The 72,089-nt window shown below is 33.8% G+C and overlaps 3 protein-coding genes and 1 pseudogene across 3 annotated transcripts; 3 read left to right on the top strand and 1 right to left on the bottom strand.

Moving 5' to 3' along the window:
* Window positions 1–27,950: 27,950 nt before the first annotated feature.
* Window positions 27,951–30,958, top strand: LOC145096148 (uncharacterized). The gene is made up of 6 exons (XM_079033915.1): window positions 27,951–28,056; window positions 28,153–28,522; window positions 28,703–28,784; window positions 28,831–29,632; window positions 29,741–30,820; window positions 30,867–30,958. Exons 1-6 carry the CDS (start codon window positions 27,951–27,953, stop codon window positions 30,956–30,958), a joined length of 2,532 nt encoding a protein of 843 aa, XP_078890041.1.
* Window positions 30,959–31,184: 226 nt separating this feature from the next.
* LOC145096147 (ATP-dependent DNA helicase RRM3-like) lies at window positions 31,185–34,643 on the top strand. Its single transcript, XM_079033914.1, has 4 exons — window positions 31,185–32,048; window positions 32,352–32,530; window positions 34,482–34,557; window positions 34,635–34,643. Exons 1-4 carry the CDS (start codon window positions 31,185–31,187, stop codon window positions 34,641–34,643), a joined length of 1,128 nt encoding a protein of 375 aa, XP_078890040.1.
* A 5,491-nt stretch (window positions 34,644–40,134) lies between these two features.
* Window positions 40,135–42,010, top strand: LOC145096145 (F-box protein At5g03100-like). The gene is made up of 5 exons (XM_079033913.1): window positions 40,135–40,228; window positions 40,278–40,770; window positions 40,891–41,025; window positions 41,179–41,644; window positions 41,996–42,010. Exons 1-5 carry the CDS (start codon window positions 40,135–40,137, stop codon window positions 42,008–42,010), a joined length of 1,203 nt encoding a protein of 400 aa, XP_078890039.1.
* Window positions 42,011–65,566: 23,556 nt separating this feature from the next.
* On the bottom strand, window positions 65,567–70,748 carry LOC145096144 (putative 1-phosphatidylinositol-3-phosphate 5-kinase FAB1D; annotated as a pseudogene).
* Between the last annotated feature and the right edge of the window lie 1,341 nt (window positions 70,749–72,089).

The raw sequence follows: 72,089 nt of genomic DNA, 5'->3' as shown, positions 1-72,089 counted from the left end.
CAGACTTGGTCGCGGGATCGCGACTGGACTCGACGAGTCCAGATATGGACTCGGCGAGTCGATGCTGTTCAGCGGAAACCCTAGCCGTTTGGCTTTGGAACGTATATAAGGCACTTATAGGCCGTCATTGTCCATCTTTAGTCGACTGAGAAGAACCCTAAACGGCTGTGGGCATCTAGAGCAAGATTGAAGGGTATTAGGGCTTTGAAGAAATTGTCGTGCAAGGAGGAGAAGAGTTTTGGCTAAAGGAACAGCAAGGGATTCGAGTTCTGCGGTTTGGGGACATAGAGAGTGCGTTATTCAGGTAATATTTCGGATTCTTTCTGTATTGTTGATGTGTGCATGTATTTAGGGTTTATGGAACCCATTTGGTGATTAGATGAATTAGTACATTGTTACCCAAACGACTATAACCCTGTATTAGGACCTTTAGAGGTCCAGAAGGTCCCATGCTTGTGTATTTCGGGACAAAACTTATCTCAGGAAGCAGTTTGATCGACTGCATGGCATGGACTCGCCGAGTTCGATGAACAGACTCGGCGAGTAGCTTGGAGATTGACTGGAACTCGTCGAGCTGTTCTTCAGACTCGGCGAGTGGAGTCGGGGTGGCCCCGAGATTCTTCCACGAGGATCTCGTCGAGCCAAGAGGGATACTCGACGAGTAGAAAGGGAACATCAGGGGAAGTTGGGGAGGACGTTTAGACTCGCCGAGTCGCCATGGCACTCGCCGAGTCCGGTCGAGTTGACCGTTGACCGTTGACCAGAGTTGACCTAAGTCTAACTTCTTAGGGATAGTCACACTTAGAATATATAAGTGTTAATGAGGGATATGTGATGTTATAGGGAGGTTGTAGCTCGTCGGATTGTGCACGAGTGATTTCAGGATTTGCTAGCTTTCAGCATTCACGAGGTGAGTCTTCTCACTATACTGTACCCGGAAGGGTTTGACTGTGTGACCGGAAGGTCGGATATGATATGTGATATGTATGCTATATGTGGTAAGTTATTTGTTATATGTGTGATATGTATGTCATGGGCCGGAAGGCGATTATATTATGGGCCGGAAGGCAATATGTTATGGGCCGGAAGGCGATATGTTGTGTGATGGACCGGAAGGTCGGCGTGGGTAGGACCGGAAGGTTTACCCAGCAGGGACGGAAGTCCCCTGAGACACATGGACCGGAAGGTCAAGGCCTGGAAAGGCGTATGTGCGTAAGTTGTATATTGGGGAACTCACTAAGCATTTATGCTTACAGTTGTTATGTATGTGTTTCAGGTACTAGCGAGGACCGTGGGAAGGCGCCGGCGTGATCGATACACACTGAAGGATGTTTTTATGATCTTGGGATTTAGACAATTTGTATTTGACATGACACCTAAATTATTTATGCCTTGTTTTGAATGGAAATACTTTATTTTTAAAATGAAAAATTTGTTTGAAAATTTGCGTTGTTACACTCCTTTATGGCAGGTACGACTCCAAGATCACCGATGAAGTTCTTTAGCCATATTGCCTCCTTCAACGCTTCGCTCGCTGCAATGTACTCTGATTCGCATGTTGAATCAGCTACGGTTTCATGTTTGGAACTCTTCCATGTCGTTGCTCCTCCATTTAGGGTAAAGACCCAGCCCGACTGCGAACGGTAGTTGTCCCTGTCGGTCTGAAAACAGGCGTCACTATACCCTCGCACCTTCAAGTCATCACTCCCTCCGAGGACTAAGAACCATTCCTTCGTCCTACGAAGGTACTTAAGGATATTCTTCATTGCAATCCAATGTGCTCTGCCAGGGTTCCCTTGATATCTGCTAACCATGCTCAAAGCGAAGGCTACATCAGGGTGAGTACAAGTCATAGCGTACATGATTGAGCCAACTACGGAAGCGTATGGTACTCGGCTCATTTCTGCTATCTCAACTTCGGTACTCGGACTTTGAGTCTTACTCAACTTGGCATTACTTTGTAGCGTTAATTCTCCCTTCTTCGAGTTTTCCATACTAAATCGTTTTAGTACTTTATCCAAGTAAGTATTCTGACTAAGTCCAATTAGTCTCTTACTTCTATCTCTTACTATCCTTATTCCCAAAATGTAAGAAGCCTCTCCGAGGTCCTTCATAGCGAAGCACTTCCCAAGCCAGGACTTAACCTCCTGCAAAGTCGGGATGTCGTTTCCTATGAGTAATATGTCATCGACATATAGAACTAGGAAGCTTACTATACTCCCACTGGCTTTGACATATACACATGATTCATCTTCGCTTCGTACAAATCCAAACTCTTTGACTTTCTCATCGAAGCAAAGATTCCATCTGTGAGACGCTTGCTTAAGTCCATAAATGGACTTCTCAAGCTTACACACTCTATTCGGATGCTTCGGATCCACAAACCCCTCTGGCTGAGCCATGTAAACATCCTCAGCCAACTTTCCATTAAGGAAAGCGGTCTTGACATCCATTTGCCAAATCTCATAATCATGAAATGCGGCAATTGCTAGCATCACTCTAATAGATTTTATCTTTGCAACTGGTGAGAATGTCTCATCATAGTCAACTCTGGGAGTTTGAGTAAAGCCCTTCGCAACCAATCGTGCTTTATATGTGTGTACTTTTCCATCCATGTTGGTCTTCTTCTTGAAGATCCATTTGCACCCAACGGTCTTACGTCCGGGCACATAATCAACCAAATTCCAAACTTGGTTGTCATACATGGATTGGATCTCGCTATCCATTGCCTCTTTCCATTTCGCAGACTCCGGGCCTGCCATGGCTTCCTTATAGCTATTAGGTTCATCAAGATTTATTAGTGTACCATCACTAATATACGTGTCCCCTTCGGTAGTAATATGAAAACCATAAAACTGGGGATGAACTCTAACTCTATCGGAACGTCTAAGAGGTAAGGACTCATCAATTGGTTCAACCGGAGTTTCCTCCTTGGGTTGAGTGCCAGCGGTAGAGGTTCCTTCATCTATCGATTCTTGAATCTCTTCAAGCTCGATTTGCCTCCCACTGTCTCCTTGGCCTATGAGTTCTCGCTCTCGGAAAACTCTTCTCCTCGCAACGAAGACAACATTGTCCTTCGGTCTATAGAAGAGATATCCAAAGGATGTATGCGGGTAGCCGATGAAAATACATCGCTCACTTCGAGGTTCGAGCTTGTCGTGAGTATCTCGTCTTACGAAAGCCTCGCAAACCCAAACCTTGATATGTGCCAACGAGGGAGCTTTCCCTATCCACATCTCGTGAGGTGTTTTGGCAACCTTCTTAGTAGGGACTCGGTTAAGGATATGGGCGGCAGTCTCTAAGGCATACCCCCAAAAAGAGATAGGTAGTGAAGCACGACTCATCATAGAGCGAACCATATCCAATAAGGTTCGATTACGCCTTTCTGCCACACCATTCAATTGCGGTGTCCTAGGAGGCATCAATTGCGAAACTATTCAACACTCCTTGAGATAATCGTGGAATTCAAGACTTAGGTACTCTCCTCCTCGATCGGATCGAAGCATCTTGATTTTCCTGCCCAATTGATTCTCCACTTCATTCTTGAACTCTTTGAACTTTTCAAAGGTTTCTGACTTTTGTTTGATTAAATAGGTATACCCATATCTACTATAATCATCGGTAAAAGTCACGTAGAAGTGGTTCCCATCCTTCGTGGTTGATCTAAACGGTCCACATACATCGGTATGTATTAGGTCCAATAGACCCTCACCCCTTTCATATGTACTCGTGAAGGGTGACTTAGACATCTTTCCAAGTAAACAAGACTCGCATGTGTCATCTTCCCTAAGGTCGAATGACTCCAACACTCCATCCTTTTGGAGTTGGGCTATGCGTTTCTTGTTGACATGTCCAAGACGACAATGCCACAAGGATGCTTTATCCATACTCGTGGAAGAATCTATATTCAAAACATCATTTCCTAAGTTATCAACAATCATAACAGTTTCATATATTCCATTACATGGTATAGCTTCAAAGTAAAAGACACCATTTAGATAAGCCAAAATAGAACCATTCTCATTATTAAAAGAAAATCTAAATCCTTGTCTATATAAACCATGAAATGAAATGATGTTTCTAGCCATTTCTGGCGAATAGCAACAATTGTTCAAATCTAAACACAAATTATTCCTAAGCACTAAAGAATACACTCCAATCTTGGTCACAGGCGATGATCTTCTGTTCCCCATGATTAGATTGATCCTTCCTTGCTCCACATCCCTACTTCTTCTTAGTCCCTGCACATTAGAACAAATGTGGTAACCACAACCGGTATCAAGAACCCAAGAAATAGCATGATTAGAATCGTTAGATTTAATTGTGTATATACCTGCGAAAGATGGCTTGATCTTTCCTTCTTTAATTGCTTGTAGGTACTCTGGGCAGCTTCTCTTCCAATGTCCTATCTTGTGGCAGTGGTGGCACTCTTCCTCCTTCGGGTTAGGGCAGGGCTTAGCGGGATCAACTTTGGTCCCACTAGAAGAGGCACCATCTCGGGCTTTAACCTTGCGATAGTTCTTAGATGAAGCCTTCCTCTTCTTTCCCTTTCCTTGACCAATAGCCAAGACAGGAGCAGTGGGTGGATTGGGAGTTGGTGCAACAGACTTGTCTATGAAGTTGCTCTCAGCGACCCTCAAGAGACCTTGGAGTTTTCTTAGGGTGACCTCTTCTTTGTTCATGTGGTAGGTCATCCTAAATTGGTTGTACATCGGAGGCAAAGAGTGAAGCACCATATCGATCGCCAAGTCTTCCCCAAAGTCAACATTTAACTTGCGAAGGTGGTCGACATACCTTTGCATCTTTTGCAGGTGCACGGTAAGATTTTCTCCATGACCCATCTTAGCGGAAATCATGTTGGTGAAAATCTCATAACGCTCTTGTCTCGCGTTTTGGTGGTATCTCTCCAATAGGTCTTGATGCATCTCGTACGGGTACATGTCCTCGTAGGACTTTTGGAATTGGGAGTTCATGGTGGCAATCATGATGCAATGTACCTTCGTTGCATCTCGCTCATGAGTTTCAAAAGCGGTGATTTCAGCCGGAGTAGCAATTTCGGGGTTGATCTTCTCAAGCTTCTCATTGAGGACATACTCCTTATCCTCATAGCGAGCAATGGTGCGAATGTATCTTATCCATTCGCTAAAGTTCGTTCCATCGAAGGTGACCTTTTGGCAAAGGCTCATCAACGTGAAAGAACTAGCAGCAACGTTGTTTGCGTTCGACATCTACAAATAGAAAGGAAAAAGATAGATTAGAATAAGAATCCCTAATTATCACCCAATAAGAAAATTAGGGCTAGGATCCAACAATAACATTTACATACTAGAAAAGGGATGCCGTAATCTAACATGCAAATAAATTGAAGGTAAGTGAATGATGATTCACTAATTCTCCCTCACAAAACTTAAACTATTAGTCCTAAGTGTATTGAGAATTCCTAGGTTTGGATGAGATTCATTGAAACTATTCAATGGCATGTTTAAATCTCGATATGCCCCCTCTTGTTTGTGACTGGGATACCGAGGATCACAAAGCGGGTGTGAATTACCATGAAAATTCACATGGTGCCTTCATTGTAACAATCACCTATTCGATGTGCCGGTAAACCACACACGCTCCATCGAACTATGATAAACAATGAATCACCCTTTGCCACCTTTGCTTAGAACCAATTAGTGTGCCGGTAAACCACACACGCTCCACTAACTTCTTAGCAAGGGTGCAAAGTGTAATTTCATGGGATTGCATCAATTCACTTTTCCTAAAGTAACTAAGATTGGGAAATTTTAAAATATGTGTAGTTACTTTGTATTACTTATTATACTTTTAATGAGAGGATGAGGTTGCCCTATCCTACCCGTTCGGCTAACGACCCTCCACCAATCAAGCAAGTGGTGGGTGTGAGTGTACACCCATTAAGCGCCATTTTATAGGCCGCAAACTTATACCCACCTTATAGATCGGCTTCGTGAATGAGGCCTACTAACGGTAAGACTAGCATTTAGTTATACATACATATATATATATATATATATATATATATATATATATATATAATTCTAGTAATATCATATTAGTATAGGGTAGTGTTTTAAACCTTTTAAAATCTAGGGTTGGAAATTTAAGTTGTCTAAATTAAAACTTTTAATCACAAAATAAAAATTTCAAAACTTGAGGACAAGTTTTAAACATTTAAAACATGGAGCATCAAATAACAAATAATTCCAGTTCGACCCTGTCATGTTCCAGGCAGCAATTACCGCCGCCGTGACTGCAGCTATGGCACAAGTAAACTCTGGAGGAGCTGGAGGTGGAACCGACCCACAAAGACAATATGGAAGTCAGGGACAACAGAAAGAGTGTTCCTACAAGGATTTCATGACTGCGAAACCCAAGTCCTTCGATGGAAATGGAGGTGTCATCGCCCTGACACGGTGGTTCGAGAAGAGGAACAATGGTATTACTGAAGATGTGTATACAAAGAAGAGGAAGAATTGTGGGGTTTTTGAAAAGAGAGATGCTAGGGTTTTTAGAGAAAGGGAAGAAAGACGCTAGATATAGGGAAAAGTGGGCGAGATTCGAGAGATATTTGCAGATATAGGGGAAATCGAGATTCAACATTGAACGTGACACCTTGCTCCTGAGTATCACTTAACGAAAGAAAGAGAACGGAAGTGAGAGGATTTGGAAGGAAAGAAGAGAAGTTTGGGTGCTCCCTAGTTTTTTTTTTGAAGAGAAGAGATGAAGAGCATTCCTTGACTATTTTTACAAAATAAGATAACGTTTAATTGTGCATTGACCGAGCATTCCTTGACTATTTTTACAAAATAAGATTTCCATGCATAAGTTCGTTGTACATATTGCATAAAGTCTTGGACCTTTTAAAATTTAGTCTTTGACCAAATATGCATATTAAGGTATTATATATATATATATATATATATATATATATATATATATATATATATATATATATATATATATATACTATCTTATTATACAAACCTTACTATTTCTAAAAATAGATTTAAGACGTCCAAACCTTTCAGCTGAATGTACAAACATTTATCAACAAATTACAAAATACAATGCATTAAGTACAAATGTAAAATTAATATTGAAACATTCAAACCTACATCCTTATCTTACCCAATATAGATAATTTAAATTTAAAAAAAATCATATTCTTTGACTAGAATGACTCAACATGGTACAATCCTTAAAACATAATATACAACAAGTTTATGCAATCAGATCTTATCCGTGAATCAGTCAGCAAATCTTAAACCAACCTTTTCTCAATTTCAGCTTTTGAATTGGTCAAAATCAAATGAATCGGTTAGATCAAATCTGACTTCTTGAATGAGTTGAATTGGGCATTATTGTTTCAAATGAATCTTATTGCGCTTGTTATTAAGGCGTTATTGTTTTAACCTGGCTCATTCCTTATCTCGCTGTTTCCCTATATCTCGGCAGATTATCTTCATTGTTCATATAAAATTGAAGACACATCCAAATCAGTGCCTCTCCATCAGTGATTATCACCTAAACCTCCACCGTCCAACAATAAGAAGTCATTTTTGCGTTTGGTTCATCAGGTCTGTTTATTTACCGATTTTGTATTTTTTTGTTTAGGGCAAACTAATTTCTGAAAGAAAGTTAATCGCACCCGTCGCTTGGCGCGGGTAAACGAATAGTATATATATATATATATATATATATATTTACTATCTTATAAAAGAAATCTAACTATTTCTAAAAATAGATTGATTATAATAATAATATTTTTTTTAAGACGTCCAAATGATGAAGCTGATAGTACAAGTAACCATTAATAAAATAATATTAAATTTTAACCACGTTTTGAATTCAAATATTTCTCATCAAATCTCCTTATATTTCTCAGCAATTTGATATGGTTCCCTCAAATCCCGGATTCATTCAAATTTTGAACCCTTTTAGATATCCTTAAATTTAGCATGTTGATTCAAATATCTCTCCCATCGCATATACGTCTTTGTTCCCTTCCCTGCTATAAAGCCCACCGTCCAGGAACAGAAAATGACTTCATCTCTCGTTTTCCACTATCCCCAACCACCGGTTCTATGACATCGCTTTCTAACGTATTTCCTTCCAAAAACGACTTCACCACAGGAACCCTAAATTACTTTTGGAAGCTCTCCCTCTTCTCATTCTCTATATTTTTTCTCTCAACTGACATTTAGAGTTTTGATTTGTCATATGTGACACGGTCCACCGCGGCCATGGCATTTTTTGATCATTTTTACACCGTCGCTTCCAGTCAAACCCAACCATTCCCAAATGTCGGCCTGATCGATACACACTTTTGTCGTTTTCATGGTTATGCCTTCAACCACCCAGCACCATGGTTTCCAACATATTCAGGTATATTTCTAGACTATACATTTATGTACAATCTTTATTGCAATTTTGAAATATTTTAAATAGATACTTAGTTTTTGACCGACTTCGATTTTCTAAACATCGAGGTTCAATTTTATGGAAAGATCTATGTTTGATCTTTTTCATTTTCATGTTTATTGTATCATTTTCCGAATTGAGGATGTTATTACGAAGCTCAAAATCTAGAAGAAAAAATGAGCAATGGGTGACATTCATATTAAAAATAAGGGAGATAATCATTGCCAAAAGAAAAGTGTTCACTAAAATAAATATATTTGACGTCTGCGGAAAGAAAGCTAATCATCTATTGAAACTAATCGACGATAGTGAAAAAAAACTAGCCGTCATATCCAAATTTATAGCATAAAAGTCCAAAGTTAGTAATAAAATCATAAAGAAGACAAACCTTAAGTTTTTTTTACATAATATTGTTTCTGCTAGGGACACAAAAATATTAGTGAAGCCTAACGAAAATTTAAAAGGTGATGAAGTTTATACATCAAATGTGGTGTATAAAAAAGTGTTGCACGATTAATAATATAATTAGTCATGTGTTATTACAAATTTTCATATTTTGTGTATTCTTATAATTCTTTATTTTTGTTTGAATGGCTTAAACATTTCATATTTTATGTCGTCTTGACCAGTTTGTTTTTATCGGTTATTTGATGTATCATGTAACAAATAACACCATAATTTAATTATTTTGTCTTCGACATGTACTTTCTTTTGTAACATAAAATTTTTATAGAGGAAACATATCACCCAAAGAATTTACACGCCCCGCCGCTTTGCGCGGGTACACTGCTAGTATGTATGTATATATATATATATATATATATATATATATATATACGTATGTATATATATATATATACACACACACACACTAGTGGTAGACCCGCGCAAAGTGGCGGCGGCGAATTATTTGTTTCGACGATATGTTTTTCTTTTACAAAAATTTTATGATCCATTTTTTGAATTAAAGTATTTAGTTTTACTTATTTTGTTTGTTTTAAGCTAAGTTAATTAAAAGAAAAAAGAAAATATAAAAAGTTGGTGGGAATTTAACCCGCGTTTGAACATCTTTTTTCGATACAAAAAATTGAATTTGTAAATTTCTCTTTTAATATTCTTATTTTCACAGCTTATCCTTACAAATGATGCAAATGGAGTCCCTCTTTACAACCATAGTTAAAAACAAATAGAAAATAATGAGTTACAACATTAGCATCATATCTTGTGGTCAAGAATGCTACCTGGAACTCGAGCATTAGATCCCTATCAAATTTATCATAAAATCTGAATGTTCAGAATCTTCACATCTACATGAAAATATATAAACTTTGGAGTGGGGTGGAAGTTAGAAAGAGAGGGTTGTGGATAAATTTACTAAGCTTTTTAACTATCCCCATGCCCTGGAATATCTTTAAATGTATTATCTCTATTCACCTCTTGCATTAGAAACTCATGTTTTCAATCTATCAAAAGGCATTGATCCTGCACAAAAAAAAAAAACAGAGGATAAAAGAATAAAAACTAATATTAGAAAAAAAAAACTGAATGTATTAACAATTTAACGGATATCAAAATCAAATCTACTTGTAAACATGTAGGATACCTATCTTCCTTAAAGAAACCCATTTCGCTGAAAAATCACAAAGATAAATAAATAAATAAATTTTGGTCTTCAAATATAGATATCAAAATCAAAAAATGGAAATAAAATCAAACAAACTGTGTTCTTGATATTGCTTTGAACCTGCATAATACAACTACATTTGTATCTTCATACACACAAACTTGAATATATGCAGCACAATCTGTAACATGGTTGAAAAAACCATAAACCACCATAAAAAATATAATCTTACAAAACAAATAGGGACGAAATGCTAATTGTGTTACAAAAAACCATATATTATAACAATTTACCATATTATGTAGTTATGTGCATCAATTTACACATGTAATATTTACAAATCTAATATTCAAACACACAAGGTCATAAAGAATTCTTACCAAAGACCAACCATCAACATCAAGCCATTCTGACGGCCTATGTGCACAGTCCATAGTAACCTTGTACCAATATTTTCAAATTTTAGATATAGCAAACTATTACATAAAATAGACGATAGTAATTTAATATGTGACTCCAAAAAATTATCATTAAAGTAATAATAATCAAAATCTATGAAATTTAATTGTATAATCACTAAAAAACCAACAAAAATGATAATAAAGTGGCTTACCACAATCAAATTGCCAATGTCAAACATGGGGTCTTTGGAATATTATCATTGAGGACGAAAACATATATACTGAACATGTGTCTAGAATGCAGGAAACCTGCAAAATTATTATTTAAATCAAAATCCAGATGGAGAGAGGCCAATGTTGAGCTTACAACCAACTCCTTTCAATATATAAAATCGATTTGGTAAGAAATAGCAGTTCGATCCGGTGAGATCAAAATTAGAATTTATAAGAAAGGAAAAAAGGCTTACATATAGAGGAACACAAAACAAAAATCATACCCGAAATTGTGTTATAGAGAAACGTAAAACAAAAACCTATAAATCTGAAAAAATAACAGAGGATTAACGTGTTTTGCAGCCATGAATGATTATCACAAACAGAAAGATGAAATAAATTTTATAGATCGTTCCGGATCTTCTTAAGTATGGCCGAAATTGAGAGAGGGGGAGAGAACAAAAGCAAACCTCGATGATGACGATGAAAAGGAGAAGCAATGGAGTGATTAGATACAGGAACGATGTTATGCTTGTGTTTTGATGTTAGGGCTTAGTGATGTTATGGAGAAAACGTTTGAAGCAGTGGTGGCCAGTAGATCAACATGAGTAGGATCTGGAGAAGAAAGCTCTGACGATGGCGGTGGTTGGATGGCTTTCGAATGCATCTCGATGGGTTTTTGAGGACGATTAGAGAGCAATGTCTTTTTTCCTGTACAATCACTTAGTTTACATCCTTTGATCATGGATCCTGAAAAATAAAATTGTATGTGATTGGGGAAGGGTTGAGGAGATCATGAAATAGAAAAAGAAGCAATAATCATTAACTGCGTTTTCACCGAATTTTAGAGTCGAGATATAGCAATAAGGGCTAAAAAATGGGGATTTTAAAATTAAATCCGAGATATTGGGATTCAATAAGCAAGATTCGTTCAAAGATCAAATAAGTTGGTCAATTTTTTTTTAAATCTAAAGTAAGATATGCATTGATTGTATATTTCGTTTAAAGATTTGGACGATTTCAAATTTATTATTATTTTATTGATGGTTACTTGTACTATTAGCTTAATAGTTTGGACGTCTTAAAAAATAATATTATTATATTCAATCTATTTATAGACATAGTGAGATTTCTTTTATAAGATAGTAAATATATATATATATATATATATATATATATATATATATATATATATTGGACGTCTTAAAAAAATAATATTATTATATTCAATCTATTTATAGAAATAGTGAGATTTCTTTTATAAGATAGTAAAGATATATATATATATATATATATATATATATATATATATATATATATATATATATATATATATATATATATATATATATATATATATAGGGTTAGGTTCAATAGAGAACCATAATTAACCAAGGAACCAATGAACCAATCTTTTTTTCAACTTTTAGAACTTATTTTTTATCAAAAAAAAAAAAACTAAAAATACCGAAATTCATAACTTTTTATACTTTTTCCAATGATATAAAATTCGAATTTTTTTTTTACGTCAAATTCACAATGTGAATCTTCGAAAATTCACAACGTGAATCCGAAAAATATTTTTCACATTCACAATGTTAATATATGAATTTAGATATTTTTAGATTTTTTTTTGGATAAAGAATAAGCTCTAGAAATTGAAAAAAAGATTTGGTTCTTTGAAGAACCCATAATTATGGTTCTCTATTGAACTTTTTCCTATATATATATATATATATATATATGTATATATATATATATATATATATATATATATATATATATATATATGTCACACCCCGAAACCGATGGCGGAAACGTTTCGGGGCGGAGGACGTCATGTATAGCATTACAACCAATGAATAACTGCAATCATAGCAACACAACCATTACAATGAATATTTGAATAAAAATGTTTACATCTATTTGAAACTCAGTTTGAAATACATCCAATAGTTTTGCAAAATAAAAACTTAAAAACTCTAAATGCTTCAGTTCCTCGAAAATTCAGCAACTACCTGTCTACTGATTTCCTGAGAATACAAGCAGATTGAAAAATATCAGCATAAAGCTGGTGAGTTCATAAGCAGTAATTTGTAATGAAAACTTATTGATGAGCGAGCCGAAATGATTGTGTAATTTCAAGAAAATCCGATATTTTCTTTAGTGAAAAACATAGTGTGATCGATTTCATATACAACCATGAATGTTCGTTTCTGAAAATCGTATAGATATGCAAAATACTACTTCATGTGACTAGCTAAAGCTAATCATGAAGTATACGTATTTAAATGTAAAACCGTAGCATAAATGATTCGGTTTTTGAAAACCCTAGCTCGGCCAGTATGCATAGCGTGTTTAGTTTTATTTGGTATAAATAAAACTACTGAAGAAAACCAGGTTGGTAAACTATCGATGATTTATACATAATGTGAGTCGTATAACCATGCTTGATATGACTAGAGACCTTTCCAGCGTTCTTCAGGCGTTGACGTTAAATGACATTTGTACATCTTAGGCGTGCCCGCCAAACTATAGCTAACAGTCCAGATGTGGGATTGTCAGTCCCGAATAGATCTATTCACAAACCTCACGCTCTCCCTCCAGGAAACTCTGGTTATACAGTGGTAGGATTTATCCCTGTACACCTAAGGGTACAGTAATGAAGTAGCGCCTCACAGTATCGTACAATCTAGTTTACAAGTAAAGCAGTAGTGTTTTACCGTAATGGAAATCCGAGTGTATACCACGTATAATGATAAATTACAGTTATGAAAAATCATGATAAAACAATGATATAAATTGTAAATGGTTTATGTTCCAGTGCATATGTTTAGTAGAGAAGTTCCTATGCTTGATAAGTTTTTAGAGAAATCGCAAACTATACCGATTATAGTTTGCATGTATAACGTAACGAATAACATGTCCGGAAAACTATGCAATTTTATGAAAACGTCCCTTATGCTCAACATAGTGCAAAAGGGAAATAAAGTATGAAATTTGCATAAGTTTTATGTATATTCCTGAAAACATTTATGTTTAGCTTATAAGAAAAACATTTACGTTTAGCTTGTATTCCCCCCTTGAAAACCTTAAAAATACGGAAAAATGTAGGGGTATGAACTCACAGTTGGTGCGTGAAATCGTTGACTGAAATGAAGATCCTCGAGTTGTTGCACGTGACACTTAACGAAATCCGAGACTTGCTTGAATCGAAGAAATGAGTTTTCAGCCTTAGAACACGAGTTTACGGTTTTAGAACACGGGTTTACGGTTTCTGAAATGAGTTTATGGTTTCAGCAAGTGGCTGAGTTTACGGTCTTTGAAGCTCGGACCCTAAACTCGGAAACGAGGTTTTGAATGCAGATTTCGATGCGAGAAGTGATTCCAGACGCTCCAAAGTGCTCCAAAAGGTGTTATTCGACGTTTCCAAGAGTCTAAAAGCGTTCTTGTGAGTTTACGGTTGATGAATCTTAGAGAGGGGAAGAGAGAATGCAGCTAGAAATGTCCCAATGAAGTCGGAGGCATCATATTTATAGGGGTGAGGTGAGGGGTCCACTCGTCACTGACTGTAAACAGGTTTATGGTCATAAACGAGTTTACGGCCGTAAACGCGTTTACGGTCGTAATCCCATTTAGACCAAAAATGTTGATTTTTCGAGATATTCGGGGTTTCGCGCGATTTTTGGTTCCGACTCGTAAATAATTTAATTAAATATAACTAGATTATTTTTATTAAACCAAAATTTTGTCGGAAAAGTTAACGGATCTGAAATTTCATTAACGGAAATGCATAACAGAAAACGAAAAAAGTTTCGGGTTGTCACAATATATATACTAGGTTAATCTTGAGGGCCGTGATAATCACGGCCCAAGAAATGCAATTAGGTATCTCCTTTGATAAAGTACAATGCTATGTAATACAAAAGCAAATAAAAGAGAGCATAAATAATTTTTTTTACTAACCGGACTGCCTTGAATTGTTAAACATAATCATCTATTAATCAAACTTTTTATATCCTTAAATCTTATATCCCATTCAGACTTTTGAATCTCTTTAAATCTCATATCCCATTCCTAGGTATTGTAATGTGGCTCTATTATGTCTTTCTGTATTGTACACGATGCAATACAGACAGATGAATGTCCTTTATGATAATTACCCACCGGATGAAAGCATATTTGACCTTAATAACTACTATTTTACTTGGTAGTGTATTGATCTCGAATATGATAACCACCTTCGAAGCAAATCCACATATGAATCCTGCTAGCAAACTTCAGTTCATTCTTATTTTCCCCTTCAAGAACAACATCAATATTATACATCCTCCATGGAGTGTGTGAAATTATTTAAAAAAAATAAGACTAATATAATCTTATATATTAAAGCTTAACTTTTCACATTTTTTTTTCATGAACTACAAATGGAAACTCTATGTATCCTTATGCCTTGTATTGAAACCACAATTACTTGCTTGCAAGATTACAAAATAAAGGTAAATTTGTTTATACGCATTTCTCAACAACCATCCACGAATATAATTTTGTATCAAATGGCAACTAAGGCTTCACGTTTAACATATACATCCTTCATATATAGTATGCATATAACATATGCATTCGTATATATGTAGTTGTTCCCATAACAATTTTTATTATACAACTATTGTTATTTGAAAAGTTCATTAAAGTTCTTACATATATTACCTGCATAACTTTGGCTAGTGATGTGAAAGTCTCTATTCTTGTACTTTGGAAAGTTTCCAAACTATTTATCTAGAAAAGCAAGATTGTCGCAAACTGAATGATGAAAAATAATTAGAAATAGTTTTTTCATAGTCATATAGTATTGATCATGGTTGTCTAATATGGTATCTAAATGTCAACTCAAAACCAATTGGCTACAAGTAATACAGAATCATATAGAAATGAGTAACACTCTTGATAAGAAGTAAAGAAACAATAATAAGAGAAATCCCCTCCTGCTACACCTTCTGGTGATTCCAAGTATAAGACATTTGCCTTTGCCAAAAAAAATGGAATTCCTAAATCATGACCTAATTTGCTCATTTTGATACACATTGATAGTATTAATTCAAGTTTAAAACGGTATTTTATATTATGGGGAAAGCATAGTTTTGGCAGACCATTGACAATAATCATGAGATTCAATATGTATATCGTTGCCATTATCATGGGTATTAATCAATGTTTAAAATTTCATGTTTTAGTAATGCTCAACATTATATACATAGTTACCTTTACTCCAGCTATACTCATATGTATAGTCATTTGTCGCTCTAAAAAAGTTAGTAATTTATAATTAAAACACCACCACTTGGTTTAAAAGGACCATGCTGAAGAAAAGTCCCTTGGAAAAAAGTCCATCCTCCAACGTAAGGATAACTAGACCCTACAAAAAGTATAAACAAATGCTCTAATTTTAAGGTCAAATTCCTACAAATTAAGTCAAATTTTTAGAATAATCAATGAATTACAATGGAAAGGTCAACTAATACCTGATGAATCTCTATGGCTCACTGACTCTGTAAATATAAGTGTAAAAATATGTAATCTTGTATATAGAAAATCTAAAGATAAACATGAAAATCACATCAAAAATTAAGGTATTCATCAAAACGGAATGCCCTAGCCCTAGTTCTTAAATCATCCAAAATTACCAAAATTAGAACCACATAACTGATTGGGATGAAAATCTAAAGATAAACATGAAAATCACATAAAAAATCAAAATATTCATCAAAACGGAAAGCCTTAGTTCTTAAATCATCCAATTAGAACCACATAACTGATTGGGGAGAAACAACGGTCCATGTCCAACTTAGTGGAAGAAGTACGTGGAGTAAATCCTCCCTAATAAATGAAAATCATTTTGCCACATGTCATTCTTTTATTAACTTGGACACATGTCATTTTTTGGTATTTTTGATTAAATATTTATTCCATTTGTCATTTTCTTATTTTTTTTGTCTTTTTTTAATTAACACATCATATTTACACCTCAATTAATAATTACCTTAATTGAAAATAACTAATAAATTACAATATTAATACTCATATAGTATTTAATATGTTTCTTTTTAAATTTTAAATTTTAAATTTTAAATTTAAATAAATTTTTGTTTAAACTTTTATATTTAATTTTTATCATATCAAACTCATATAACATACAGGTATCACACCTAGTAAATCTAATATCGTGAAAAGAAACGCCTCTGAGGTATACACTCCTCCGTGTATACCTCCGGTCAGATCCTCCCTAATAATGAAAATCATTTTGCCACATGTCATTCTTTTATTAACTTGGACACATGTCATTTTTTGGTATTTTTGATTAAATGTTTATTCCATTTGTCATTTTCTTATTTTTTTTTGTCTTTTTTTAATTAACACATCATATTTACACCTCAATTAATAATTGCCTTAATTGAAAATAACTAATAAATTACAATATTAGCACTCATATAGTATTTAATATGTTTCTTTTTAAATTTTAAATTTTAAATTTAAATAAATTTTTGTTTAAACTTTTATATTTAGTTTTTATTATATCAAACCCGTATAACATACGGGTATCACACCTAGTAAATCTAATATCGTCAAAAGAAACGCCTCTGAGGTATACACTCCTCCGTGTATACCTCCGGTCAGATGATGTAATAATCTAAACAAGTTTGAAGTAATTAAAGATGGTAGATGCTATCAAATGTCTCCAATAAAGCACATATGTTGGCAAAAAAAAAAATTACTTTGAACACTTCTTCAGTCAAAATTCTGCATCTCAGCCTTCATCGCAACCACAATAGCCCTTCCAACGGTTTTCTACATTGTTTCTCTTGACCTAATGAAAAAAGCAAACAAAATGAAATCAAGAACTGACATAAATTAAATATACCAGTTAAAGAGAAAAAGAAGAAAGAAGCCCTAAATTAAAATAAAAAAAGTTGAATGAAAACGTTTGAGAAATCCCAATATCATGAATCTTATATCATCATTCATAGTTTCTCTTATTCGATCTCAGTTTCCCCAACTTCAAATGGGATAATTTACCAATTACAATTTGTAATCCTTCAGCCCTACATGCATAATCCATTGAGTATTAAATCAATGTTTGGGAGAAGGTGTGAGGGTCTGAGAAATAGAGAAGAAGGTCGAAGTAATCAGAGAGAGAGAGAGAGAGAGAGAGAGAGAGAACAATACTGAGGTACTTGGGAGAAGCGTGTTATTAAATATGAGAGTAAATTACACGAATGGTCCCTATGGTTTGGGGTAATTTGCGCATTTGGTCCCTAACTTATTTTTTTAACTCAGAAGGTCCCTACTGTTTGTTTTTGTTACACGTTTGGTCCCTATTATTTATTTTTGTTACGCGTTTGGTCACTGTTTTACCTAAAAAAACTATTATTTAAATATGGAAAATTTGTGGGGTAGATAAGGTAAAGTGAAGGGGTGGGGTTGGGACTGTGTTTATTTAAAGAAATTAAAAAACCAATGATAAAATAGTATTTTTAGGTAATACAGAGACCAAGCGCGTAATAAAAACAAACAGTAGGGACCTTCCGAGTTAAAAAAATAAGTTAGGGACCAAACGCACAAATTACCCCAAACCATAGGGACCATTCGTGTAATTTACTCTAAATATGAAGGATTTATTGAGAGACGGGGGAATCGGTGACGGTGGAGGAGAGCTTTTCCCAAGCATCTGCGCAAGAAAGCCACATGTTAAGCTCCGTGGAAGACATGCAACCTTGGAGAGGCTTTCAAGCAGGAGATTGAACTCCACGGAAGAGCTTCCAAAGTCTTTTGACGCACCAAAAAAAAGGTGTGCGTAAAATGCACGAAGCCACTTTAACAAAAAAACGTTTTTGTATATATATATATATATATATATATATATATATATATATATATATATATATATATATATATATATATATATATATATATATATAGGGAAAAGTGAATATACCCTTAAGGGTATATAAGCTTAGGTACCCAAACTCACCATAATACGTCGTTTTGTTTGATATATTTATTATAATGTTCTTCAACTTCAATCCTTAACTTGATTTACTTTCAAGATTTTCAAAATTCCATTATTATCTTCCTCTTACATCACATCTTTTTGACGAACATCAATTAGGCTATATATATTATAGTTGAAAATGAAAATTATGTAAGAGGAAAATAAATGAGAAATTTATAAAAATCTTTGAATGAAATCAAGTTAGAAGTTGAATTATAAGAACATTAGACAGTTACAATGTATATATATGATACAAAACGACGTAGTATGGTGAGTTTGGGTACCTAAGCTTGTATACCCTTAAGGGTATATTCACTTTTCCCATATATATATATATATATATATATATATATATATATATATATATATATATATATATATAGATCCGGTAAGAAATTTTTTTTGGTAGAAAGGTAAGAAATTTTTTTTCGACTTATTTTTTTGGCGAACAAAACAAATGAATCAATAATAACATGATTCACCAAAAAAAATCACAAAAAAAAACATTTCGATGATTCATTTTTATGATGATTTTATTGATATTCACTAAAATTGTCATAAAAGTGAATTTTTTTTGATTTACCTAAAAATGAATCATAAATGTGTTTTTTTCAGAATTTTTTCTTGTGAATCATCTTACTTTTGAATCATCTAAAGAATCATTTCATTTTTTTGCTAAGAAAATATGCATATAAAAAATTTCTTACCATTTTACCAAAATTTTCCTTCTTATTTGATCTTGACTCTCTCTCTCTCTCTCTCTCTCTATATATATATATATATATATATATATATATATATATATATATATATATATATATATATATATATAGTTAGGTTCAAATGTTTTTACTATCTATTGTGTGTTTGTAAGATTTATTCTGGAGCAATCATTTTAGTTATTTTAAGAAAGTAATTAATGCATATTAAATGCTGAAGTTCTAATTAATGCTCATTATATCTTTAACATCTAATATGTATTAATTACTTTCTTAAAACAACTAAAATGATTGGTCCAGAATCAATCCTACATGCACACAATAGATAGTTAGAACAATATAACCTAACCCTATATATATATATATATATATATATATATATATATATATATATATATATATATCCTAATTCTAATAAATAAGTACAACTCTGCCACGTGTCACCCTCTAAGGACCCCCAAAATCGAGTTTTCCCGCTCATTTATTCATCTATATTTATGTAAATGCCATTCAATCCAAATTAAATCAAAGTTCAAATTGATGCAAAAAATCCGGAAATTTGAGCATTCAACTGTATTCAAAATATTCAACCATTAATTTTAAATGAATAAGAATTATGGAAATAATTTGAAAAAATATGTTAATCAAAAATCAGATTCGAAATTCACGATTAAATTTGAAAGTTTGTTTATTTTGATTGCAAATTAAATATATTGCAATCATTAAATCCCTAAAAATCTGCAGTATTCTTCTCAGCAAACGTAAATACCATTTATATGGTTATTTTGTTTTTACCATTCTGCTCCATAACAATTCTGCTCCATAGAAACCACAACAAACGTATTCTTCTTCATTCTTCTTGATTCTGCAACGCTTCAATAATTAAATATCAGGTTAGTGTATTCAAATATCAGAATTACAAATATTTCTATTCCTTTCATGGTCTTATTTATCGGTATCTGTCACGTTCTCATTGTATGATTGCTATTCTTCTTCTTCTTTTTTGTAATTCTTCTTAATCGTCTACTTCTTCTACCTTTTCGGTTTAAAAGACGAAAAACTAATGAACATGACAAGTTCATTTTCTTTAAAAAAATAAAAAATAGTCTTTTTCAGATCAGAAACTTTACTATTACATTATTTTTTTGTTTTGGTGTTACATTTACTTTGATTTGCTGTTACATTAAATCTAATTTATGATGTCAATTATTTTTACTTTGTCTATTTACATATTAATGTAGATGTATACGAAAAAACTAATGAACATGAGAACTATTTTTTCTTTAACATGATTGTTGTGATCCAGCTTCAAGTTCATTACTACAAATTAGTGAATTAACCCATAATTCTGACATGATATGCCAAACCATTGGAGTTGACCTACAAAGTTATTAAAATTCTAAATGGTCAGTCTTGCACAGTAACTTTTGTTTTGATGGTATGAAATTTTAAAATTTGTTTGTATTTATCTAAATACAATCTCAATAAAATGATTAATAATAGCATACAAGTTACCCTACGTATAAACAAGGGTCTGTAAGAAATCTACTCATTTGGTTTACACATTAAAAAAATATATATTACTTACTTTAAGAAAAAATTATTAGGTGCTGATTTATAATTTTTCCGTTTTAATTGTTAGTTAGGATGTTCTTTACGTTAGTATCTTTTTTTAGTTTTGCTGTTACATATACTTTAATTTGCAGCTATTGTAATCATAATTGATAAGCCAAGTTGATTCATTGTTATGTTATCTACTAGTATGTTGCAGGGGCATTGTCGGTATAATTGTCGTTTTCATGTTAATTTTATATTTGTGTTCCATGTTATTATAAAAACTTTTATTCAATCTAAAACATTATTTCATATGAATTATTTGTTTTTGTTTGTATTCCATTTTATTATAAAATGATTTATTGAATTTAAAAAATTATGAGTATATTCAATTATTTGTTATTGTCATGTGTTGATTTATAATTTTTCTGTTTTACTTATTGGTTAGGATGTTCTGTACATTCTAAAAGGTTGCTAATTTTCCTTACAATTCTATATGGTTTAAATTTTCTTGCAGAAAATGAATATAGGAAATAAGGTTTACCTAAATAACATTGACCAGATAGATGAAAAATCACATATCAAGGTTCGGGTGCTTAAAATTTGGAACTTCGTCAGAAATAATAAAGTTTGTTCGATTGAAATGATCCTGATGGACGAGGAGGTTTGTTGTATTTCATATATTTTTTATTCATCATTCAATATTAGACATGTTTCATGAAAATAATAATTTTTAATTTTTTTTTAAACAGGGTACACAATACCATGCTCGTGTCTTCAATCAGAATTTCTCCAGATTTCGTCATCTTTTAAAGGAAGATGAAAGTTATATAGTTATAAAACCCAATATGGCTGCTGTTACTAATGGTTTTAGTTATACAGGTCATAAACAGACCTTAACTTTGGATTGGAAAAGCATCCTAAAAAAATGTGATGATTTCTCGGGTCCGGTCAATGGATTTATGTTTGTTGACTTTAATTCTATCATAAAACAAACATGCCCAAGAGACACATTCTTTGGTTAGTTATAAAATATTAATAAAATCATTTTTTATCATTTGTTTTCTTGGTTATAAATTTTATTATTTAGATATTACGATTTTAATTCAATAGTTTATGTTGTGTTATCTGTTGTGTAGATGTTATTGGACATATCGTGTCATTTAGGCCTCTTGAAACTTCAAATCCAGTACCATCCAAGCATTATATAAAACTCACTCTTAGCAACCTAGAGTGAGATTATATTTTATTATTTATTTATTATTTATTATCTTTAATTAATCAGAAATTAATATTAATATACGATTTTTTGGTTTATTTAGTTCTGTACATCTGAAGGTTACTATTTTTGGAAGTCAAGCATATCAAATTTCAGAATACCTAAAAAATAACCCGACGGTTAATTGTGTTGTTATCGTGATGCAGTTTTTGAAGCTAAACATTTGGAATGGTTTGTATTCACTCTTTATATATAGATGTTTATAATTATTGTTTTTATATAATTTTTATTAATCGGATATACATTTTTTACAGGTATTGGTGAAGCTAAAAGTCATTTTGAAGTAACGAAATTGTTCATAAATTCTGACATTTATGAAATAAATGAGTTTAAAAATAAGTTAGTTTCCAATTGTTTTTTATTTTTTTTATAATGTATTTTAACTTAAAAAAACACAAATCCTAATATTTTGAATTTAAATTAAACATCACAGGTTGAAATGTCATGACAATTTCGGTATAACTGAAAAAAGCATAACTACACTTCAAAGCTACTCTTCTTCATATACAGATGACTTTAAGGGCAATTTTCCATTAAAAACAGTTTGTGAGATCACCGAACCAATTAAGGTATATTGCATTTTTTGATATGTTTTAGATTTTATTTTTGCATAATTTATTTTAATAAGTTTTACATTTAATATGATACAGGAAATGAAGTTTTTATTAGTTGCTTCCATTGTTAATATAAGGCAGAATCTACCATGGTATTATGAAGCATGCAAAAAATGTGGAAAAAAAAATAATCCCTGTTCCCAAAGCCAATCATTCGTATACCAACCCTGAGGGAATTTCAGAAACTATGGTTGTCGAGTGTACAAATGCACAATGCAAAAAATCTGAATTTCAGACAGTTATAAAGTAAACACATATTTATTTCTATTAATTTTGTCAATCTGTAAAACAACACTAACAATGACATAATTTTTTTGTTTTAGGTATATAATTCCAATCAATGTACAAGATTGTACTGGAACCATTGGATTGACTCTTTTTGATAGGGAAGCAAAGAGGCTGTTAAATATAAGTGCATACGAGTTGAAAAAGATACATGATGCGGTATATTATTCATACCTTAAAATCAGAAAACATTTACTTTTTTTTTTGAATTTATTAAAATATATCTTACAGGCCGGAGACAGTGATGCACTATTTCCAATGCAACTTTACGTGTTGAAAAACTGCTAGTTTGGTTTTGTTGTAGATATTACAGAATACAATGTCAACAACTATAATAACATCTACACAGTTCTCAGAGTTACAGAAGATATGTCCATTGTTTCTAAATTGGAAAGTAAAATAGAACTTATGGTATGTAACCTTTTATTGTTGAAAATTTACAATTCTTTACTGTTAAATACATAACGATTAACATATTTCCATTTTATTTTTTAGAGTATTCAATCTATCTCCTTAAATCAAGTTGCTTTGGAATCAGATGATGTTGTACAGCCTATTCAAAAGGTTTTTCAATTCCTTTTATAAACTTTTATTTAGATTAGTTTTTATTTGGAATTAAACACTTATTATTTTTTTTTTAAATTAGGATGTGATCTCACAAACAGATGAAAGGTTTACACCCTCAACAGTTGATAAGTCAACCGCAACAAGTCAAAGCAAAATATCATGTGATTTGAAGCGCAACCTCCAAGAAATTTATGATGTTGATTCTGGAGATGATTTAAGTTCAACTAAGGCTAAAAGAAAGTCAATCGGAGAGGAAACTCCACTCTTAATTCCAAAAATGGAAAAGTGAGTTGCTATTGGTTATAACACACATTTAATATATTTTGATCATTTGTTTTGGTTTTAAAGATATTTTGATTACTTGGTATGATTTTTACTTCGGGATATTTAGAATGTGAAATATTATTGGTTTTGAATATTTTTGGATATTTTTATTGTTTTAAAGTGGACAAGTCAGTTGATTTTGGTTTTAACTCAAATTAAATATATTTTGAAGTTTATTTGCTTATAAATATATTTTGAATTTTTTCTTAATATTTTAAATTTTTGGCCGATATTGCCTATGGGGTTATTATTGTTCAAATGTTACATCTCATCCAAGTTGTTAATTAGTATAAGGTTTTTATGATTTTTTGGCTACCCCTTTTAGTTAAAAAGTATAATGCCTTTGTTGTCTCTTCCTTTAAGCATAATGCTATTGTTGATTTTCCCTTTTGAAGTGTATTGCTATTCGTATCTACTGGTGTAGTAGTATGTTTTATTTTAATATTTAATTTTTGTTTTGTAAATAGTTTTTATTTAGACTCTTAATTAGCAATGATTGGCTCTTTTATTTAAAAAGTAAAATAAATGAAGTCTAAACTGTTATGTCTTGATAAAATGACTATTTTACCCATTTTACCCCTATTATACTTATAAAAGTTTACCTTATTATACAAATGAAAATTGCTTTACATTTGAATTATATTGTTATAACTTGGTATATTTATCAAAGTACAATTTTGTGATAATAATAAATGAAATTAGGATGCTATAATAATCAAAATACTTGAAATACATTTTTATTTCTAGCATTTAGCTCAATATTTAAACAAAAAATGATAGTGATAATAATACCTGTTAATTAAGAAAAGGTGCTGAAATAGAATTCAGTGAGTATGAGCTTAACTTATAATCTCTTTGCATAGCCTGTAGAAAATAATACAATGAATTAAAACCTTATAGTTATCCCTACATATCAACTTACTTTTTCGATAATATTTTTACAGAAGTAATGACCTGAATTCTTTCAAACAGATCTCTCCCTTCCAATGTAACTTCTTTACTTTCACTTGTGCAACATTGTAACAATAATGAGTAAATTTAAAGTAGCAATGATTCGAATCAATAAAAAAACTCCAGATTTTTTGTTTTTAATAAACAATTTTCCGAAAATACCCCTAAGATCTTTTGTTATATTAAAGGTTGCAAATGCTCTGAATCTAATTGTTATTCATTTGATAAGCACATAGGCATTCAAACTTCTTTTGCTATCATAGAAAAAAAAAACACATTGTTGTAATAATCCAGAAAAAGTACAGGTAAAAAGAATGCAAAAGTCATTTTGAGACAACAAATAATGACATAATCATCATGATTTATAATATTTTCAACACAATATAAGAACATGATAACTTTTTCGTATGGAATGTTACGATATAAGTTCATGACTTTTTTATACGTTTGGCGGTCTTAGAGAATTTATAAGTTTGATGGTCTTAAAGAACCTTTTTAACTGTTTACCATGTGATAAAACATCTTAATAGTGTTGACAAAATCTATTTTAAGAAAAACATGGTTTGCAGGTGTCTTAGTCAATATATAATTAAGATTGATAAGGGCATATTGTTTGATTATGATTTTTAGGTTTTCTGGTTCTATTAGGTTAGGATTATACATGATTGAGTAATATTTTCAAACAAAAATAACGAAAAAAATAAACAACCTAGATCAGCTTTATTTATTTATTTTAATCCGATTCAAATAATCAGTTTTGTAAACTAGATAAGTTTTATGAAACGAGGTAGACCGATTTGAATCAATAAAAAAATTCCAGATTTTTTATTTTTAATAAACAATTTTCTGAAAATACCCCTAAGATCTTTTGTTATATTAAAGGTTGCAAATGCTCTGAATCTAATTGCAATTCATTCGATAAGCACATGGGCATTCAAACTTCTTTTGCTATCACAGAAAAAAAAAACACATTGTTGTAAGAATCCAGAAAAAGTACAGGTAAAAAGAATGCAATCAAAAACTTTAACATAACAATTTACTTGAGTAAATTTCTTTTCATATATGAATTAAAAATTGAATAAAAGGATCATGTGTAGTCTCAGCAAAGACACCCTTTCCACCAGCACACTCCATCTCGATACTGAATATGCAAAATGGACCCATTTTTTAAAATTATCCTTATGGAGCATGGCAAATGAGTTATGAATAACTATTATTTTTGTCACGATAATTATGTTATTTTTATTAAATAATCAATAACCAATTCTAAACAAAATTTATATCTTTTATTTTCTTCAATTAATTCATACATTTTTGTAATCGTGTCAGCATATTTACTGATCTTCTATAAATTTCGTATATTCAAGATTCTATTTCCTAATATTCTATACTCCCTTTTTAGATGAATATCTTATATTAAACTAAATTTCAGTTGTAATCTTATAAATCCCAAAAAAACAGGAACAAAATTTTATCCAATAAAGATGCAACAACAATAAAATCATAAAATCAAAACCTTTTTCCAATATATATATAACTTTACCTTAGAACGTGAAACCGAAAATTTTGAAACTCCTCATTCGTCTTCTTTATGTTTCAATTGTTTCTGCGATTCTTTTTTCATCAAACTTACATCAGGGTGCTTCATTCAAGTTCTAATCCTCATTCCAGTTCACAAATCAACTGCTTTTCATTTTAAAGCCGTCTTACTTCCTGCAAGATTTCCATATCCATATGTCAGGTTAGTATTATGAGTTTACATTACATTGGTTTCTCTATGAATTTATGGTTGAAATTTACAACAAACTGTTTCATACAAGTTCAAACAAACTTATGTGTTCTTGGTTTTTGAAGATCTTCATTTGTTATAATATATACAAATAATAGAGCAAAATCTTTTATCTCTTGTGAAACAGTTGCAATTAACCGATGTTTAATCGAAATATGGAAATACTAGAGCAAAAAGTGTTACCGAAATCTAAATAAACTTTCATTTTACTAACTATAAAAAAATATGTTGGAATAGATGTTTATGATCAATAATCAATTTTTAATCATCACGGTTTTCGTCTATCACATGATTTTACCTTCATTGTTTCATTGGAGATCTAGGGTTTTAACCCCTGAAATCATCCGAACCCACGATTGGTTGAAATTGGGGAAAGAGCAGATGTAAATCGAATAAACCCTAGGTTGGAAACGAGGATGATGAGTCATGATGGTCATCATGGAAATAATTGATTATGGCACTGGAAGAAGGAGAGTCTACCTTCAGATCGTATTTTTCAAACCTGACTATGACCAAATCGGACGACGAGACGGCATCATAGATGAAATATTCTAGGTTCCCTTTCATTCGTTGTTGATTGCGATCGATTATGGGGGAATCGATGAGATTCATTGATGGCTAATCTTCGACGACCATCTATGGAAGATTGGAGTCGTTGTAAACAAACATCCAAATTTATTTCTATTTGCAGATCAATCAATCAACATTGTTCGTCAAACTCAAAATGTCAATACATTTACAACACCTGCAAAGCATAACACAACCATACAATACTGTCCTTCCTTTACAGATGTTAGAACTTCATTTTTCTAACATTACAAATGTTATAAATCCGTTATTTAACATTAGAAATGGTAATTATTTATGGTTTTTAAAATATACTATTATCCATTATGTATATAATCGGGATATATATATATATATATATATATATATATATATATATATATATATATATATATATATATATATATATTGGTCAGATAACATCAGTTTCGATAAATATACCACTTCCAAGTTAGCAAACAAAAGACAGTACCATGTACTTTCAAATGAAATGACATCAAAAAATGCATCTACAGTAACAACTTCTTCATCATCAATCAAGTTAAATCCAGGATGTCATAAATTAAAAATGAAGACGAGACATTTATCCCCTATCCCATTGATTGATATGACAAAAGATGTAGAAAATATACATCAAGTGAATAATGAAAATCTTATAGTTGGTATCTCAAATGGTAATCAAAAAATAATATCCATTTTACATTTCAAATACTATGTTGTATATAATTATAAAATTCATTGATATTTTATTCAACGCTTTTATTTTACAGAATATTTGGATCATGGTGATCAAGTTGTTGTATGTCAAACATGCCGTGCAAAGTTATGGATTAGAGGTAAAGAAAATGGGAACACAGATTATTCATTATGTTGTGGTTACGGCAAAGTTCAACTTCCAGATTTAAAGAATGCACCCCCGACTTATGAAAGAATGTTCCGAAATATGGACTCAAAAAGCAAACACTTCATGAAAAACATTCGACGTTACAATTCAATGTTTTCTTTCACATTGATGGGTGGTAAAATTGATTCTTCAATCAATAGAGGAAACGCTCCATACATTTTCAGATTGGGTGGTCAAAATTATCATAGTATTGGAAGTCTTTTGTCAACAAAAGGATCGAAACCAAAATTCTCTCAGTTATACATTCATTTATGACACTGACAACGAAATTACAAATAGACAAAGATGTTTTCGGTATTTTCTCAAACTTCTTATTCATAATTTAGTATTATTATTAATATATATATATATATATATATATATATATATATATATATATATATTACTAATATTATGTATAAATATATTTATTTTAGTGGTGAAAAGGATCAATCAACATCAACTGATAGTGATATTATTGAAGATATTAAGGTGATGTTGGATTCAAATAATGTCTTGGTTAGATCTTATAGGATGGTAAGAGATATTTTTCAGAAAAATCCAGAAAGTTGATATGAAATTACGACTTATCGGGAGAAGGGAGCAAGATGGAAGAACATATAACCTACCGACTGCTTCTGAGGTTGCTGCTTTAATAATTGGTGACATTCCGGATTCAATCGAAAAGAGGGATATCGTCGTTCAAACAAAAAATGGTTGTCTACAACGTATCAGTGAATTGCATCCTTCGTATCTTCATCTCCAATATCCATTGCTATTTCCATATGGGGATGATGGTTATAGTGTTGACATTCTTCATAGAGGTGTGTCATTTACGAACAACAACAAGCGTGCGAAATGTACAATGATAGAATATTCCGCTTATAGGATTCAAGACAGAGATCATTCATTCTCTCTCATACTTAATTCAAGAAGGTTGTTTCAACAATTTCTGGTAGATGCCTACACTATGATGGAAACGGAGAGAATGTACTACATACGTAGGCAACAACATGTTCTTAGATGTGATTCTTATGAAAATTTACGTAACCAAAAAGCTCAAGGAACGATTGATATCTCGAATGTCGGCCAACGTGTCATATTACCTTCATCCTTTACCGGAGGTGCACGATATATGCTGCAAAACTATTTGGATGCCATGTCACTATGTAAACGGTTTGGATATCCTGATTTCTTCATAACCTTTACGTGTAATCCCAAATGGCCTGAGATTAAAAGGTTTCTTAAGGATACTTCACTTCAACCAGAAGACAGGCCTGATATACTATGTAGGTTGTTCAAGATCAAGCTTGATGCATTCATTAAAGACTTAAGGGAGAATCAAATTTTCGGCAAAGTTCAAGCATGTAATTAAAACTATATTTTTAAATTTTTTATAAAACATTGGTCTTATTATTATATTTTAAATATGTTTTAATATCTAATCACATTTTTTTTGGCAAATTCTTTTACAGATGTTTATACCATTGAATTCCAAAAAAGAGGTTTGCCGCATAGTCATATATGTCTATACATGCATTCTGACAACAAGCTACCAACTGTTGAACTTATCGATCCGATAATTTCAGCAGAGATACCAGACAGAATTGAAGATCCTGAATTGTATTCACTTGTAAATGAGTTTATGGTTCATGGTCCATGTGGAGCTGAAAATATGAATTGTCCATGCATGGTGGATAAAAAGTGCTCTAAAAACTTTCCAAAACAATTCAGTAATCATTCGTCTGTTGATCAGAATGGTTTTCCGTTATATAGGCGAAGAAACGATGGTCATTTTGTAGAAAAATCAGGTGTAAGGTTGGATAATAGAAATGTTGTTCCATACAACAAATATCTATTGAAAAGATATCAGGCACATATTAATATTGAATGGTGCAATCAGGGATCTTCTTTAAAGTATTTTTTTAAATACATAAATAAGGGTCCTGATAGAGCTACAGTTGCTGTTGTACCAACCAACAATGAATGTGAAAATAATGATGCGGTCGATGAAATAGTTGAATATTACGATTGTAGATATTTATCAGCATGTGAAGCATCATGGAGAATTTTTACATATGATGTTCATTGCAAATATCCTTCTGTTGTCAGACTACCTTTTCATCTTCCTAATCAACAACATATTGTATATGGCGAAGACGATGATATTGATGATGTTCTTGACAAACCTTTTTTAGCGGCTTCAAAGTTCACAGCTTGGATGAAGTGTAATGCAATCGACACTGAAGCACGAAAACTCACATATGTTGAATTCCCTACAAAGTTTGTTTGGATATTAAATGGTCGGTTTTGGAAGCAAAGGAAAATAGGAAAAACCATCGGTAGAATTCATTCTGTTTCACCTAAACTAGGTGAAACATATTTCTTAAGGATTCTTTTAAATAAAGTAAAAGGACCAACATCATTTGATGATATTCGCACGGTAAATGGTCAAACACATTCTTCTTTTAGAGATGCTTGTTATGCACTCGGGCTATTAGATGATGACAAGGAATACATTGATGCAATTAAAGAAGCAAGTCATTCTGGATCTGGTTTTTATCTACACTTTTTATTTGCTACATTGTTGATGTGTAATAGCATGTCAAAACCAGAGGTCGTTTGGGAAAATACATGGGAATATTTGGCAGATGGAATTCTATATAGACAACGACAAAGATTTAAGTCTGTAGGTATAACATTTTTTCTTATTTTTTTTAAATTAATTTATTTTTATTATTCAACAACCATTAAAAAATTATTAATAAAATTATTAAATATCGACGACATATTTTATTAATTATTTAATATTTTCGTGCAAAATTATCACTCGGAGTAGATGAACTTAAGAACTTAACTTTGTTCGAAATACAACAAATTTTACTTCGAAACAACTCTACTCTCAAAAACTTCAAAAACATGCCATACCAAGATGTTGAATCCATTTCTTCTTCAAACAATCGGCTTATCACCGAGGAGCTAGATTACGACGTTCCTGTGATAAAGAATGACTATGATCGTATGTTTCTTGCATTAACAAATGAGCAACGTAATATTTTCCTAAACATCATGAGTGCTATTCAAGAAAATAAAGGAGGTGTCTTCTTTGTTTACGGTTATGGTGGAACTGGTAAAACTTTTTTATGGAAAACAATATCTGCAGCAATTAGATCTGAAGGAAATATTGTATTAAATGTTGCTTCAAGCGGTATTGCTTCCTTATTATTGCCCGGTGGTAGAACAACACACTCTCCATTTATAATTCCATTTGAGCTTACAGAGGATTCTTTTTGTAACATAAATCTAGACGGTGAGTTGGCAAGCTTAATAAGAAAAACCTCTTTAATAATTTGGGATGAAGCACCTATGGTCCATAAGCATGCATTTGAAGCTTTAGATCGAACTTTGAAGGATTTATTAAGGTGCGTAAATTCAACAATCTCAAATATTCCATTTGGAGGGAAAGTTATTGTCTTTGGAGGAGATTTTAGACAGATTCTACCTGTTGTTCCGGGTGGCAGTAGACAGAACATTGTAAATGCTTCTTTGAGTTCTTTATATTTATGGGAACATTGCAAAGTCCATAGATTAACAAAAAACATGAGGCTAACTGTTGGAAGGGATCAATCAGATATAGGAAAAATAAGAGATTTTGCAAATTGGTTGTTGGATATAGGAGAAGGAAAACTTGGTGGTTCGAACGACGGTGAAATGATTATCGATATTCCAGATGATATTCTCATTAATGATTCACATGATCCTATAGGTTCCTTAATTGAGTTTGTATATCCTTCAATTTTAGAGAACTATAGCGATATAAATTATTTCCAAGAAAGAGCGATACTTGCTCCGAAAAATGAAGTTGTCTAGGAAATAAACGATCGTTTGCTTAAGAAGTTTCCAGGAGATGAAGTTGAATATTTAAGTTCAGACAACATATGTGAATCCGAATTTCTCCATGATCAATTTGATGCAAATCTATACTCTCCTGATGTATTAAATGGTCTCAAAGTATCCGGTTTACTAAATCATAAGTTAGTTTTAAAAATTGGTGTTCCAGTAATATTACTGAGAAATATTGATTAGAAAAACGGCTTATGTAATGGCACAAGACTACAGGTGTTATCATTGGGCAAACGTGTTATTGAGGCACGTATAATAACTGGAACTAATATTGGAAATCGGACTTTTATTCCAAGAATGTCTTTAACTCCATCTGAAAAAAGATTCCCTTCAAATTCACAAGAAGACAGTTTCCTTTGGCCGTATGTTTTGCAATGACTATTAATAAAAGTCAAGGACAATCGTTATCAAAGGTTGGTTTGTTTCTGAAAGATCCAATTTTTTCACATGGACAATTGTATGTTGCCTTATCTAGAGTTCAGAGCAGAGAGGGATTAAAATTATTAATTTTAGATAAAGATGGCAAACTCACAAATAAAACTTCCAATGTTGTTTATAAGGAAGTTTTTCGAAATTTGTAGCCAACTTTTTTGTAACGTCGTTTTATTCAATTTTAGCAAATCACACTTAATCCATCATATTACTGTATTTTTTTATAATTACGTATTGTTGTATTTTATGTTAATTTCATTACACACATTGGTAATGCATCATCTGCATATGTCCAACAAGAATCATGCATCAAAAAAAGAGTTTTCAAAAATCTTCATTCCTAATTAAATACTTCCCATTTACTTTGTAACTAAATACTTACAAATAAAAAAATTTATTGAAATATTCAATATTACAATTTATAAGTTATCAGAATTATTGAAATATTATTTTATTAAATAATTAATTTTTAAATTCAATTCAAAAACAGCACCCGTGGATTCCACGGGTTTTAACCTAGTATATATATATATATATATATATATATATATATATATATATATATATATATATATATATATTGCAGAATGAGGGTTTACAGAGACGTGGAGGAGAATACAGAGCACCATGGTGTAAGGATTGAAAGAAGTAAACATATATTTAAGGTAATATCGACCGATTTTTAAGAAATTTAACTTAATATCACCAGATTTGTAGGGATTGATTGAATTTGATAAGAATAGTTTTAAATGCCAAATTCTGTTTCCTAATATCCTATCGGTTTAAAAGGAGGCATCTGACTAGTAATATTTGATTTGATAAATAAATGTCATTTGAGTGATTTAACAACTACTTTTTATAAATCATGTAAAAGATAATAAAGATTAATGAGTTTACAAGTAATATTTCAGTATACTCTTTTTAAGGTATGAAAAAGCATACTACAATTAGAAGAAAAAAAAATAACAGAATGTCCCTGATATAGGAAAAAAATGGTCCTCGTCATATAAGACATATTGTTTGTATGCTACCAAATTAGTATATCAACTTACCCTAAAATTGGATGGCGAATCTCATAATAAATTTATTATTCAAACCGGAATAAAATTATAAAAAAATTTAATGTTAATATGATGATATTAAATTCAGATATAGGAATTTTTTATAAAAACGGATATTATTTTGTTAACTACCATAGCATTTTAAAATGCTTTTCCAAAAGTTCAACAATGACATCTGTTCGTTTTATCAATTTATCTTATCAGTATAGCATTTACCACTTTATATTGTCATTATAGCATTTACCATAACCATGATAATTTTTTTAAACTTTTGATTATCTGTTCTGTTTTTGCTTGAAAAGTTTGATTAATGAACTTTTGGAAGTTAGAGTTTTTATTTACAACCATCTGAGTTTTTTTAGTTAGGATTTAATAGTGAGCATTGCACAATTTCCATGTATAGATACCAATAATATAGTCGGAAAACACACACCACTTAGGTTTACACAAGTGATGTCTAGCCTAGCTGGATTGATGCACTGGGTTTTATACCCATGTGGGGCGTGAGGTTGGGAGTTCTATTCCCTTAAACTACCTCTTGTGGTGCCACATGTGGGGAATTTTTCCCTGGAAATCCCTATAGGGGCTAGGTTTGCCCTGTAAAGGAGCTCGAACCCGGGGTGCTCGCTGAAATATTGCGAGTAGGCTCCACTTAATTCGTTTGCCGTTTCCAAAAAAAGTTAGGTTTACACAGACAAAAATACGTTTTTACAAAGAAGTGGAGGAGAATGATGGTTTACAAATGTTTAGTAATCGGAAAACCAATAATATTTTTGATATGAAAGCAACTAACCATTTTTTTTTCCTTTCTTTCTTGCAGAATGATGGTTTGCATAATCTTGGCAAAGAAAGACGATTTACCGGATGATGGTACAAGGGTTAAATCAACGAAACAGGTATTTAACAACGTAATATGACCAAAGTTGGAAGGATTCCATTGATTTAGATAATGAATGGTTTTTAAAATATCCAGGATTTCTAGGGATTCATTGACTTAGATAAGGAATTAATGGTTTTATTGTTGGAAGAATATGGGGGAAGTGGAGAGAAAGATATGACGTATCATTCATATTTTTATCCTAGGCCTTTATATATACCCTCAACCCTATTATTATTATATATAACAAACTAACCCTATTATTTATTATTTATTTATATATATAACAAACGACGTAGCCGCATTTTCTCGTACCATCATCATCGTACTGCTCAGAATTGATTTCCTGTCCAGCGTATCTGTTCGATCAGGTACTCTCCTTCCTCCATTATTTGATATTTTTCTTTTCTTCTTTTTCTGTATGAACTTGCGTCACTGCATAACTGACCATAATTTAATCATAGTTTTAAAACTTTTATATTATCAACGTGTATTAACGTAGCGAGATACAAAATTCTGTGTAATAACGTGTTTCACTGCATAACTGACATCCTTGAAATTGTATAGTAATTAACCTCATCCACACCCACAAGCCCCTTATACAGAATCTACAATGGTAGAGAATTTGAGTATTAATTACAAAGTAAAACTGCAAAAGAGCATACTAGAAAAACATAAATAGAATACGGTTGTTTACCAAAATAGAGTACACCGTACTCTATCTCTACAATACTTCCACATATACATATATATATATATATATATATATATATATATATATATATATATATATATATATATATATATATATATATATATATATATATATATATATATAAAGAAGAGGGAAAAAGTCATGTTCAGAGATCAAATTTACATGGAGGGTATAACTGGTACGCAAGGTTTTGGGTAAGGAACAAACAAGCAAAAATAACAAAAGATGTCATACTCATACATAATGGCACTAACTTGTTACTAATGTTGGGGAAGGGCATATATTGTGTTAACTATGACTTTGATTTCCGTTAAGCATGTAAGTCCACAGTATTAAATAATAATCATGTGGATATAAATCAAATGTGAATATTGAACACATACATCTCAAAAGTCAAAACAATACCACAGTATTAACGAATATTTCAGCATTCTAGAATCAATCTCTGCTGATTGCACTAGAAATTGTCACCTCAGCCTAATTAAATCAGAAAACAAAAGGAAAATAATAAGAACATGAACAATCATCAGAAAAATTACCTCCTCAGAAGATACTCTTCTTTTATAATTTATATACTCCATCGCCTAATTTGAAATTTAAAGACTTCCTAAATCCATTCAGTTGATCATGATTGAAAAGGTAAGTATCAGATTCTGAATCTAGGTAAAAAAATATGAATAATCTGAATCAGGCATTACATCGAACACATTATATATGTGCAATTACAAACCACAAGAAAATTATACAAAATAGGAGAGAAATGAAAGGATATAGCCATATCAGATAATGATTCACAATAAAGATTTGAAAACGGACTAAAATTACAAGAAGAAGGCCAATTGAAACACTTGAAAATTTCAGAAAATTATCCATAGAGGAACATATTAAAAAGGAGATGAAATATCCAGGAGCATACGTACCTTCTTGACAAAACTAGCATGGGAATAGGAGGAGTCATTGGCTCGAAGATGATGATAGTCTCGTGGTCATGGTGATGAGATGATGAGTAAACGCTAAGAGAAGTGGTGAAGTCGTGCAAATGAAAATATGCATGCTCTGTAGGTAAAAAAAATAGAACATATTTGGCGATCATTTAAAAAAAACAGGCTGACAAAAAAACAAAAATATAAAATCGTATTAGAGTACGGTTAAAATTCACAGCCGTACTCTATCTTGTGTATCGTATTTACGATTTTCTAGTAGTGAAGTCAACATCATGATTGAAATATAAATGGTATAGAAAAATATCTCCAAAAATTACCAACTAGAATCAATCATATTTATATAGAGAAATTAAATATCCTCATACCTTTTTTTCCTACTTATCATTTTATCCATGTGAAATGGTGACATGTGTCATATTTAGATAAGGTTAATGATATTTTAATACACTTGTCATCATTTCAAGTTATTGCATGAATGGATATCTAAGTATTACGAATATCTCCAAGATCACAAAATAAAGCTTATACATGTATAGTCATTAGCTGTGATCTCACTGTATATAAAAGCTACTGTAAAGATCAATAATAAGTGTGCATCTTCGGTATCTCCAATACCTTTATATGGTATCAGAGTCAACCAAAGATCCCCTGAGCAACTCTCGTTCCCTCTCTTAAACCCTAAATCACTCTTAAAAAACACTCAACAACGGCTACAACCATTCAATTGATTGCCACCACCCACTTTCCTATCAAACTCACATCTGTTAATTTTCCTGTTTGGCGCAAACAAGTGGAATTTACCCTCATCGGACTATAACTCGAAGCACTGCTCGAGAAGACTGGGTAAGACTAAACTCAAGCTATGCTAGCGCCTCAAGGTCACACATTATTTCCTTAAAATCTAAATTGGTGAAGAACCTCAAAGGAAATCGATCAATCACTGATTCTCTTCAAGATATGCGGTCAATTGCTGATGACCTAACCCTAGCCCAAAACCCAATTTCTGAAGAAGATCTCATGGTGCATATTCTGTCCCAATTAGGCGATGAATATGCCAATATTGTCGCAACCATCAAAGTAAGAGAAAACGGCCTCTCCTATTTTGAATTGTTTGAGAAGATGATCCATTTTGAAAGAGGACTCAGAGAAACTTCACAAAATCCAATACCCTCCCTGATCACCTCCAATTATACTTCTCGATAACCAAGTCACCAATCCTCACTGGGCTTCCCTCAACGCAACTAAAAATTTACCTCCAATACCCAGAACGAGGTCCAACTCATCCTCCATGGGCTAACTCTCAATCCAACAACAATCGCTAACCCCAAATTGAAACTCCACTTATTACCATTATTGAAATATTCCGGGCCATCCAACAAAAGGATGCCGCGAGCTATCCAGGTTCCTTCGTGAAAACAATATCTCCATCACTGCCAACTCAACCCCATTCCCTGTTGTAAACATGACCACCGTTGGCCCCACCTTATCGTAACCTACCTGGTTATTTGACACAGTAGCCTCCAACCATGTCACTTTTGACCCCTCCAATCTCCACTCTATCTCAGAATATGGGGGACCTGATGAAATACAACTAGGAAACGGTACAACACTACCAATTTCACACATTTCCTCAACAAACATCAATATTCCATTTACACCTCTATCTTTACCTGATATTTTGTGTGTTCCAAACTTAAAAAGAAACCTTATTTCTATTGCTAAAGTTAAAATGTGTAAAACTAACATGGTTTCTGTTGAATTTTTTTCGTCTCATTTTATTGTGAAGGATCTTCGCATGGGAGCGTGTCTACTACGGGGGGAGAACATTGATGATGTCTATCACACCACCATCTCATCCTTACATCAACTGAACTTCATCACTACCAAAAAGTCTGTTGATTGGCACCACAAATTAGGCCATCCATCCATCATAGTCTTCAAAACAATTGGGTCCAGTCTAGGTCTTAATTCCAAAATAATGTTGAACTCCAATATTCATTGTTCTTCCTCTGTGGTTAATAAAAGTCACAAATTTCCCTTTGGGCCAAATTCTTTTGTTGCCACCAAACCTTTACAACTAATTTACTCAGATGTATAGGGTCTAGTTAAACAATTCATTGATCACTTCACTTATTATGTTGACTTCTATTCCAAATATGTATGGCTTTACCCAATGCAACACAAGTCTGATGTTGCTAAATTATTCCCTCAATTCAAAATCTTTGTCGAAAAATTCTTTAATCAGCAAATTATATCCATTTTCACAGACAACGGGGGAGAGTACATTGGCTTACTCCCTTTCTTACAATCTCATGGCATGTCCCACTACACAACCCACCACATATGCCTGAAAGAAGAGGATAGTTGAAAGGCGTCATCGACACGTAGTTGAAAAGGGTCTGTCCCTGCTCCACTATGCCAAACTTCCACTGGAATACTGGTCCATGCTTTTCAGACCGCAGTCTACCTTATAAATCGTCTACGTACACCTACCCTTGCAAATAAAAGCCCCTATCAGATTCTCTGTAATCAAACTCCATCCTACTCCAAACTAAAGCCATTTGGCTGCCTCTGTTACCCATGGCTCAAACCATATACCACCTCCAAACTTCAACCTTGCTCCTCACCATGTCTATTTATTGGCTACTCCACCTCTAAATCTGCATACAAATGTCTCGACCTTACCATCAACCGTCTCTATCACACTCGTCACGTGCAATTCATTGAAGACAGTTTCCCATTTCATGAGCATTCACACTCCTACTCCTTGCCCATATCTCATGAATTTCATCCCAGTTCAACAATTACTTCCCCAGTCTCAACCACCTCATCCTCTACACGAACGGCTATCCCTCTCCCACCTCACCCACAAACATCCTCCATCCCAGATCCACCAATCGCTTTTATAAATCACCCTCAATCACCGCCTACCACCACTACACCTCCTACTGACCAACACTCTACCCCTTCCCCAAATCACATCTCACCTAATTCTCCCTTCCCTACTCCACTTCCGCTCATACTTACTTACTCTCGTCGGCCACGCCACCCATCTTCTCCTTCCCCATCCACTCCCTCTCCTATGATAGCATCCGAGTCACCTCCGCTTACATCAAATATATCCCTAGTTCCACCACCTTCCCCTCTTCCTAAAAAAAGAGGTCACAAACCCAACAAAAAATACTTCAACTCCAACTTTGTTAACACTACCACTCTTCACCCTATTCCTCCAACTATTGAACCCACCACTCCCAACCAAGCCATGAAAGACCCCAAGTGGCGTGCCGCCATGGATCGACTTGCTTGTTGATGCTCTCATCAAGCCTGTGGGGCGCACGCTTTTTGTATCTCTTCGTTCCAAGATTGGAGTCTCCGATGGATCCTCCATCTTGCGGGGGCGTATTACGAATATCTCCAAGATCACAAAATAAAGCTTATACATGTATAGTCATTAACTGTCATCGTACATATGCTGTCATATTAGTACTAATACTTTCGATTAATCGCTCCTTAATTAGCTCCATTCCATGTATGTATTATGGCTATAAAAGCCACTATAAAGATCAATAATAAGCGTGCATCTTCGGTATCTCCAATACCTTTATACTAAGTTTAAGCACCGAACACAAATATTCAACATGTGTAATTATAACAGCACATCTCCAAGCTAAAAAAAATAATAATAAAAAATTAAAAAATGCTTGCTCCATGCAACAAGCAGAAAACACATAAAGTCCCCAAAGATCAGATCATAAACATTGTGCTTCCTTGAAAAAATGTATTAGCTTTTTGTCACTTAATAACTACTTTTGTTACCATGTAAAGATAAAATTGTGCAAAAGTCTTCACAGTATCACCACGTTGACTTTAAAAATTGTGCTACATAAGAATATTCAATTCATTGTTTGATAGATTCACAATAGACTTATTTTTCTTTATGGTCCCTATTCAATTTTCTTTTCTTTTCTTTGAGCAACATGAGTTTTGTGCAATTTGTCTTGGGGGAAAGCAGCGGGTGATTGATGTTAGAAGTAGGTCGAAATCAACCAAAAAATGCCCATAAGTTTCAATAAATCACAGAGAAAGGGGATGAGGATGAAATCAGCGAGTTGCCTGATTGCTTGCTTCTTGAAATCCTCTCCCGTTTACCCTCCACAAAATATGCCATTATAACAGGCACACTCTCCAAGAGATGGGAGCATCTTTGGACTTTGGTACCTACTCTGAGTTTTAATCTTAAAGATTGCCCGCGACATCTTTGTTTCAAAAACCCTGAATTCGCTTTATTGGTGGACAAATCCCTAACTCAATGTCGCCAACCGAAGCTCAAGAAATTTCTAGTGTATACTAAGTATGATATTCAATTTGAATCGCAGTTCAACAATTGGATTCTTTTTGCTATAAGTTGTAACGTTGAAAAGCTTAACGTGCACTTTGAGTATCTAGGATGGGAAGCTAATTTTCGGTTAGATCAATCTGTTTTCTTCATCAATTCTTGTTTTACTGATCTGAGTTTAAGAGGCTGCATTTTGAATCCAAGTGGGGCGATTAGCTGGAAGAATCTTCGGAGTTTGTGTATTTGGACTAAAAAAATTAGATGAAGACTTGATTGTAAATATATTATCTGGTTGTCCTCTATTGGAAACTTTAGTGTTGAATTATGACTATTTCCATAGCGATTATATTAGTTCAGATTGAATGATGAAATTGAAGCTCCAAATAGTTTAGAACAACAACAGTACCCCAATCATAATAGTTTATCACTACTTAATCAATGGCCCCAACTGAAGAAGCTCAAGAAACTCGAATTGCATTCCCATGATATTCGGTTCGAATCACTATTCAATCGTTGGGTTCGTTATGCTATAAGATGTAACGTTAAAGAGATTAATATAATTTTCTACCATAGTGAAAAGTTTAAAATAGATCAAATTCTTTTCATAAGTTCATGTTTTAATGAGCTTTTATTAATGGGGTGCAGGGTTGATCCTGTTGGGGCTATTAGTTGGAAAAATCTTACAAGTTTACATATATTATATTATGGTTTTATAGATGAAGTTTTGATTGAAAATATTTTATCCGGGAGTCCAGTATTGGAAACTTTGCGGTTGATTTTTTGCTCTGGTTATAGGCGGCTCGATATTACTTCAAAGAGTGTTAAAAACTTGGTGTTAGCTGGAAATGAAAAGAACTATGATAATTATGATATCGAAATCAATGCTCCATATATTTTATCTCTAACAATTGAACGCCATTTCACTATGCGTAATGTTGTGTTCCTAAATGTGTCTTCTTTAATTAAAGCCACTTTAGATTTTTGGGCTTCCCCACCCTTCTCGTATGTCAGAAAGGGAATGACTAAAGATATAGTACCAGATATGCTTAAAGAAGTTATACTAAATCTTCAACATGTCAAGGAGGTCAAAATTGGGTTTTCATTACCTACGGTAAAATTTATTTGCTTTTTTTTTTCGGTTTTGGAACAATCAGTGCTTCTAATATTCGTTGTCTTCTCTCTTGGTAGACTCTTTCTTCTTTGCAAGCTGAAGGTTTCATTGTTCCCTCAAATGTGAAGTTTCCTCAAGTGACCTGATTGATGATGCTTTGAACTTATTGACGCTTTAAAGTAAAATGTTAGATATACAGAATTACCCAAGTATTATGATGCTTTAAAGTAGGATGTTAAATATGTTATATTCTTCTTTCTTATTTATTTTTTTTCAACGCAGAGCAGTTGATCTGAATTGATTTAAACTTGATTGCTGTTGCTTTTTCATTATCTTAATTTGTTACAACAGGTTATATCTGATTAGTTTGTTTTTTTTCTCAGTCTTATTTTCTTTTGATGTACATCAGGTTCAGTCTGTTAATTCTGATTAGGATATGTGGGATCTTAGATCCACAAACAACAGTCTACTTTTTTTTTTTGTTCGAAATCCTATTCTCTAAAATTTAATTTGTAGCGTAGTATATGCCCCATTTGTATCTTTGGCGCCAAAAGGTAAATATTTTTCAAAATGCACATAGAATGGCTCAAGAAACATCAATGCGCTTTGGTTTGACTACTGGTAAACTGATAAGTAAACTCACAACAAATAAATCTAGTGTCATTGCAATTTTTGTAATTATTAGTAACTTTATTTTCTCGTTTAAAATGATATTTGTTAATCTTTGTGATGGATCATTTCTTAAAAACATTTCATAAAACTAATTCATAATTATAATTACTTAATTACTGAACTTAAAATAAAAACTTCCATCCTATCCAGTTTTTTGTATTTGATTATATGTTACACGATTGTTGTAATATTGTTCCAATTGGGCTCACCGGCAAGTTTTTCATAAGATTTGTAGATGAGATTTGACCAATATTTAAGTATGTTCTAATGTATTATTGACATTTTAAAAGTATTTGGGCGCGTTTGTTTTGTGGGATTCCTAAGGAAAGTGAAGGAAATGGAAACTAGAATCCCGTAGTCATCGTGTTTGGCTTACCAATTGAATGGAATCGGATTTCCATAATCATATTTTAATTCTGCAGTTGATTGATTTCTAATTCTTTCCCAGCATATCAAGAATCTATATTCAATTCTATATCCTCCTATTATCTGTACGCTTGTGAAATAAAAAAAAACAACCGATTGTCATTATCTTTTCCCCGATTATCGTATCTCAATATATCTACATATCTCGATCGGTTCTACAATACAATTCAATTGCCGATCGTTTTTGTTGTGCGCCTCTGATACCTTTGTTGCCTGAGGTTAGTTGTTCTTCCTATTCTTTGTTTCATCCTTTTCATTGTCAAGCAAAAATGCCGAATTGATCATCTACAGTTCTTCAAATAACAGTGCTTCACCACGTTTTTGCTTCATCTTTGGTTAATATAAAATAATTAAATTCTTAATTAGCTTATGAATTATGGTGTGAGTTTGACTCTAGGTTACATTTGACTCTTTATCACAATAACTTTTATATATATTTTATTCAATTTGTGACTGTTTGTTAAACGCATGTTGGCCGCTTTTCTTTTAATCGTTGGATATTTGTTGTGCCGGCTGTGCCGCATCAATGACAATGCTTTGATTATCATTGTTGACATCCTACTACAATTCAACTATGTGTTCTTTTATGTGATGTAACTGCAATTAAGCCTGCAAGTAAAGTAATTGTTAATTTTGTGGTTGAAATTTACTGTTGGTAACATGTACTAGTTGTTGGTAGAAGTATGCACACCAAGTGTCTGTGTTTTTGCTTGTGTGGTGTTTTTTTTACCTGCATGATTTTTTGTTTTCAATCCTTTTGCCATTATGTTTGTTTTCTTGGAAAAAATGAGAAAAAAATCAAACAAATTTCTACTAAAACTCAAATTTGGTGATGATTAAAATCCACAACAATGTCAACTATTATGTCTTTAAATTATAAAATTTTCCTTTTCTGGGAGATAAGCAGGAAATGGCACGGCTTAGTCTAACTAGAAGCAAACATAGAAAAAAGATAAGTCAAATAGTCGTTACATTTTGGAATGAAGTTATGACTAGTATTACATGGTTTTTTTATCACGGTGTGCAAGCTATTACAAATATACAGAGGAGGTAAACCACGTATAAAAAACATATCGTCGGATGTGGATCGACAATCAATAATGCACAAATACGCTTACAAAAGTGACACTACGTGCATATCAAATCTCAGGATGACCCGAAGATGTTTCACAAAGTTGTGTGACATGCTTCATACATTAGGTGAGTTAAGAACAAGTAGACATATGGATATTGATGAACAAGTGGCCATATTTCTTCACATTATTGCACATAATGTGAAGAATCGGGTCATGATAGGTTGTTTCCAGCGTTCTGGAGAAACAATTAGCAAAATTGTTTCGCGAGTTTGCAACGCGGTGATAAGGTTGCATCCACATTTGCTTAAGAAACCGGAACCTGTTACAGAAAACTCTACAGATCAAAGATTGAAATTGTTCAAGGTATATATTAGACTGATAAAAAATTTCGAGTACTACATAAATTGCTTGATATGACATATGACCATTTCTTTTCTTATATTATGTAGAACAGCCTAGGAGCTTTAGATGGAACATACATAAAGTGCTTAGTGCCACTTAAAGATAAGCCTAAGTACAGGACAAGAAAAAATGATATTGCCACAAATGTCCTAGGGGTGTGTTCACAAGATATGCAATTTATCTATGTTTTACCGGGATGGGAGGGCTTAGCTGTGGATGGTAGAGTGCTTTGAGATTCCTTACTTAGGCCACATGGATTGAAGGTCCCAAGGTCATGTACATATAATAATTGTTATTTTAGATACGTATTAGTTATTATTTATGCTAACTATACTACATATATAGGTTATTATTTGGTAGATGTTGGTTATACAAATGGTGAAGGTTTCTTAGCCCCATATAGAGGTCAAAGATATCATTTGAATAACTGGCGTGCAGGACACCAACCAACTACACCTAAAGAACTATTCAACATGAGGCATTAGTCTGCAAGAAATGTTATAGAAAAATGCTTTGGTATTTTAAAGGCAAGATGGGGAATTTTAAGGGACAACTCATATTATCCTATTGATCTAAAAAATAAGATCATAATGACATGTTGTCTTCTTCATAATTATATAAGGCAGGAAATGACAACTGGTCCGTTTGAGAACCACTTTGAACTAGACGATGGAACCAGAGATGTCGGTGGTGGAGATTATGATAGTATCACTTCTGTTAGTGTATCAACCGAGTGGATCACATTTAGAAACAATTTAGCGCAAAATATGTTTGGTTCTTGGAATACTACACATTGATCATTTCTATTTTTGTTATGTTCATCATTTACTATGAATTTGTGCTACATTTTTTATTTTTAATAATGAGCTTTAATTTACTTTTACTGGTTATATTTGTTATATATACGGTTGTGTATTTTTTTTGTAGCATGCATTGTTTCATCTAGTTATAATGTTTATAAAAATAGTAGGTGTGATGAAAAAATCAAAAACTATCGCAACTGGACAATTACTGAAGATGCCAAGCTCGTAGAAGCATTGGTAAATATGGTGAACATGGGAGGATATAAAGCCGATAATGGTTTTAAATCTGGATATTTACTGCATCTAGAAAATGCATTGAAGGAAAAAATTCCTAACTCTGGCATATTGGGTAAACCCCACATTAAGTTAAGGATCAAAACCATGAAAAAAGATTGGCAAGTTGTTTATGATATGGTAAATGGTACGAACACAAGTGGTTTTGGTTATGATAGCTCCACTCTTCTGTAACAGCTGAACCAGGAGTTTGGGATTCTTACATACAGGTACAATATTATAACTTTTATGTATTTTGTTACTTCTTGTGACAACCCGAAATTTTCATTCGGTCAAACCCTAAAGTCAATCATTCCAAATTATAAGTCAAGTTCATTTTTATTTGTTTTTAGCAAATTTAAAGTTCGTTTGATTATTTTAATAATTATTCTTTAAACAAACGGGTGAAAGAAAGTGTCATCTTGAGTCTTGAAATTCCAAAACCGCAAGTACCACGTAGTTAAGGAATTCCCGGCCAAACTTTTATGTTTGGGCCGAAAATTATTCCAAAACCATAAACTCATGCCTTAAGCATGAGTTTACTCCCCAAATTACCTCATTTGTTACTTGCAACCTCAAGAGCAAACTCCAAACACTCTCAACTACCATCCCGGTTTTCACCCGATTTCCCTAGAATGTAAGTACTTCTTGGCTTGATTTGTTGTTATATCATAACAACTAGTGATTATACATCTTTTAATCCATCAAATTTCCTGTTTTGATTAGATTTCCAAAACACCAAGAGCACCAAGAACACACACTAGTGTTCTTGGACCTTAAACACCTAATCGAGCTCCGATCTTGTAAGTGAACTTGCTATAGCTTCTTGTATGCTTAGTATAACCCTTATAACACTTGAAAATCATCAAATAACACAAGAACAAAGGAGTTTATGGCCAAGGATGTTCTTGGGCCGTAAACCCCTTTTTAAGTGGTAAAATGGACATTAGTCCCTTCCTAAGCCTTGGATGCCAACCTTGAACCTTCCTAGAAGTATTTAAGACCTTAAACAACAATCAAAACATGTACCTAAGAGAGTTTACAACCGTGAACACATAAGAATATGGTCATTTGGCCGTAAACTCCACAAGGTGGTCTTATTATGCCCCTAATGCTTTCCTAAGGCTTGGACTTGATCATTTGATGCCCAATCATGACTTGTAAGACCTCAAAACACAATTTGGCACTTAGTACCATTAGTTTAAGGACCTAAACTCATGGGGAAATGTTCATGGGCCGCAAACTCCATAAAGGGGTGGTTCATGGGCCATAAACTCCAATGCTATGTCATACAACCCTTAGGTGCAACCCTTTCGTACCTATAGCACTTGAATCAAAGTGTTTCTATGATCTAGGGTGTATTAAATTAATTAATTAATTATTAATTAAATAATTAGATACATATATGTTTGATTATATGTCAACTAGGCTCATAGTGTGTGTCTAAGTCACCACTTGACACCAAGCACTTGCCCGACACTTCCATCCAATCCACTCACTACAGGTGAGTTCTTACCCCTTAATTAACATTTTAAATGTTTTTAAATGCTCATAGATGCTTTTATGGGGGGGAAGGGGAATACAAGTAAAGTTACAATAGTTATTATCTCAATCACATGTGATTAATAACTATCAGCAAGTGAATCTCTTACTTTCAAACTGTTTTACTAAACTGTTTTACTTCAAACTGTCTTAAAAACTCTTTTACATATCAAATGCTTTTACGAAACTTCTTTTATACTTTTCTATTGTCAATTGCATGCCTAGATATGTATAGTTATATAAGTAATGTTTGAAGGACTTAGGAAGGCTAACCCGCCTTATTTCCTTTTCCCCGTTGGGATGTGGTCTGGTAGGATATCGGGTATCCGTTCGAAGGTCGTTTTACTATTAGTTATATATCATGTGTACATATATAGTCATAAAGGTTCTTCGTGTCAATTCAATACCCTGGGTAGCAGGGGTATACTCCCATGTTCATACGTACAAGTTATATTACTAGTAAACTACAATAGGCGTAGTTTAGGGTTTTACTAATACTAATACTAGAACAATGAATCATACAAAGAGTCAGTTCATACATGAGTCCTAACTTATAGTGATGACAAACAAACATAATACATAGTGATGAGAAACAAACATAATACATAGTGATGACAAACAAACATAATACATAGAGATGAGAAACAAACATAATACATAGTGAGGAGAAACAAACATACATGCTAGACAGAGAAAGAACACACAATACTGCTAGCACATACATTACATATACTTTACATTAAGTTATGTGAGCCATTAAACGGTTCATGGCACTACCTGCCATGACCGTTTTTGTATCCAGAATCTCCTTAATTGGGGAGCGTATGAGTTTGCGTATAGATCTATATTGGATTGACTATCCTACACCTTGCTGCTCGCTACAGTGGGACTTGCATGTCTACGGGTGCCAAATGTCATTTCTTACGGCGTCTTACATCGTCGTTTTACTATTGAGTCGGTAGCAGGGTACATGCCGATCACATGGTACTTTAAATAACAATTGGTTTAAGTAGTTAGTACAACAGTAGTTACTTAATACAACACTACAGTACTATAATATTTATCCCATTACATTCACTTCGTGAACTTTCACACGTTGCAAGGTAATGTAAAAACTATATTTTTGGTTAATGATAGTTGGATTTGGGAAAATACACACTCTTACAAGAGACACACACAGTTACTAAATGCCTTGGTAGAAGGCTACTCTTAGTAGCCTACATAGGGTTTTCTAGGATAGTTCAAAAAAATACAAACTTTACAAAACTTATACATTACATCTTACAAACATCTTACAAATGCTTTCATACAAACTCAGAAACTATTATACTTATGATCTCACCAGCTTTAAAGCTGATACTCGCTTTCAAAATAACTTGTATTCTCAGGTCACCAGTAGACAGGTACCGGTGCTAGGTTTTTGAGAAGATGAAGCTTGTTCAAGACTCCTCTTTTATTTTGATGTACTTTTTGGTGTCTATTTAACTTGACATAACGCACTTGTATGAAATTATATTATTAATGCAATGGATGATGTTGTTGCTTGTTTACTACTTTGCATTGTTGTGATATTATACATGACGTCCTCCACCCCCGAACGATTCCGCCGTTCAGGTTTTGGGGTGTGACAGATTGGTATCAGAGCATTGTTTATAGTGAATTAAGTATATCAACCCATAAAAGATATATACTAACTATAAATACAATGGGATTAAAAATACTCTGACCAAGAGTTTATACTTTTAAATAATAAATATTTGATTGAGTATATGTGCCTGCATTCATACTAAAATCCGTGTCACGATAACAAGAACAAAAGTATTATGATTGTTGAATATCACAAGTAAGCTCGGGTATGTATGGTCAGTCTTGGGAATGACATAGCCTGATCAACTATGCTGGTCCGAGGAGTGACTAGCATATGCCCGAGAATGGTTGTGATATGGCAACAAGTCTAAAAACTTACCAACACTACCACAATGAAATACAATAGGGGTATTTGGTCTTACTATAAGTACTTTATACTTGAGAACTAAAGACAGACATGATCTTCATTACTAGGTCAATAGTTGCTAAGTGGATACATTAAGGTTATATGTAACTAGGATGATATAGACTCAGAATCTGTGAAATTTTGCTTTACCCCTGTTCCTTGTGAATTTGGAGTTAAGGTCACTTATTCGAAGGCCTATCCTGTTTGATTACATATAATCGGTATGCACTTTACAAATAGTGATGTAACTAATAAAGATCTTCTTATAATTATTTAGTTAATTCGTCTAATAACTACTTCTTGGCCACAATTCTCGCGTAGATAACATGGCTGGACTCCACCCCCTCGGCAACCTGTTCCTTCCGAACGAAGTTATTGCTGAATGGTTTGGAGAAGAACCAGATAATGATCATCCCATCCCTTTGAATGATCAGCATGACGAAGACCTTTCAGATGGTGCAAAATCCGAACCCGAAGTTGAGAACCTACCTCAGGTAGTTCCCATTCTAAATCCTAACCCTCGTCCAGCTTTTCATGGCCCGACGCCCCCTTGGGTAGAATGCTTGGAAACATGGAGATAAGATCAAGAGCAACCTATACCGTTTAATGGAGACCGAAGCTTCTACAACGTAAGTGAAGGGAGCTCAGCAGATAGAGTTCTACCAATCCTAGTCCGTAGAGTTGCCCGAAACGAAATTCAGGGCAGGACAGCTCTACGACGTATCACAGAAGTTGATACCAATGGAGGAATGCATATCCTTGAGCATGCTCGTGAGAGATCTGAGAAAGGCCATGAGACCCTGCTGCAAGCACTAGCCGAAACTCGAGTCGAAGTCATAGAGCTCCGAGTACGCCAGAGGGTGGACACCTGCTTGACATGGAACGAAAACTGGCTGAATTGAGAGTTCACCAGAGGGATGATTGTCACCAGTAGGAGATGCCTTACTTTCCTCCTTTATTTTAAAGAACAGTATTCCTGTTTATGTCCTATGTGACATTTTCTATGTAACTTTCTGGTACTGTAAGTACTTTTAGTTAGGCCTTATGCGGCCAAAACATTCCTACTCCGAATATGATGTAAGACCTTCTACAAGGTCAATTTTCCCAAACTTAGTACATCTTAAACATCTATGATTTTGGTAGTCAACTAACTTCTGTGTCACTCTTTGTTCAAATACTTTCATCATACTTTCATAGGAGCCTATCCGGGACCCACTCTAGTCAAGTTATTGGACTAGAGTAACTTAGCTCAAGAATCATTCCCAACCCTCTTCCAAGAGTTAGAACATGTTATTCACTGACCAATGATACCCCGACTCGAACGTCAAATGCCTTGAGACCATTCTACAAACATACTTCCATTCCGTACTAGGACTGCATCATAGGGATGTAGGTCAAACCTTCGTGAACATACTTCCATTCCGTACAAGGACTGCATCATAGGGATGTAGGTCAAACCTTCGAGATAATACTCTTACTCTTCAATTGAAAGATCAAAGTACATCTAGGGCCAATAGTAGCCACTACTAGAAATTCTAGTTCGTCATATAGGATTCGTAAGAAGATTATTATTATGACTTTCCTCGCTTATACATTCCCAAGTTATATATAACGAAGACCTGGTAGACAATAGAATGTGAGATTTCTAACTTAGTTTCTTTTCCTCGTTAGGATGCGGGACTAGAGTAGAATCACACATTTTATTATCCGCCCACCCTTGATTATATCATAACGTGTATAAGCTAAGTTTTCATGTATAATAACCCAGTTCTTAGCCAGAATAAAAAATGATACAGGTTCAACCATACTCGATCACGAAATTCATTCTCTTTTTGTGTAACAGAATCATGTCGTCAACCGGAAATAGTCAGCCGAGCAGCGAAACCCCTATCCTCCATATCGACGTCGCTACGTTACAAGATGCAGTAGCAGCTGCTGTGACAACTTTCCTTACACACATCAACTCCGGCAACACAAAGAAGACTGACAAAGGAGTCGAGAGTTCTGATGGTAGTACCAATCCGGGAAGTCAACAAATGACAACAGTCATGGACTTGCGAAGCCGTAAGACCGAAAAGAGGAGACGATATCGCCAAGCCAGAAGTGAGCGAAAGCAATTTCAAAGACTTGCCATGCAACAGCAGCAAGTGGCAACTCCTGCCGAACTCTTTAGGAGGAAAAATTAAAAGTGGAGTAATGAGGAAGGCACCCGTGTCCACGTAACTCTGACTAAACACCTCACTCCCACCACCAATGCTAGTACTAGCCAGTCATGCCACCAATGCGGTGAGATGGGGCACTTCAAGAAGGATTGTCCTATAACAAAGAACTCCGGCGCAGACGGCAGAATTCTAAGGATCATTGCCGCAGGGGAGACTACTCCGAACCCATGTAGAAGTAATTAAGGTGTTTCATTGTAACAGAATTATAAATCGGTTTAAATTAGTGCGACTCGAGTCTTATCTTTTGCGAGACCCCGTTGGTTAAGGGACCCTCGTGCTGCGTATACTTGCCTTTTGTAGTATACTTTGTTCGCAGCAGTATTACTATAGTTACTCTAAAAGTACTATACCTCTGTTAAAGGTTGCACTGTGGTGTTTTATCTGTAACGCCTTATGTTCAAATCTAATGTCTTTAGTTTCCATATGATTCCGACATGTTCGTACAACTTGAATCAATTCGAGCCCCACAATATCAGATTCGTGCATACATCTCTTCCTCCGAAATCGTCTTTCTAGAAAAACCTCTTACAACACTGACCCAGAAGGGCGTGGCCTTTGACTGGGAAGAGAAGCAGGAGAGAGCGTTCCAAACGCTCAAACGAGCCTTGTGCACCGCACCAGTACTATCCCTCCCTGAAGGGATAGAAGACTTCGTAGTCTATTGCGATGCATCGAATCAAGGGCTCAGATGTGTTCTGATGCAACGAGGTAAGGTCATCGCCTATGCCTCGAGACAGTTGAAGACACATGAGGTCAACTACACGACCCACAATCTTGAATTAGGGGCAGTTGTGTTTGCTCTGAAGATCTGGAGACACTACCTATACGGTACGGAGAGCACTATCTTTACAGACCACAAAAGCCTGCAACACATATTCGATCAGAAGGAGCTCAACATGAGACAACGACGGTGGGTCGAGCTACTCAGTGATTACGAATGTGAAATTCGTTATCATCCGGGTAAAGCCCACATAGTAGTTGATGCCCTAAGTCGGAAGGAATATTCTGGTCAAAGGGTCAAATAATTGACTATGACTATCCATTCACACTTGTCCACACAAATAAAGGCGGCTAAGCTCGACGCTTTGAAGCCTGAAAACGTGGCGGGTGAATCCCTGAGAGGGATGGATAAGAACTTGGAGGTTAATGGTGGCGGAGCTTATTATTTCATGGACCGGATCTGGACCCCGAAACTAGGTTGTTTCAGAGACTTGGTCATGAACGAGGCGCACAGCACTCGTTATTCCATGCACCCAGGTTCAGATAAGATGTATCTAGATCTTAAAAAGTTATACTGGTGGCCCAACATGAATGCAGAAATTGCTACCTTCGTGAGTCAATGCCTTACTTGCACTAAGGTCAAGGTCGAATACCAGAAACCCTCCAGTCTACTACAACAGCCGGAGATACCAGAATGGAAGTGGGAGCGGATTACTATGGATTTCATAACCAAGTTGCCCAAGACAACGGGTGGACTTGATACCATATGGGTCATCGTCAATAGATTGACTAAGTCTGCACATTTCCTACCGATCAAAGAAACAGACAAGATGGAGAAGCTTACAAGAACTTACATTAGGGAGATTGTACGACTGCATGGTGTTCCTTTATCCATTATCTCAGACAAAGATAGTAGATTCACTTCGAGGTTCTGGCAGTCGCTACAAAGTTCCTTAGGAACTAGGTTGGACATGAGTACAGCCTACCATCCACAGACAGACGGGCAAAGTGAGAGAACTATACAAACCTTGGAAGATATGTTGCGAGCCTGTGTGATCGACTTTGGGAAAGCATGGGATACTCATTTACCCCTTGTCGAATTTTCCTACAACAACAGTTATCACACGAGCATTAAGGTTGCTCCATTCGAGGCCCTCTATGGCCGAAAGTGCAGATCCCCTCTGTGTTGGGCTGAGGTGGGTTATACCCAATTAGCTAAAGGACAAGTTCTTGACAGCACTCTCACAGGTCTGGAGATCATACGGGAAATGATGGAGAAGATCGTTCAGATCCGTGAACGATTGAAAGCCTCCAGAGACCGACAGAAAAGCTACGCTGATAAACAAAGGAAACCGTTGGAATTCCAAGTGGGTGACCGCGTTCTATTGAAGCTCTCACCCTGGAAGGGCTTGATACACTTCGGTAAGCATGGGAAGCTGAATCCAAGATACATAGGGCCTTTTGAGATTCTCGCTAGAATCGGCCCTTTAGCTTACAAACTCAACCTACCCCGCGAACTCAGTAACGTACATTCTATATTCCACGTCTCAAACTTGAAAAAGTGTCTGTCCGACGAGACTCTTGTAATCCCACTCGACGAGATCGAGATCAACGAGAGCCTCAACTTCGTGGAAGAACCAGTAGAGATCATGGACTGAGAGGTCAAGCAAATGAAACAAAGCCGTATCCCGATAGTGAAGGTTCGCTGGAACGCCAAGCGGGGACCTGAATTCACTTGGGAGTGTGAGGATCAGATGAAACTGAAACATCATCATCTTTTTACTTAGTTGTTTGTAATAACTTAATTGCTTAAACTTTAATTTCGGGACAAAATTCCCTTTAACCGGGGGGGGGGGGGGGATGATGTGACAACCCGAAATTTTCATTCGGTCAAACCCTAAAGTCAATCATTCCAAATTATAAGTCAAGTTCATTTTTATTTGTTTTTAGCAAATTTAAAGTTCATTTGATTATTTTAATAATTATTCTTTAAACGAACGGGTGAAAGAAAGTGCTGTCTCGAGTCTTGAAATTCCAAAACTGCAAGTACCACGTAGTTAAGGAATTCCCGGCCAAACTTTTATGTTTGGGCTGAAAATTATTCCAAAACCGTAAACTCATGCCTTAAGCATGAGTTTACTCCCCAAATTACCTCATTTGTTACTTGCAACCTCAAGAGCAAACTCCAAACACTCTTAACTACCATCCCGGTTTTCACCCGATTTCCCGAGAACATAAGTACTTCTTGGCTTGATTTGTTGTTATTGATGGGTTTTAGCTATAAGAACATCCTATGTACTCATGCAAACCCTAATGCTTGGATCTAGGTTTCTCTATTGTACATGCAATTTATCCAAGACTATAAACCCTAGATCTAGTATATGATAATCAATATAACATATGAATTTGGGTTTAGATCATACCTTGATTGTTATGTAGCAATAACAATCTCAAATCCTCCTTGTAATGACTTTAGAAAGCTTAGAGTCACAAATGTCACTCCTCTAATGGTTCACAAACACCAAGAGCAGGAGGATGAAGAAGAGAAGAGAAGGAGGCTGCCCAAAACGTGTGGAAACCCTACTCAACAAGTTCACCACGTTTTTGAGCCTTAAGGGTGATTTAAACAGAGAGGCTATTAACAAGGAAACCCTAATTTGGATGCTTAGGCCCTAAACAACCTATGGACTCCTTCCTTAACAAGCCTTGGACGATTTCTAATGGGTTTCCCATAGAATTCGTCCAACCTTATTTTATAAGGTAATCCATAGCCCAATTGTAATTATCTTATAATTACAATTCCAGTCCCTTAAGTTTAATTAATCTCTTTTAGTCACAAAACTAATTACCAATTAATTCTTGACTAATATTAATTAAACAATATGATTTCTCCTTTAATATATTATTCCCATAATCTATTAATAAATCATATTTAATCCTTTCTCTCCATAATTCATCCTATCAAGTTGCTTTGATGAAGGCAACCCAAAAGGACCATGCACCATCGGGTCAAGTACATACCAAAATAGTAATGAACTTACACACTAATCCAACAGTCTCCCACTTGGATAAGTCTAATAACTATTCTGCGTATGACTTCAGATCCTGATCTGCAATCGTAGCTTTCCAAAGCCGCTGTCAACTCTGATCTTATCAGATACGCGTGTCCTTAAGATAAGGTATCATATATTCCTCCATTCTAGATATCGTATAGACTGAGACATGGATCTAAATCATTCTCTCTGTCTATGTGTTGTTTCCCGAATTCAGATTTATGATGACTGACAATAGACTGCAATTGAACACATCAATTTAGTCCCGGGTTGGCCAAGCACTTAGGTGCCATCAATAAATCATCGAGGGGCCCACAGATATCGCTTTCACCCTACTTTGGATAAAAGTAACGGATAAACTTTGATTCAATGCTTGCTTGCACTCACTTACCGAATTACACACAACAATATGTTTTATAACACCAAGTTACTGGTGCGTTTACCTATTATCAATGTGTAACCGATTCGCAAGATACAACTCACACATCTCGGTTTCAAGAATATAAGATATTATCATATCACCAATCACTCGTGATAAAATCCATGAAGTGATCCAAGTGAGCGTGGGTTTAATCCAATGCTCAAATCATATTCATAAGCAATCATGAACTTTGCAGCAAACATTTGCTTATGTCTAATAAACTTTAGACAATCCACACACCAATTCATGACAGTCTTCATTCATACCTACTTCCAACATATGAACGACTGTGGCCCGTTCGAATAATTTGATTGTTCTTAAACCAATTAAATTATTCAGGAAGTCAAAACATGCAAAGTAAAACACAAGAATAATACTAATCCCATATGGCCTCAAACCTTTGAGTATAAATAAAACATCTTTTATTTATCACCATATCGATTACTCATTATTTGTTGTTTCGGGTAATCAACTTCTTACTTGAATTATTACTACACTTGTCCCATGCTCTTAGCATGCATACAATGCTTACCTATGGTTCTTACTTTGTGAAATAGATCAAATGAACACATTTCCAATCATACTCATTTCACAACTCCTAATCCTTTCCACAAGTGAAAGAATATCAAATTCTTGCCGCTTATAGAATATGCTAGATTCTAACATTTTATGCAATGATCCTTTCATAATGTCATAGCACAAAAAGTCACAATGACTATTGCCAATGAAATTACAAAGTCCTCTATTTGTGATTGTTACAATACAATTTCATAGACATGATGTCTCTCACTCAAGGTACATTCCTTTGAACATCCTTTTGCATAAAATTTCTAATCCAGACATATACTCTCAATATCCAACTCCCAATATGGAAACCTTTCCATACTCACCATATGACAACTCATTCTCAATAGAATCTTATCTATTCATAATAATGTTGATATGGTCCATCCAATACTATACTTCCAACTATTCACAAGCGACCAATCCTCGGCACGGCGAACTTTGGATTGTCCTTTGATAGTTGTTTAATTATCTTAGTCAAAAACCGATTCTTGTCCTTTTCCCTCTAAATGTGCTAGACATTTGGAAAATTTTAGAATGGTCAAATATTATAGCATTTTCAATCGATATGGGACACGATGTATAATGTCTTACATAAAGATTTGATACTTTATCAATCTTCTGCCATAATATTTTATGTGCTACGTTCTCACAATTCGAACTATGAAGAGGAATGCCGTAATCATAATCGAAATTTTAAGAACACACTATGTATCCTTGACTAAGTTTATTAACATTCCACAACCTAAGCCTTTAGATTTGAAATGAAGCATAATATTCTCTCCCTTAATTATAGCAAAACAACTATTCAACACTTACAACTTTGCAAAGTATGACTCTTGTTTTCTATAATTAATATTGCTAACTTGCAATACTTGCCTTAATAATCATACAAGCATAACATTTATGCTCCCACTATCACGATGATTATTATAAACATAACACTTATGCTCCCACTAGCTTTGACATGTTTTCAGAAACGGCTTGACTTTCAGAAAAATAATACCTATTGAATTTCTTTAAGTTCATATTTCTAATACCCAATGCTTTGATAATCCTTTATCTAAGCTTATACGCCTTTCCCTTAGATAGCTCATATGTGTGTCTAAACAATTCAGACTAATTTCCAAATCTCACAATTTGAATCATGGAAAGGGATACCGTAACCATAATCGAGTTCGCGAATCCAATTATCACAATCACTATCTTCTTAAAATCTCTCTTAGTGAAAGCATTTGCTCACAATCATTTTCATGAAGGAGGGAATCTTATGACACTTAGATTTTAATGTTGTATGTGTTCCTATCCATGCGAATTTGTCAAAACCAAAGTTTGCGACAAATCCAAACTCATATGGACCGAACTTTTTCAATCTTGATTTCTTGCCTTATGGTAACACAGCTGCCCACCATGTCTTCCAAGTAGTTAAGCAGCTCACCCTTTCCTATCAATGTACTTTTCATTGATCAAGGTCCTTGCCTTTTATGCATTCAAATGAGAACTCATAGGGCTCATATGCATAATTAACTTAATTGGAACAGCACAGAAACAATATAGTGTCAACACGTTAGGTTGTAAACCTCAACTCGTGTGCTAGTGATGATCGATAAGGTTTATTCTTGGTTAGTTCTTAAACTTTTCAAGACCATTAAGACTCCCACTGACTCCTTGACATATAAGATTCTTTCGTCAATAAACATTTCTTGACAAAGAAATATTCAAGAGTTAGTGTAGCTTTTATCAAGACAAAACATTTCATAAAATTGGTCCTAGTTGGTCTTTGTCTAATCCAAGACATCACAACTTTCCAATTTCAAATGTGCGAGAATAAGAAAACCTTTTTCCATATTCTACATTTAATGAATGTTATAAACCTTCTTAAGACTTGTCACTCAATGTCACAATCTTAACTCTAAGATTTGTTTTGGAACGAAGTATGATTGACTTCTTGATTTAACCATTTCTTCAATTCTCGATTCCTCTTCTCAGACATACAATTGTACTAAGATTTACTTAGAGGATCAATTGATATATGGTTCTTAATCATTAAGACATATCATAAAGCATAAAGGTACTCTCCCTTCTTCTTAGAATAGAGAAACTTTTATCTTTCTGCCTACTTGATTCTTCTTATTCGTTTTGCTATTGATTTAAACTCTTTCAATCAATTCGAATTACACTTAATCTTATAAGTATAATTGTATTTATTAAACCTTTAGTAAATCATGACGAATATCTTTGTTACTCTGTGGTGGGCTTAATCAACACACAACTTTGTGTACTCGATCTCTTAGTCCTTCACTTGACACTTTGTCAATGAATTAGTCTAATTTCCAAATATGAAATTTCTCATTCATCGTGCAACCAAGTTGCATGATTCCAAGTTTCTGTCCAATTGAAACTTGGGTGATGAGAAACTCTCCATATTTGGTAAATTCTCGACATTTCCACAAATAACATAATTAAGAATCACATCCACTCGTTGTAGAAATATACGAACATCAATTTTTCATAACGATTTCATTGCAAGGAAATAAATAAATAAACAAATATGTCAAACAAAATTTTATTTTATTCATAAAAGCAGCGGAAAACATTTGTCCTTACAATGCAAAATCAACTTGAAAAACTATGTAGTCAAATATTCCTAACAATTCTATCATAACTTTCTAAGCTCAAAATCTAATCTTCAAGTCCATGCAATCGAGATCCATTTCTTTGTGATTAGACTCATCTTGCTTTTCCATCAAGCTTCCTCTCTTTTCACTGATCCTGCAAAACATTCAAATGTAATCTCATCACATTATGTATTAAGAATCAACGAATAGGAACTTAATGGAGTTAGATAGTGGATTTTACCTGAAGCACAACCATACTCTTTGACTCTCCCATCTTCTGGACTCTTCAGGCTCTTAGGGCAGACTTGTATCCAACGCCCTTTTTCTTGGCAGCAAACGCAGGTCGGTTCTCCTAGAACGTCCTCAGAAGCATGGTTGGTTGACTTTCCCAACAAATACGCTCCATTGCTTTGCCAAATCATTTCTGATTCAACAGGAATGAGCATGTAAGTTAGGTCAATGAGGTTATCGTCATGATCCATCATATAATACTTTCTTTTGAACTTATTATATGATTCAGGAAGTGACTGCAAAACCTAGTTCACAGCCAACTTATCAGGGAATGACGCACCCAACATTATCAACCTATCGATGTGTGATTTCATTCCTAGAACGTGGGCACACATGGGTTTACCATCTTCATGTTTCATTTCCAATAGGGCTTTAGTGACATTGAATCTTTCAATTCTTCAATCTTGTGGGTTAGGGAGAATGATTGGAGGAGGTGGAGGAAGTGAAGCATGATTTCTTGTTCCTCGATCGAATCATGGAATATCATCTTCATGTGTAAAGCTTGTTCCACGGGATTTGGGAAGACCATAGTTGTCGTACTTTGACATCTACAAAACGGGAGAAAATAAATTCAAGTTAGTTGATTGATTGAGTCCTTAACAAATCACCCAAATGAGATATTAAGGCTAGGACCCAACACAATATTCCACAACTCGGGAGAGGGATGCCATAACCCAAATTGCAGAACATTTGAAGGTAAGTGAATGACGATTCACTAATTTTCCACCATGAAAAACGAAAAACCGATTAAGTTTTAAATGATTTGAAAACTCCTAGATTCTTTGAGATTCATTGAACTTTTCAATGGCATGTTTAAATCTCGATATGCCCCTCTAGTTTGTGACTGGGATGCCGAGGATCACAAAGCGGGTGTGAATAACCATGCAAACTTACATGATGCCCCCACATGTTACAGTCACCTATTCGATGTGCCGGTAAACCACACACGCTCCACCGAACTATGACAAACATTGAGTCACCCTTTGCTACCTTTGCTTAGAACCATTTAGTGTGCCGGTTAACCACACACGCTCCACTAACGTCTTTGCAAGGGTACAAAGTGTAATTTCATGGAATTGCATCAATTCACTTTTGCCTAAAGTAACTAAGATTGGGAATTTGTAAAACATTTAGTTACTTTTGTACTTCATTATACTTATAATGGAAGGTTCTGTCCTATCCTACCCATTCGGCTAACGACCCTCCACTAGTCAAGAGTGCGGTGGTTAAGAGTGGATACCCATTCAATCGTCATTTTATAGGTAATTTCCTTAAACACCCCTTATAGACTAGCTTCGTGAATGAGGCCTACTAACGGTAAGATTGACTTTTACTCATATATATATATATATATATATATATATATATATATATATATATATATATATATATATATATATAATGTTAGACTTTTAATGTTATATATAGTATTGGGTGTATTTTATACTTTTTAAAATACTAGGTGGTCAAACTTAATAATTATACTTTTAATTCAATTAAATTGCAAACCAAAACTTTATGGATTTATTAAACCTCTTTTAATTATACACCTTAATTAATAGATAAAACCATAAGGGTGTGATATGAACTTTTCAAAACATTACTAGGGTTTTAGAATTTAACATTCCCAAATTAAACCTTTAATCAACTTTTAAATTCCAAAACTTGAGGGAAAGTTTTGAAACATTTCAAAACATTAGGGTTTCAACTATTTAAATTTTAAAACAAAACTTTTGAATTCAAATTTAAACTATAAAACCTAAAAGGGGAAAATTGAAACTTTTCATAACACAAGGATCAAATAACAAATAATATAAATTAAACAATTAATTTTATCATTATCTATATTTGACCTAATTTCAATTTCTTGCAAAATAAGTTACCCAATTAATACAAATAATCCAACTTTAATCATATAAGGAAGTTATTATCTAATCAATTGGTAATTATCTTTTGTTTAATCAAGGATATACTCATAAATATGTTTAAAATCGGATTTTAATGACCTACAACAAATAAGGCAAGTATCCATGAGTAAAACAGCAAGAAATCTCGAAATCCCCTCTTTCTGACGCTTGAACTCGCTGAGTCCACAATGGGACTCGCCGAGTTCTTCAGGCAGATGGGCCAAAAAACGATTTTGCAGCTTGAACAAACATACAAGGCATCAATACAATAGAAACCAATCAAAGCTCTGATACCACTGATGGGTTTTAGCTATAAGAACATCCTGTGTGCTCATGCAAACCCTAATGCTTGGATCTAAGTTTCTCTATTGTACATGCAATTTATCCAAGACTATAAACCCTAGATCTAGTATATAATAATTAATATAACATATGAATTTGGGTTTAGATCATACCTTGATTGTTATGTAGCAATAACAATCTCAAATCCTCCTTGTAATGACTTTAGAAAGCTTAGAGTCACAAATGTCACTCCTCTAATGGTTCACAAACACCAAGAGCAAGAGGATGAAGAAGAGAAGAGAAGGAGGCTGTCCAAAACGTGTGGAAACCCTAATTAACAAGTTCACCACGTTTTTGAGCCTTAAGGGTGCTTTAAATAGAGAGGCTATTAGGGTTATCTAACAAGGAAACCCTAATTTGGATGCTTAGGCCCTAAGCAACCCATGGACTCCTTCCTTAATAAGCCTTGGACGATTTCTAATGGGTTTCCCATAGAATTTGTCCAACCTTATTTTATAAGGTAATCCATAGCCCAATTGTAATTATCTTATAATTACAATTCCAGTCCCTTAAGTTTAATTAATCTCTTTTAGTCACAAAACTAATTACCAATTAATTCTTGACTAATATTAATTAAACAATATGATTTCTCCTTTAATATATTATTCCCATAATCTATTAATAAATCATATTTAATCCTTTCTCTCCATAATTCATCCTATCAAGTTGCTTTGATGAAGGCAACCCAAAAGGACCATGCACCATCGGGTCAAGTACATACCAAAATAGTTATGAACTTAGACACTAATCCAACAGTTATATCATAACAACTAGTGATTATACATCTTTTAATCCATCAAATTTCGTGTTTTGATTAGATTTCCAAAACACCAAGAACATACACTAGTGTTCTTGGACCTTAAACACCCAATCGAGCTTCGATCTTGTAAGTGAACTTGCTATAGCTTCTTGTATGCTTAGTATAACCCTTATAACACTTGAAAATCATCAAATAACACAAGAACAAAGGATTTTACGGCCAAGGATGTTCTTGGGCCGTAAACCCCTTTTTAAGTGGTAAAATGGACATTAGTCCCTTCCTAAGCCTTAGATGCCAACCTTGAACCTTCCTAGAAGTGTTTAAGACCTTAAAAAACAATCAAAACATGTCCCTAAGAGAGTTTACAACCGTGAACACATATGAATATGGTCATTTGGTCGTAAACTCCACAAGGTGGTCTTATTATGCCCCTAATGATTTTCTAAGTCTTGGACTTGATCATTTGATGCCCAATCATGACTTGTAAGACCTAAAAACACAATTTGGCACTTAGTAACATGATTTTACGACCCTAAACTCATGGGGAAAATGTCATGGGCCGCAAACTCCATAAAGGGGTGGTTCATGGGCCATAAACTCCAATGCCATGTCATACAACCCTTAGGTGCAACCCTTTCGTACCTGTAGCACTTGAACCAAAGTGTTTCTATGATCTAGGGTGTATTAAATTAATTAATTAGTTATTAGTTAACTAATTAGATACATATATGTTTGATTATATGTTAACTAGGCTCATAGTGTGTGTCTAAGTCACCACTTGACACCAAGCACTTGCCCGACACTTCCCTCCAATCCACTCACTACAGGTGAGTTCATACCCCCTAATTAACATTTTCAATGTTTATAAATGGTTTTATGGGGGGGGGGGGGGAATACAAGTAAAGTTACAATAGTTATTATCTCAATCACATGTAATTAATAACTATCAGCAAGTGAATCTCTTACTTTCAAACTGTCTTAAAAACTCTTTTACATATCAAATGCTTTTACGAAACTTCTTTTATACTTTTATATTGTCAATTTCATTCCTAGATATGTATAGTTATATAAGTAATGTTTGAAGGACTTAGGAAGGCTAACCCGCCTTATTTCCTTTTCCCCGTTGGGATGTGGTCTGGTAGGATATCGGGTATCCGTCCGAAGGTCGTTTTAGTATTAGTTATATATCATGTGTACATATATAGTCATACAGGTTCTTCCAGTCAATTCAATACCCTGGGTAGCAGGGGTATACTCCCATGTTCATACATACAAGTTATATTACTAGTAAACTACAATAGGCGTAGTTTAGGGTTTTACTAATACTAATACTAGAACAATGAATCATACAAAGAGTCAGTTCATACATGAGTCCTAACTTATAGTGATGAGAAACAAACATAATACATAGTGATGAGAAACAAACATAATACATAGTGATGACAGATAAACATAATACATAGTGATGAGAAACAAACATAATACATAGTGAGGAGAAACAAACATACATGCTAGACAGAGAAAGAACACACAATACAGCTAGCACATACATTACATATACTTTACATTCAGTTATGTGAGCCATTAAACGGGTCACGGCACTACCTGTCATGACCGTTTTTGTATCCAGAATCTCCTTAATGAGTTTGCGTATAGATCTATACTGGATTGACTATCCTACACCTTGCTGCTCGCTACAGCGGGACTTGCAAATCTACAGGTGCCAAATGTCATTTCTTATGGCGTCTTACATCGTCGTTTTACTATTGAGTCGGTAGCAGGGTACATGTCGATCACATGGTACTTTAAATAACAATTGGTTCAAGTAGTTAGTACAGAAGTAGTTACTTAATACAACACTACAGTACTATAATATTTGTCCCATTACATTCACTTCGTAAACTTTCACAAGATGCACGGTAATGTAAAAACTATATTTTTGGTTAATGATAGTTGGATTTGGGAAAATAGACACTCTTACACGAGGCACACATAGTTACTAAATTCCTTGGTAGAAGGCTACTCTTAGTAGGAAACATAGGGTTTTCTAGGATAGTTCAAACAAATACAAACTTTACAAAACTTATACATTACATCTTACAAACATCTTACAAATGATTTCATACAAACTCAGACACTAATATACTTATGATCTCACCAGCTTTAAAGCTGATACTCTCTTTCAAAATAACTTGTATTCTCAGGTCACCAGTAGACAGGTACCGGTGCCAGGTTTTTGAGAACATGGAGCTTGTTCAAGACTCCTCTTTTATTTTGATGTACTTTTTGGTGTCTATTTAACTTGACAGAACACACTTGTATGAAATTATATTATTAATGCAATGGATGATGTTGTTGCTTGTTTACTACTTTGCATTGTTGTGATATTATACATGACGTCCTCCACCCCCGAACGATTCCGCCGTTTAGGTTTTGGGGTGTGACACTTCTCAATTATTTATATTAAATTTTTATGTGCTAACCTTTTATGATGCAAAATAGGTTCATAAAGAGGCAGGAAAATGGAGAAATAAGATATTTCCTCATTACGAGGATTTATGTATCATTTTTGGAAAGGATAGAGCTCAAGGGAATAAAGCCAAGGATTTTGCCCAAATGGAAGAAGATGCAAACAATGAAGAGCAATCAGAACAAATAGAAGATGTTTTTGAAGAACAAACCACAAAATGAAGAATCTCCAAACACAGGCTCAAAGAAGAGGAAAAGAGTTGATGTTGTTATTAAGGGAATAACTGTTGCAGCTAACGTCCTTGGAGAAAAACTTGAAAAAGCAGCAAATAGCATGAACCAAGCAATACTAGGAGAAACAAAAGTGCCAAAAAAAACTTCAATGGTGATTCCAGAAATTTCAAAAATGCAGTCATTAAGTGCCTTTGATAGGTTCAAAGCAAGTAGGAACATAATGTGTGACTCTGAAACCATGTTAAGTTTTTGGAATTTGGAAGGAGAATATCGGGAGAACTTTGTGAGGCTTATGTTGGAAGAGTGATATGATTATGAACTAGGTATTTAGACATTATTTTATACAGTGTGTGGTTACCTTTTTTTTTTTTTAATATGAGATTGAGAATAATGAATGACATTTGTTGCTTTATATTTATATATTTAATGGTTTTATTTCAATTTTTTTTAATTATATAAAAATTCGTCATGTTTATTAAAAAATATGATAAGCTAGAAAAAAACATTAAAGGGTATTTTTGTCATAATACGTAATTTGTTTTCCAATTCCGTTGGGAAATCAGCAAACCAAACAGAAAACAGATTTCATTCCATGTCAACCAAACACATTTAAGTTTCTAGTACATTCAAATTCAAATTCCTCCAGATTCCAATTCGTTTGACAGATTCCATTCCTTTCAAAAACATTCTGTGAAACAAACGCACCCTTAGTTATGATAATACGCCCAAAATCTCATTTTTTTCCATATGCATATTTACAATTTGTTTTTTTTTTATATAATACTACACCTTAATAATAACAAATAAAAACCATATTTAGTATTTATTTCTCATATAATATATGCATATGGCAATACTCCTAAAGCTTGAGGTATAAACTTTCAGTCAGGTTACACCCACCTCATATCTATAATAACTTTGGTAACATTATTAACAACAAATTTGGTCAACAAATGATATTAGGTCGAAATAAAGTAATGCAAAAAATAGAATTTTGTGTTGGATTGGATATACAAGAAGCTACCACACTAGTCAAATTGTCACTAAATCCCCAAAATTTGCTTCAAAATTGCAATATAAGTAGGGGGAACCATCATGAGATGTTGCCTTTTTTGGCCACATTACAAAGCTAGACTACAAGTTAGATGGACAATGTGAGCACCAATCATCCGGCACACTAAAAAAATGCATCTCTATGAAGTCTATGAACCTCTTCTTATACTCTTTTGGTGAGATTACAGTTGGCTTCTCGTCCTTAGGAACCAAAAACGACTTCACCCAAGTCTCCAATATCTTGTCCCAAGTATACTGCCTCACGTAATCTATTATGCCGCATACAAGCTCCCCTTTTTCCGCATCCACTCCAACTAATAATGAATAATCCATCACATCTATCGACTGTATTTCATAAATAAATCATTTTGACAAACATTACACAAAGCGGGGATAGATAATTAGATATCAAAAAAAAAAAAAAAAAAAAAAAAGACTCACATTGAGGAAATCCGTGTCATTCAAAACAGTCTCTCGTAGGTTTCGTTTTGCTTCCTCGCTAACATATAAAGCAGAAACATTCATGTCCTTGACAAAATTTTGGTCCAAGAGAACATTCCCCTCAACATCATCAGAAGGAACTAAACGCTTATGTAAAGCTCCTTTCAGATCATATTGCTTAATCAGGTTTCGACAATAAGTAATGTTTTCCATTACCATCAAAAAAATGTGATACTTCCGGTGAATTTTTTTTGTCTTTGAGAAGCGTTAAAGCACACGCGATTATGCTCGATAATTCATTTTCATAATCCGATACCATGTAATGGTCCCCGGGACCCACCGGAAAATGAAGACTTGACCTTTCTTTTCCGGTGATTATTGTGTATATACTCATTTCTGCGGTGGTGAAGCTTCTGATCGGATCAAATTCCGGTAAGTAACTTCTCTGGAGATCCTTCATATAACAACTTTCGATTTTCTGAAATGGTGTCCACATCCATCCCGTTTGATCTGTTGATTTTAAAACTTTTATACCAATATCTGAATCAACATCAATTGAGAGTTCTTTCAAAGGTAAACTGTCATGGTCAGATGTTGTGAGTGAATAAAGCCCGGTATCCCAGATGCTTAATTCGAGGAAAAGTTTTCATTGAAGATGATTTAAGAATAGAGGCATGTTCCTAAAAGCACCATCATTAGCAGTTATTAACGCCTACAAATTCAAGATGCTGCATAGTTAGTGAAGTTTGAAATTGAATAATACAAGGGTATATTTGATATGGTTGATAATTAACCAACCTCAAATTGATAACGTTCTTGATTCAGCATCGCCTCAACATAACAAAAGGACCCCGATTCCACAAATTCAGATTTCATTTTCTTCAAGGATTTTTTAACATCCTCAAACACTGAAATTCCTTTCTCACACACCTTCATTAACACAACAAATTTGTTAAAACCTGAACAAAGTTACTTGTAATCTCAACCAAGTAATTATAAGTAATCATACATGGTCAACTTCTTTTCTCATAAATTCATCACCAATTGAATCGCTGAACTCCACCTTCCAATGTGGTAGAGACACAGAGTAACTAGACACCGGAGAGTATCTTAACATTGCAACCATGGAGCCTAATCTGCAAATCACAATAAATTACACGTACTCATCAAAACTATCATGCATACAAACTGGTATAGGTGAGAATATGCATACCCAAAGAAGTGTAAGTAGTCTCTATGAAACAGATGCCCACAGCTAGATGTCATATCAGATGAAGTCTGGTTTGAGAAGCCAAGCTCCAAAAACTTTCCAAATGACAAACGGCAAGCAGCTGTAGAAAGTACTACTCTTTTTGTAAACTTTAGGGGTTTACATTTCCCACAACAACTCCACATCCAAAGTCTCCCTTCATTTTCACCAGCTAAATGTTTCTCTATAGGAAGACGTCTTACTTCAATTGTGAGTTTCATACAGTGATATGTATAGCAGTGGGAATGAGCATCTGATGGTTGGCCACAAGGTTTACATAAAAGCTTCTGTATAGATTCACAGGAAAAAAAAAAAGTAAATTATTGTTTTAGCCTTCTGTTGAAAAAAAGTATTGCTAAAAAAAAGGAGAAATAAATTCGATTTTGGGGAAGCTGATTGAGTATTTCGTCACGCAAAAACTTTCCAATAGGGATATCCGAAGGTTGGTAGAATTTGATAGTAGAAAAATGATTCTTTTCACATATGCTTCCTTTTGTCACATTCCGCTTTGACTTTAAAACCATAACACTTTTAGATTTCAACACTTTGTTCATATCAATATCATCCGTACTTTCAATCTGTTCTTCTGTACGTACTTTTTGTCGCCTGAGAATCATCACTCACTTAGTCACTTCATTATTAGTAGGGTTCACACGATAAAATCGAATGCATGTACAGATCGATACTACGAGCCAAACATCTTATCTCATTCATGATAATATATATAGGGTACAAGATATTAAATAGACTAAGCCACATAAAATACATACAAGATGGCCTTTAGCCCTTTACTAACGTAACACTATACAAATAAATATATACACTAAAACATATAGTATATGGTTATAATACAAAATGATAAATGGACTAGGCCTCATAAAACACATACAAGATGGGCCTTTACTAACTAAGCCAAGGTATTACTATATATACAAATGAATATATACACTAACACAGGCTTACAAAACAAATAGGTGATAAAATACACACAACAATGCAACATGGGCATTCACTAATGTAATACACTAACAAGATAGTGAGTGGACTAAGTTAACGTAACACCTTACAAATAAATATATACACTAACACGAATTACAACTATTTTATTAACGAAACTTTGAGAGATGAGAGAGAAAACAGGGGTGTATATGTATGGCTCGATTATTGAATCATAAAGGATGATTTTTAATTGATGGAATGATATCTATATATGGTGGGGATTTTGGTTGGAAATATATAGGTGAAATGGTGGAAAATATTACCCTTTGATGTAGAAGAAATGAATCTTCAAGGATTAGATGATATGCATGTTGAAGGTCATCACTAGCCCGATAGAATCATGTTATTGTCTAGAAGAAGTTTGTATGTTCTAGAATGATATGGAAGATTCTAGAGCATTATGGAATACTATGGAGAAGTCTAGAAGATGCCAGAAGATTCTAGAATACTCTAGAACGAGATGGAAGACTCTGGAAGGCTATGGAACATTCTAGAACATTATGGAAGGCACAAGAATGTCTATACTTATCTAGGACATTATAGAACATTCTAGAAACATATAAAAGCTTGTAATTGATATAGAATATGGTAGATAGTTCTAATAGTCATGAATGTATGTAGATCTAGAAACTTCCTAGGTGGAAACACTTATAAATAGGTGTGAAGCTCATTTGCTCCAAATCAATCCAACATCTAAGTATCCAAGAAAAGTGTAGTAGTCTCTCAAAGTGTAAAATCTTCTTAAGTATCTTAATAAAAGTCTTGTTGTTTCCCACACTAAGAGTCGTGCTCAACAATGCAAACTGAACAACATTTTTTATTTTTTTGAGTTCATCACTCTGAGATCCTTTCAGCAAAATCTGCAAGTTCATCCACAAAACATCAGATAAAATTAAAAACTTCTAATTGAGAGAATTGCCATTTTCATCCCTGATTGTTTTTAATTTGATACCATAAAGTTTTCTCTTGCAATTTTGGTTATTATTTAATGTTTTTGTTACCTTTTTGTCCCTATCTCATATAAAATGACGACCAAAAATGTAAAACCCAGCTACACTCAGGGGCCAATGGGAAAAGAGACAAAAAAATGTTGCAAGAACCTTAAATAATTTAAGGACAAAAGTGCAAAAAAGAGTTTTTGATGACCAAACGTATAATTTACTCCTTTTAAACTTTTAAATAGTAAGCTACAAACATGGTCCCTGTGCTTTCTTGTATTTACCGTGTTCATTCCATAATGAATAGTTATTTTATTTTTAGTCCATATTTTAAGGTTTTTCTATTATGAAATTTCGTCACTAGTACTTTCTGGTCCTTATTTCAAAGGTCCAGGGGCTAAGATCAATATAGACCCTTAAAATAAGAATCAAAACTAAAGCAGACAACTAAACACGGTAAATAAAAAAAAAATTAAAAAAAATAAATAAATAAATAAATAAATAAAAAACACGGGGGCCACTTTTGTAACTTTCGATTTCATTTTAGTATTCACTGTGAACTTATAGAAAATAAATAATAGTATAAGGAAAGATAATGAAAATTACCGTGCAACCCAACCCTTTAAGAAACATTAACGTCTTTGGCTTTTCTCCACCTTCAGAATCAGAAACACCATGCTCTTCTAAATGAAACGAATCACATTTTCCCAAATTTTCAACACTGAATTTGATCACCATATGACAAAATGGATGACCCCGTACATCTAGCAATTCTCTCTAATCGGCTAATGTTCACATCATAAACTAAATGCCATCTTTTTTTCAAAAATGTATATCTGAAAATCACGTGAAACTTTTTTTTTCTACTATCATCACATCTGGATTGCATTTCTCTATCATCCGAATAAACAAATTGAATCTGTTCCTTTCATCATCAACTTCCTTAACAGATAGCAACCCTTCAAAGTCATTTATAGCACCCTTGATCAATAGTAGTTTTGGGCTTTCAAATCTTGTTGCCTTTTCTCTAATCTCGCTATCAAGTCTTGTTGGCATTTTTTTTAAAACACTTGCTTTGAATACCAACCCATCAAACACTTCACTGAAAAAACACAATTAGCATCGTCAAAACAAGCAAACAAAAATAGTACGAGTATATACAACAAATAAAGGGAATGAAAAGTCAACCTTTGACTTGGAGAGCCAATAGCAAGACATTTGACCTTCACGTAACAATCAGGATCCATGACTTCCCCTTTCGGAAAATTAGAAACTTTCCTTAATAAAGATGTAATTAGATCCACCCAATTATAACCATATTTTTCCGTTGATGTAACAATATTTTTCAGAAGAGTCTTTAACTTTTCACTTATAACCTCATGATCAACATCATCCTCTTCGTCACCCACTTCAGGGGGAAGCCAAATGTCGGGATCATTGATACAAGGATACTCTGTTTCGATACGCTCTGTTTTCACACAACAAACAAGAAAAAGTTAATAGATTTAAATGCATGTTAATGAAATGTACTAAAAAAAGATCATGAAGAAGAAAACCCTTTTCTATACGTACCAAAAGTTTCTCCACGTTCTAAATCTCCTTTGATGTTATTGAATTCCACAAGTTGATTCTCCATTATTGTATTCTTCAAAACTTCACAAATTGGGGTTTTGCAAAGTAGATATCAGCTAATTAACATTCTGCACAACATGAAATTTGATAGTTAAATATTTCAGGTGGCAATTTACGAACGCAAAAGCACAATGACAGGTTAGCTACAAGTCAAGAACAAGAACCGAGTCCTACCCTAATTGGATAAACCAGAAATCAAGAAACAAAGAAGCTTGAAGCTTATTTAACGAGAACTGGGGAATGGTAATGATATACTTCCCGGTAAAGAATCCAAATATAAAAATGCAATCGTTATGTAGTATATTAACTGAAACAAAAACCCTATTCTTGTCAACTTAGATCAAGAAGAAAGGTGATAGTTAAATATTACAGAAATTTGATAGTTAAATATTACAGAAGTTATTGGCAAATTTACGAACGCAAAATCACAATGACAGGTTAACAATAAGTCAAGAACAAGAACTGAGTCGTACACTAGTTTGATGAACTAAAAATCAAGAAACAAAGGCTTGAAACTTATTCAACAAAAACCGGAGAATGTGATACTTACCAATGTAGAGTCCTTCTTGTTTATGAAAATGCAACGTTTATGATTAAATCTCAGCCAGCCAAGTAGTATATTAACTGAAAGAAAACCCTACTATGAGCTTAAGGAAGAAAGGTGATGAAGGAAGAATAAGAGAGCGGACATGTAGAGCATGAAAGGTAATTCCGGGGAGTTTAAACTTTAATGTGGGTAAAAAAAAAGAGTGAATGACTTTCAGTTTTCTCGATTATAAGTCCTTCTTGTCTTCTTTTTTGCTTAACAAGTCCTTATAGTTAATGGTTTTGTGTATACCAGGTCCTTATGACTTGATGAACTAAATAAGTCATTATTGTTTTTCTATTTACACATATTAAGTCCAAGTAAAATTTTATATGCATTTTGGGTATATTTTCGTTTAATACAACTACTAGGTGTGAGACCCGTGTAATACACGGGGTTATTACAAGAAATAATTTTTTGCATTTTTATCCCTTAGTAGCATCATACTTTCATTTGTATCACATAATACATTATGATGATATTAAGGGATAAATAGGCAAGTATGATGCTATTATGGTGTAAAAACAAAATATAAATTATGATGCTATTAGACAAATTAACAAACAAAAACAACATAAGCAGAGGAAATACTATTTAAGAACTGCAAAATCATAAAACTAAAGCCAAATATAAGTCTATAATGTTAAAAATAAACAATCTATAAGGTAGAATGCTATTACATTATTAAAACAAACATATTTAATGCAGTAAAATCAACAAACACTGTACAATTGGAATAAAAGGAAGCTATATGTGCTA

Source organism: Lactuca serriola, chromosome 3 (assembly GCF_051521515.1).
Source record: "Lactuca serriola cultivar US96UC23 chromosome 3, Lser_US96UC23_V15, whole genome shotgun sequence".
Taxonomy (NCBI): domain Eukaryota; kingdom Viridiplantae; phylum Streptophyta; class Magnoliopsida; order Asterales; family Asteraceae; genus Lactuca; species Lactuca serriola.
Note: the sequence above shows the minus strand (reverse complement) of the source record. Positions and strands in the feature narration are given on the sequence as shown.

Coding starts and splice junctions, on each gene's coding strand:
- LOC145096148 (XM_079033915.1), top strand. CDS start 27,951: ATGAAGACGAGACATTTATCCCCTATCCCATTGATTGATATGACAAAA. Junction 29,633..29,740: donor TTTCGGCAAAGTTCAAGCAT/GTAATTAAAACT, acceptor ATTCTTTTACAG/ATGTTTATACCATTGAATTC. Junction 30,821..30,866: donor AGCAAGTCATTCTGGATCTG/GTTTTTATCTAC, acceptor GATGTGTAATAG/CATGTCAAAACCAGAGGTCG.
- LOC145096147 (XM_079033914.1), top strand. CDS start 31,185: ATGCCATACCAAGATGTTGAATCCATTTCTTCTTCAAACAATCGGCTT. Junction 32,049..32,351: donor TAGGTTCCTTAATTGAGTTT/GTATATCCTTCA, acceptor AATATTGATTAG/AAAAACGGCTTATGTAATGG. Junction 32,531..34,481: donor GAAGACAGTTTCCTTTGGCC/GTATGTTTTGCA, acceptor TCTTTCTTGCAG/AATGATGGTTTGCATAATCT.
- LOC145096145 (XM_079033913.1), top strand. CDS start 40,135: ATGGTCCCTATTCAATTTTCTTTTCTTTTCTTTGAGCAACATGAGTTT. Junction 40,229..40,277: donor GCGGGTGATTGATGTTAGAA/GTAGGTCGAAAT, acceptor AATAAATCACAG/AGAAAGGGGATGAGGATGAA. Junction 41,026..41,178: donor TTGCATTCCCATGATATTCG/GTTCGAATCACT, acceptor AATGGGGTGCAG/GGTTGATCCTGTTGGGGCTA.